General features: G+C 37.3%; 1 protein-coding gene and 1 non-coding gene across 2 annotated transcripts; one reads left to right on the forward strand and one right to left on the reverse strand.

Moving 5' to 3' along the window:
- Nucleotides 1–2,763: 2,763 nt before the first annotated feature.
- On the reverse strand, nucleotides 2,764–33,072 carry LOC141639725 (protein trichome birefringence-like 40). Its single transcript, XM_074448778.1, has 5 exons — nucleotides 32,658–33,072; nucleotides 32,330–32,501; nucleotides 31,138–31,316; nucleotides 3,754–3,912; nucleotides 2,764–3,256 (listed from the first exon to the last, which is right to left on the reverse strand). Exons 1-5 carry the CDS (start codon nucleotides 32,972–32,974, stop codon nucleotides 2,962–2,964), a joined length of 1,122 nt encoding a protein of 373 aa, XP_074304879.1. The 5' UTR covers nucleotides 32,975–33,072; the 3' UTR covers nucleotides 2,764–2,961.
- A 25,111-nt stretch (nucleotides 33,073–58,183) lies between these two features.
- Nucleotides 58,184–58,290, forward strand: LOC141639844 (small nucleolar RNA R71). The gene has a single exon (XR_012542707.1). It is a non-coding gene; the product is annotated as a small nucleolar RNA R71 (small nucleolar RNA).
- Nucleotides 58,291–72,089: the final 13,799 nt, after the last annotated feature.

Below are 72,089 nucleotides of genomic sequence, written 5' to 3' on the forward strand. Positions count from 1 at the left end.
GAGCGTCTTTGGGCAAATCCGCTCGGATTGTTGCAAGGGAATCCGAGCGTCTTTAAGGCTTGGACGCTCGGATTCTGCTTCAGAATATTCCTCTTCGTTTACTTCTCATTCTTGTAAGATTAGTCTTTAGTTCTTGCCTCCTCTTCATACTAGTCCATCTAATATCATCAATAAGCTTCCAAATATGCATGAAAGACGGGAATTTCCACCTTATTATCTCCTTTCCTACAAAACATATAAAATGCACTAGGAAAGCAAAATAGAAAGCATTTGACGGATAAAATGGCTATGGAATGTTATAATAGTATGCAAAATAGGCTCAATTAGGGGACTAAATGTGCGCAAATATGAGTCACATCACTATCCCATGCTTCATCCAAGGATTCCCCATCTTCTTGTTGGAATGTATGAATTTCATTCCGGAGCATAGGAGTCCTTGAAGAAGGATAATACTTGGCTAGGAACGCCTTGGCTAATGCATCCCAAGTTGTGAAGATATTTGGTGCATGAATGTTCAACCATCGGTCTGCTTTATCTCTTAAGGAAAATAGAAACAACATAAGCCTCAATGTGTCCTCGGAGACTCCATTTGTTTTCATCATCGCTACTTTGATCTTGAGCTTCCGAAGATGAGCATGAGTATCTTCATCAATATTGCCGCTAAAGCTATCTCTCTCTCTCTATCAACCCGAATTGGGCAGGATGAATCTCGAAGTTATTAGGAGCCAAAGTACCAAAGTTGATTGGAGAAGAAGAGTCATTTGGTATGGGTGGTTGTGATCTCTTAGAGCCGCCATTTGTGGTCGTGAAATAGGTATATTTGGAGGTGGTGTATTTGTGGGAATTTGGAGATCGTGAAATGGGTTTTCTAGTAGAGGATCAATGGTGTGCTTGGTTGTTTTTGAGTTGTGATTTCAATGAGAGGTTGGGTGGGTGACTTTGCTTTGTTCAAAGTTTCTTGAGAGGAGGTTCTAACCCTTGCAATGGTCCTATTCCATGAGGCTCTAAAAAGCCTTTCGGGGTCGTCGTCGAAGAGCAAAGCGTGATGGTCCCCCTCCTAGGCATGCAACTCAACAAACCGTAAGACTCCTAGTATTTTTTACACATTAAGGTAAGCCAAAAATCACGCACACTCTACGAGAAGCACATAAACTACGCAAATAACTAATAAAGACAAATCCTAAGACTCTTAACTAACTAAGTACAATCTAACGCCATCCCCGGCAACGACGCCATTTTTATAGCGGAGTTTTTTCGTGGAACCCGCTTCAAACAATATTTTTCTCTCAACTACTATGTAATAAGCAGTCAAGGTCGAACACGAAGATGGTGTGGACTCTGTGGAGTTGTACTTAATTTGTTTAAGTCAAAGTTTAGTCGGAAAACAACGAAGTTGGTGAATTTAACTAAACTAAAACTAGAGCAATTAAGAAACAAGTAGACTAAGATAAAGGGGTGTAAAGAATTGATAAAAGCAAAGGTCTTTGGGTTCCCCTAAGCAACTCAGGTTAGGTATGGTATTAATGTGTTCTTGGTTAATTATTGACTTAGAAGGACTAATTTCTTAGACTCTTCTAAACATGAACACAAAGCTTTTACCAAGCATGCAAACTAATCATAAACACACTATCAAGCATCTATCTAAACTTTCATTCATCAAGAGACTAAGCATAAATTGGAGAAAGGCATGAACTTTCATGCACACAATTCAACAAACACCTTATATGCATGTTTACAAAGACCAAACAATTTACCAAATTACCAACATTAACAACCCATATTCAACCCTTAATCCTCACTTAGGGTCCCCCTAAACCCTAGGAGGTCACTACTCACACATACTTAAAAGACAAATATAAACAATTGGAGAAAATCAAGCAAACATGGTGATGAACATGATATTAAATGAAACAACAACTAAATAAGAAATGGAAATGTAAACAATTGAAGATTTAAACTAAATAGAGAGAAAATTGTACCAACAAAGAGAAAGATTGAATCTTTGATTGATAAATGGAAGAAGTTCTTCAGCAATCTTCAATTACAAACCGAATACCCAAATGTAAACTATTCAAACTAACTAGATCTAGGCTAAATTGGTAAGTAATTAAGGCTTAATTATGAAAAGATTAAAACTTGGATTAAGAAAAGTTTCATAAATTTAGAGAGTTTTCAGATCTACGGTAATGTCTCCAAATGAAATTAGGGAATGGGGTATTTATAGTTAACAACAAATTTAGATCAAAAATTACAAAGAAAAGAAATATCAGTCGGGGTGTCTGAGCCGGCTGAACGATCGCCCGTGCCGCACCCGGCTGGGAGTTCCCTGTAAGTTGGGCTTCGAATTATGGTCAATAGTTGTTCCCAGCCGGTTGGCCGGCTGCCGATGGGCTGACCGGTTGGGAATCTACTACATTTCTTCTAAAAATTGAACTCATCAGGTATGTAGAGCCGGTGGGCCGGCTGCCGGTGGCCCACTCGGCTGGGAGTTCTCTGCTTCATTTCCTACATTTTCTTCCTAAACTCAAGGGGAGGGTGCCCAGCCTGTGGACCAACCACCTATCGGCCGGTTGGGAGGCTCTTCTCAGCTTCTTTCCTATGCATCTTCAAAACTTCCTAACTTGCTCCCATTTCGTCAGTTCCGTCTCAAATCCTACAACATGAAACACAAAATCATAGAACGAGAAATAGGGATACAAAATGCAAGTAATAGGCATAAAACCATCTCAAAATCAACTAAATTGCATAGAAAAAAAGGGAAAATTACTTCAAGCGTTGAATGATTGGAATAAAGTGTGATTTGTACATATTTCTGTCCCATCACTTTTAATACCTTTTAAGAAATCATATATCCTTAAACGGAATCGATTCCCTTTCTCTACAAAAATATTACGCTAATAAGAAAATTTCCAAGTGAATGTCAATGTTGTCAAACACTAAACATCTTCAAGTCCAACTGATCTACAAGAACATAGTAGTATACAAAAGTTGATTCCAGGTATCGGGAAGTCCAGCAATACACCAGTGAGTGCAATCCATTCCACCAAGACCATTATGTGTGCTGGGATGCGCATCTTTCCTCAGTTGTGACAAAGTTGTAATATCAAGTAGATAAACTGGCTTTGATTTAATTGTACTCAGCACATCTTTCACTACTTGTAATGCCGGAGGAACCACACCGAAGTATGATAATCCACTTATAGGTAGCGTCTCTCGAGAACAATCCATTACTCCAGCTTCATTCCACTCTGCTCCACTGTTAGTAAGAATGTTTATCAAATAATGCAGTCTAAATTTAGTAAGATTATTAAAATATACTACCTCTATTTCTCTATAGTAAGAATGTTCATCAAATAATGCAGTCTTAATTTAGTAAGATTATTAAAATATACTACCTCTATTTCTCTATACATATCATATCTCATATTTAAAGACACTCACTTTCTTATACAACATTTTTCAATATATAAGAATAAATATTTTGAAATGTTTACTCTTGTGAAAGCATTTTTTCATAAAAAAATTTATTCTTATTATTTTTAGATAATATTATTTTTTTAAAATTGAAACTAAATACTTCCTCCATTCTTATATGATGTACCCATTTTATTAAAATACTCCACTCATATATTCAACAAATGGGTATATCATATAAAAATGGAGGAAGTATCTACCTAATAGACAGAAAATTTCATATATTGAAAAAAAAAAATTATCATAAAAATCAGTCACATTTTATGTAAGAAAACATACTTGTAATGGGAGGGATTGATCCCTTGAAAGAAAACTTTGGTCCTCATTGGATCAATTTCATTGTCAACCCACTTAGCCCATGTCGTTAGACCTTTTCTAAATGCTATCATCCGGTCCATGTTCTTCAACATAATGCTTCCGTCTTGAACATAATCCCACCTACATCAAGTACCATCGAAGTTCACAAGTCCATATAATCAAGTCAAACCTATCTCTTTTTCTTTTCTGAATAACTAGTGTTGTTATCCAACTTCGTTCAGGCTATCACAATTTAAAATTTAAATTTAATTAATCGTCTAAGTTTATCTAATTCATGCAATTTTCTTTTGTAATATATTTGTGTAAATCATTTCTGAAATTTATGATTAAGATAAAATAAAATCTACCAACCATAATATAAAACACATTCATTACTCGCGTTTCTAGTACTTCAACTGCTCTCGCTTTAGTATCTTTGTTTCTACTACCATTACTTTCACTATCATCGTCATTACTACCATTATTTTAACCACTCCTGCATTACAGTTATTTAATTACTTATTAAAACATTTTTAAAATTATGATTAAGAAAAAAATTATCAACCAAATTATAAAATACATTCATTACTCTTACTATTACTTATACTATTCTCGTTATTATCATTGTTCAATTAATTATTCTCGTTACTACTATTATTACTTTCAGTATTTCTTTTACTACTATATTTTTCTCTCTACTCTCTTAGCTACAATTATTAAAAACTAAATAATCATATTGACATTAAAATGATATAATCAATTTTAGTCAAGGAGAGTCATGTAAATTTTTTTCCATCTTATTCTAACATTCCAATTTATATTTCACTTTTAGATTTTATTTGCTTTTTTTTTTCTATAGTATTTAATTTCCTACTACTATATAGTTTAAATTTTTATAAGTTATATGAGCTTTTATATATTTATGTCATTTATCAAAGTTTCTAATTTTCGATTTATGAATACTGTATTAAATTAGATGTGTGCCATCCATCATCAAGGACAAGAAATTGGATAATAAGTTGGATTAACCTGAATCCGCGACATATAACATTAAGCTTAAGTCACATAGTAGGGTTATCAAATTCGCTCAGGTACCTAGTGAATTCAATCTATCATATCGCTTATTATTGAGAATACTTATAACACATTATATAGGTCAGAATCGCAAATGGATAGCACATATTAAAGTATGGTTTCTTACCTAAAACTCATCCATGTTAGATATAGAGATAAATTTGGACACTAGAGTATAGATTCAAATTAAATCTTAGCTAATTGAATTTAGAGATAAATTATAAAGTACTCCTCCATTTAATTTCAACCTACTACTTTACTTTTTATACACTATTTATAAGTATATATAGAATCTTCAAAATTCTTTCTAATATATAAGAGAAAATTTAGTTAAGGTAGGATCTTGTTTAATATGTTTTTAAGAATAAATTAATAAATATCAAAATTTTATAATTTGTACAAATACATAATAAAATATATTAATATGATATAAAATATACATTGACATACATGAAAAGGTAAATTTGGAGGTTGGAGTTGAATGGAGAGAGTATAATTTATATACATATTTATCTACAAGATTTAGGTTTTCTTTCGATACCAAAATAGAGTGTAAGTGTTTGTTTAATTAGAATTTTCCTACAAGTCTTTCCTATGTTGGAAAGATTTTGATTTACCTTGGAGAAGTGAAAATTAATTTCCCCAAATCTCTCCCCTTTTATTTCCCTTCCGCCTCTTTTGTTTCCTAAACAAGCACTACGCCAAATCGGACCATCAATAAGGAGCGTATCACAACGGTTTAATGCATTTAATAACGACTCTTAGATTACCGTTTTCAAAATATTGGCGGAAACCTAGACTGCGCTAATAAGAATAATGGTTTCCGCCGAAAACCGTTCTTATTATAATGTGACAACGGTTGTTTAACAAACCGTTATAAAAAACGTTTAACAGTTTCCATAAACTCGTTATATAATCACCCTTATCAACGGTTGTTAGACAACCGTTACCAGTTTAAGAAAACGGCGTTTCGAAAACCGTTACTAAATTAACACTAGCACGCAACGGTTTTTGGTACCCGTTGTTATGTTATAGCTACGGGTTTCTTGTAACCGTTATCATTTGCTATTATGATATAACGGTTCCTCTGTACCCGTTGTCATTTATCATTTACGGGTGAAAAATAACCGTTATATACATTTTTCAATGTAAAATATTCAACCGATGTATGTATGATAAATAATGAACCGTTGCATGCATTGTTTTGTTTGACCATTATTTACTATCCGTCCATTATTATATCCACACATGCATACATATTTTCCTATAAATATCACTTATAATGTGATCAATTAACCATACTCACCAATTCAAAGTTCAATTAATCATAGCCTATAATTTAATTAAAAATATTACACTTCGATCACCATGTCGTCGTCGTCTTCTACACTCGCCGAATCACAATCAAATACGCGCTATGTCCATCCTATTACGTGTTTTATACACAACCTTCCAATCAAATATGATGACAATGGTAAGGCTTTTTCGAGAAGTTTTACTTGGAGGAGAGATATGCTTCGTTAAGGTGGTTATACGAACATTAAAAAGGTCCACAGCTTGGACTAAAGTTCATGGTTTTCTTGGTTACGCAATGATCGAGTTTGAAGATTTTGGGAAGAAGTTGGAATCGTTTCGTCAAGCGAGAAAACTCCAGGCAAGATACGAGGATCATGATACTGGGAAGAAAAATTATTATACGGATGATGTGTTATAAGCGCAATATTTATGGATTGCAACCGATTGTGACATTAATCTATTAAGAACATATCGACACTATATTGAAACTGTGCCTCGTTCATGGGAGGCAGAACAAATGCCTCTTAATAATCCACATATTGAATTCCCAATATTTATCTCAATCGCAGAGGAATTACAAGATGATTATGTTAATTAACTATTATTAATATTATTATTATTCTAATTAATGGTTTTAAAACCGCGCGTCTTTTAATTTCTTGTTATATATGTGTTTTTCTTGAATAATATATGCGTGGTAGTGTATTTTTTTTTCTAATTATTTATTGCAAGTTACGTAGGTTTAAAATATTTGTTAATAAGTCAACTTTTACATTAAATTAATTACCAACGGTTTTGAAAAAAGTTATAAATGTGACTATAAATGTTAAAGCATCATTTACTAACATTCATTAATCAAATCACAATATTTCATCTCCATTACACAAATTTGAAACAACATGGCAATGAACCCTAGTTTTATCAAAAACGAAGAATGGCTTACACAAACGATTGAAGATGATGGGAAGGTTCTCGCCGGGCTTCCCGCCGATCAACACCCATTAATCAAAGCATCCCTTGAACATCAACGGAATTATTGGATTAAGAGGCGTGAAGCAGTCCGGCTTGTCAACAAAGGCTCATCATCATCATCATCTTCATACCCTCGTCGGCCTGTTACTCGCAACTTGGCTGCAGCCAGAGATATGTTGAGTTGTACTCTTCCAACCTTATCTCCACATGTAAGTCGTGTACTTGCATATATTCATTCTGTTATTGCAAAATATGAAGCCAATGATCTGGAAGTTAGCGGTATACCAGAGTGGCGTGATTGGTGGCAGGTTGAGAAGCGCTTTTTACGCTTAACCGGGGTTATTTCGGCTTATTATACATTTTTTTATTTCTGATAAATGCTATAATGTATTTGATTTAAAATTAAATGAAATGATCATTTTGAAAGTGTTCAGTTATGCTTGTTTGATTTGCTTCCATTTTTTGAACTTCATAGATCAGTCAGTAATAAAGATCCAGATTGATGCTACGTGATACTCATCAACAACGGTTCACCTGCAACCGTTGTCAATTGGTTTATCAACAACGGTTCACCTACAACCGTTGTAAATTGGTTCATTAACAACGGTTAACCTATAACTACAACCGTTGTAAATTTGTTCATTAACAACGGTTCACCTACAACCGTTGTCAATCGTGACGTTCTAACTTCAACGTGCACCGTTTATTAATTGTTTGGCCATACGACTCAATATATTAAAAAAAATTAATAAATTTAAGATATGACCATACGACTCATTATATTAAAAAATAATTAATTGTTTGACTATACGGTATTTTTTAAGCCGTGTGCCAGTGGCTAATATTTCTCATTATTCTTGATTTGACCAATGCACAGACGGTTCAGTTATTTTTTATTGAATCAACATTGCATTATTGGTGGGTTTGAATCAACACTGCATTATTGGTGGGTGATTTTATAAATTTAGTTTTGTTCCAAAATTATGGTTGTTAACCAAGGTACAAATATTGTGAGTTCATGGATGTAGAGGGATCGTAAGTTGTCAGAAGAAGCAGAAAATAAAAGATTAAGGGAATTGCGGCGTCAACCGAGCTATATTGAAAGCGAGAAGAAAATGGATGCGTTACGAGAAAGGTTAAGGGAACAATGTCCTTTCCATTTCATTAAGTTCCCCCCCCTAAACATATAATTCTTGAAGGTACAGATGAGAATTCATCGGCTTTCGAAGTTGGTTCTTCTGAGGATTTGATGGTGGGGTATATATTACCCAGATGCGATTGGTATGCATCTACCGTGTAACACCCGCGAATTTCCTATTTGGACATTTAAAATTTATTAAACCGTTTGATTTATTTATTTCATATTTTTGAATTACTCAATTTAATAAATTTAATGTCAAGCTTGATTTTTTATAAAAGTAATATATAAAAGCTCATTTTTATAAAAGTAAGTATTATTAAATTACATCTTGAGTCATAATTTATATAGTAATATATGTGTTCATATTTTTGGTCGGATAATAATAGCGACAGTAATAATGTTAGTTTTCGTCTCAAGTTAAAATAAACTCGAGACCTTATTCCGTCTAGCTATAGACCGTCACATTTCTAATCTGGACCAATCAAAAACCAACAACATTCACCCACCTTCAAAATATCTACTATTGTTATTATTATTATTATTATTATTATTATTATTATTATTATTATTATTATTATTATTATTATTATTATTATTATTATTATATGTTTGTGTGGTTGTGATGCCGTGTCCCCACCCTTACCATTTCCCCTTCTTCTTTTCGAAAATCCTTCAGGAACACCTAACACCTGCAAACCCAACAAACACCATAAACCTTCAAACTCCATTTTTGGTCGACCATTCAAACCCCGATTTCTCTCACATCTCTCAACCAAATTCGATAAATTTTGCACCAAACTCTTCCTCTCTCCGTCCTCATTCCTTCTATGTAAGAAAGGGGTGACTTTCTTCACATTTCAAGTCGCCGCCCTTTTTTTCATTTCGAAATCCCTCATTAATTTTATGCATTTTGTGTGTAGATCTTAACTTGGACATCTCGGAGTAGCTTTGAGTCGGAAGTGTGAAGAGTAAAGAGGTAACGGTGATAGGTTACTCGACAAATGTCGACATTTTTGTCTTTTGTGTCGTTTTTATGCTCTTGTTTGTCAAAGTTTGAACCTTTATGTTTTTCTCATTTGTATGTAAATTTTCCGTCTCAAAATGAAACTGAACTGGGGTGTTTGAGTTCTGTTCTTGACATCATTACATAGAAGTTATAGGAGTCGAATTGGACTGTCTTAAAAGAGAAATTGGGACGGTTTTGAGGTAGTTTTTGCGGGTACATGGGGTCTGTTTTGGTACCGATTATGGTGCATTTTTGTGTAGCCTTCTTGATTTGCTTTGGGATGAGAATAGGGTATGTGTAGTGTTGCACTTAGGCACAAAATTATCTTTGTTTTGGGACGGTTTTATGACGGAAATTGGGATTGTTTTGACTCACCTTCCGGGTACTTCATGGTCATTTTTTGCGTGATCAGAATGAGGGGTTGTGTGCTCTGTTTGGGCGATCGAAAATGATGGTCGTGTGAGCTGATGTTGTACGATTTTGGGTGTCTTTGTGGATGGTATTGAGTGTTGTGATGAGTGAGTAACGAATTCCGTCCCATGTATATAAGTGCGTGCTTTAACCTTGTTAAATTTCGTGTTTATGGAACAAAACGCATCTGCCTTCAAGATTTACTAAAAAGCTACACTACTCTAAGCTAAGGCAACGCACTACATAGTATTGCAGTGCATTAAGGTGTCTGAATAGACTACAGGAGCTATGATTAGCAAAGTAATTAATTAAGGTTATGCAGTAGTCTTAAGTTATTCCTATTGTTCAGAGGCCAAACCTTGTTTACTAGATATACTCCCTAACAAATACGAATATTATTGGGTGGTTGTACTTTTGTTAAGCTCGTCTTGTGAATTGATGTTGGCCTCGGCTTGAGCAGTGTGCATGGCCTAGTTGTGCCTAGGTGGGCTGTGCCATTACGGATTTTAGTGGGGTTGAGCAAGGCCGATTTGGGTGGGTAACGGAGACTGTTTGGGTAAGGGTAGGAGAGGCGATTAAGGTCTGGGCGGAGAAGAACTTGTGACTGGGCGGGACTGGTCGGGCGGAGTGTAGCTGCGGATCGACCTCGGTTGACTTGTTGTGGCCTTTGGTCACGGTGGTCATTGGGGTATCATGTAAGGGGTTGTCCAATGGCGCTTAGGGTCGTGGTTATGGTGCTTTTGACGCCAAGTTTGGTCATTTGAAATAATTAAATATCCGTCTTGTGTTTTATATAATGTAGTTCGTTAAATTCCGTTCATTATTATATGTTCCTCACATGATTTACAATTGTGGACTTCATTCTTCAATTATGTCATTTATATATTTGAAATGCCATGTTTTCATTATAATATGAGTTCAAGTTATTTATTCATGCATTTGGGTAATTTCTGAGTTTAATTCTTACTTTACTCGATATAAAGCGGCTATTTCAATTTAACTACATTTTTATTCAAGTTACAAGTATTTGAAGAAATGGGTTAATTGTTCATGTTCATAAATTTACGTTGGCATGAAATATCTTACTTGGATTATCACCGGTTCATTACATGTAGTAGTCTCTTCCAAGTTGATTCGTATCGCTTGGTTGAGTCGCATTCTTTTGATAATACCTTTAAGCTATACCTTTTTGCTTGACTTGTCTTTACGCCTCTTTCGGATTGTCCTGCCGATCGTGGGTTTAGCTCATATCTTCCGCCTCTTTCGGATCGTTTCGCCGATTGTGGGTTCTCGACTTCCGTTCGTCGATCGAGTCTTGGATGCGGACTATTCTCGCCGCATGTCGAATCGGGGACCGTTTCGCCCGAGAGTGCGCGATTTAGACTAGGACCGAGTCTTGGGAGTACCATTGTCGTCCTACCAGGGGAATTATATATTTATATATGAGTAGTAAAGGTCTTGCTTGGTTATAGATATTGGTATTTGTCGTTGTTTGTCTTGGTCCTATCGGACACTAGGGGTGAGCTATAAGCCCTCTAGTTGCGATATGATCGTCGGGATTGATGTTCCCATCCGTCCTTATGGTGAGATGCAAGCCATAAGTATGAATGTGACTTTAGTAGCCACGTCCCGTGCAATGTTTGTTAAGTGGTTTTCCAAATAATGGCTACAGTTTCTATTCTTGTAATTTGCATTGGTTGATCTCTTACTTAACTGCTTCACATGATTCGGATTTTAATCTCATATCTATAATGTATTTCTTTGAAATGCGTGCATTTGTATAAATGACCATATTCCTGTCTTTCATATTATTTAATTGTTCCACATGATCAATTGAACCTTTATTAAGCTAATGTTGGCCTATCTTGTTCCATCTCAAATATTTGCCATGTTTACATATAAACTTGATATTCTTATCTCTTGTATGTATCTTATATGACTTACCTGTTTTAGTTCCTTGTTATGTTCGTTTTGACATTTTGTGGCTGGGAGAACCTTGAGTTACTCCCCACTGACTGTGGCGTTCATGTTTACATGAATGACAGGTATTAGTGATGCTTTCATGGGGTGAAGACATGTGTGAGCTAGCGAGCACTTCGGCCTAGTAGTTAGTTTATTAGGATTGTTTAGACCTACCTTTTATTGTATTATCATTCGAGGGATATATTTTCCCTCACCTCGACTATCACGTTTGTATAATTTAAACTTTCTTTCCGCATTCTTTATTTATGTTTTGGATTTTAATGAACCCGCGCTTTAAATTTTAAAAGTTTCAAAAATTTCCTAATTTCCGCTTGAATTTATAAGTTATGTTTTCCGCTTTATCGCAGGGTGTCACAGTTGGTATCAGAGCCTATGTTGCTCCCGACGCACACACGTGTACCCCAAACTTAAATATGAACTTGACCTTAAATAATGAATGAGAGATGGGTAGACTTAAGGACCTAAGGTGGTAGTCTGTAGTGTGTTTGCTCTTTGTTAGGTTCTAACATGTTTGTTGATTGTCAACTATTTTTGTGCCCTTGGATCAATGACCGTGAGCTTACCTATATGGAGATAAGGTCTTGGTGCCTATTCCCGAGAATTGAAGATTCTTTCAACCTTTGAAGAATGCTTATACTTCCTCGGAGATATTACTCATTCTTTGTGTACCTTGCCTTATTCTTTACTTCTTGATGCTTATTTCCTCTCCTAAACTTTCTTTTCTTTTTCCTTAAGAGTTAATCTTGTACCCTTCCAACTTGTTCTTTATTCCTTGCTAATCCTCCTTTAACACCTTTTGATAGTTCTCCTTTGCGGGATGTTAACCTTGGTTGGATAATTTGGCTTTGTGGTGTTTGTTTGTGGTTGACCCATAACTCTTGGTTTTGAGAAGTTGCGATGTTGGAAGGACTTAGGTAGTGTGGTGAGACATACTTAGTGATTCTTATACCTAGTTCTTTGGTAAAGTGAGTATAATTGATCGGTGGAATTATGTGTGTTAAGTGTGAGTTGCCTATGATACTAAGACTATGGAACTTGGCCTTGTTTATACTTGGAATTTGAGGATTTGGTAACTTGAGTTTTGTTGCTTGGTTTTGACATGGCGTAGAGTTTATGATGAGAGCTTGGAAGGAAACACCTCTAGGACGTTGTTGGTCATTGGTGATGAAAGTGTTACTTGGGAGTTTGAGTTGAGCTTGAGGTTAGCATAGTCGGTGTACGTTGGTGAGTGTTGTGATGATTACATAAGAATCATGTTAGGCGAGAGTTGTTGTTGGTTTTGGAATCTCATTTGGGTATTCACTTTGCGGTAATGAGGATTAGTAGCCAGACCTCTTTGGGATGATAGATTATGCAAAAGAACTTTTGAATTGGGATTTTGATTGAGAGTTTTACCATTTTGAGAAATTCATAGTTGACACTAGTTGAATATGAGTATAGCTTTGTTAGAAGCATTGACCTTGATCTCGTGGAGGTTGTTTGTGGATGTTTGAGGATTTAGAGTGGTGAAATCACACTTATAGTGAAGTACCTTGTTCCAAAGAATAGCTTAAGATGATGTAACATAAGTGTTTTGAGGAAATCCTTAGAAATGTTGTGATTATAAGTTTTGTTGTTAAGAAGTTTTCAGAACCGCTTAGGGTGATGTTGTTGTTTGAAGTTTGAGTACTTGGCGTTTCCTTGTTGTCTAGTTCCCTTCTTCTTTGATCATAAGCGTTACTGTTCATACCTCTTTTCCTTGCTTCATTATACTCCTCCTTTAATTTTGATGTTTGTAACCTATAAAATCCTATCTTTTATATCCTTGTAAATTTGACTTCAATTCTTACCCTATGAAATTCCTCATAGCTCTTTTGTTGGTTAAGTTCGGACTCTCTTAGCGTACTTCGTATTTATGTTGTCTAAATTGCTTTTCATTTCATACAACTTCTAAACTTTCAAGCTGCCAATTTTGTTTTGTTGTTAAAAGTTTATGTTACTTTTACAAAACCTTACCTATTTTTAAAGGTTTGAAAATGAAAATTTGATTTAATTCTGTATTTGTTCCTTGAGTATAGACTTCTCTATCATGATTTTAATTGCTAAACCTGATATTTCTTTAAATTTTTACCAATTTCTGTTAACTTTGACCTATTTATGATTTCTTTGTCAAAGTATAATGTTATATTTTCAGGAATTTGATTCCCTTTTAAGTTTAAATGAAAAATCTTCATTTCTATTTTGGCGTTTACAAGAGAAAATTTGAGTGAATTGCCTCTTTCTTTTGATTTGGCGTTGATCGGATGATAGAACTCGTTATTGGAGACGTTTGATAACTTGTTCTACGCTTGTCGGCAAATGATTTTTGTTTGTAATTCGTCTTTGACTTGGAAAGTTAGCGTTCTTGTGTGCACAACAAGAACAATTTCGTTCCATGAATGAGACTTATACTGTTGAAAACTATTCATTAATGTTTTTGAAAGTATTTTGATTGTTGATTTATACCAATGATTTACCTTTCGATCGGTTACTGTCGCAAAATTTTATTTGAGACTTTTTAAAGAATTTTGATTCTTACGGTAAGTAACCTTTTAAATGTTTTGGTTACCGATTCCAAAATTCCAGTTTCATTTTTTTATATAACCTTTCATTTCTACTTTCAAGTTTCGAGGACGAAACTTTTAAAAAGGTGGGGTGATTGTAACACCCGCGAATTTCCTATTTGGACATTTAAAATTTATTAAACCGTTTGATTTATTTATTTCATATTTTTGAATTACTCAATTTAATAAATTTAATGTCAAGCTTGATTTTTTATAAAAGTAATATATAAAAGCTCATTTTTATAAAAGTAAGTATTATTAAATTACATCTTGAGTCATAATTTATATAGTAATATATGTGTTCATATTTTTGGTCGGATAATAATAGCGACAGTAATAATGTTAGTTTTCGTCTCAAGTTAAAATAAACTCGAGACCTTATTCCGTCTAGCTATAGACCGTCACATTTCTAATCTGGACCAATCAAAAACCAACAACATTCACCCACCTTCAAAATATCTACTATTGTTATTATTATTATTATTATTATTATTATTATTATTATTATTATTATTATTATTATTATTATTATTATTATTATTATTATTATATGTTTGTGTGGTTGTGATGCCGTGTCCCCACCCTTACCATTTCCCCTTCTTCTTTTCGAAAATCCTTCAGGAACACCTAACACCTGCAAACCCAACAAACACCATAAACCTTCAAACTCCATTTTTGGTCGACCATTCAAACCCCGATTTCTCTCACATCTCTCAACCAAATTCGATAAATTTTGCACCAAACTCTTCCTCTCTCCGTCCTCATTCCTTCTATGTAAGAAAGGGACTGACTTTCTTCACATTTCAAGTCTGCCGCCCTTTTTTTTCATTTCGAAATCCCTCATTAATTTTATGCATTTTGTGTGTAGATCTTAACTTGGACATCTCGGAGTAGCTTTGAGTCGGAAGTGTGAAGAGTAAAGAGGTAACGGTGATAGGTTACTCGACAAATGTCGACATTTTTGTCTTTTGTGTCGTTTTTATGCTCTTGTTTGTCAAAGTTTGAACCTTTATGTTTTTCTCATTTGTATGTAAATTTTCCGTCTCAAAATGAAACTGAACTGGGGTGTTTGAGTTCTGTTCTTGACACTGTTACATAGAAGTTATAGGAGTCGAATTGGACTGTCTTAAAGACAGAAATTGGGACGGTTTTGAGGTAGTTTTTGCAGGTACATGGGGTCTGTTTTGGTACCAGTTATGGTGCATTTTTGTGTAGCCTTCGGACTGCTTTGGGATGAGAATAGGGTATGTGTAGTGTTGCACTTAGGCACAAAATTATGCTGTTTTGGGACGGTTTTATGACGGAAATTGGTACTGTTTTGACTCAGCCTTCTGGGTACTTCATGGCTGTTTTGCGTGATCAGAATGAGGGGTTGTGTGCTCTGTTTGGGCAGTCGAAAATGATGGTCGTGTGAGCTGATGTTGTACAGTTTTGGGTGTCTTTGTGACTGGTATTGAGTGTTGTGATGAGTGAGTAACGAATTCCCGTCCCATGTATATAAGTGCGTGCTTTAACCTTGTTAAATTTCGTGTTTATGGAACAAAACGCATCTGCCTTCAAGATTTACTAAAAAGCTACACTACTCTAAGCTAAGGCAACGCACTACATAGTATTGCAGTGCATTAAGGTGTCTGAATAGACTACAGGAGCTATGATTAGCAAAGTAATTAATTAAGGTTATGCAGTAGTCTTAAGTTATTCCTATTGTTCAGAGGCCAAACCTTGTTTACTAGATATACTCCCTAACAAATACGAATATTGGCTGGGTGGTTGTACTTTTGTTAAGCTCGTCTTGTGAATTGATGTTGGCCTCGGCTTGGGCAGTGTGCATGGCCTAGTTGTGCCTAGACTGTGGCCTGTGCCAATTACGGATTTTAGTGGGGTTGAGCAAGGCTGAGCTGGGTGGGTAACGGAGACTGTTTGGGTAAGGGTAGGAGACTGATTAAGGTCTGGGCAGAGAAGAACTTGTGACCTGTCAGGGACTGACTGGGCGGAGTGTAGCCTGGCAGACTGACCTCGGTTGACTTGTTGTGGCCTTTGGTCACGGCTGGTCATTGGGGTATCATGTAAGAGGTTGTCCAATGGCTGCTTAGGGTCGTGGTTATGGTGCTTTTGACGCCAAGTTTGGTCATTTGAAATAATTAAATATCCGTCTCGTGTTTTATATAATGTAGTTCGTTAAATTCCGTTCATTATTATATGTTCCTCACATGATTTACAATTGTGGACTTCATTCTTCAATTATGTCATTTATATATTTGAAATGCCATGTTTTCATTATAATATGAGTTCAAGTTATTTATTCATGCATTTGGGTAATTTACAGTTTAATTCTTACTTTACTCGATATAAAGCGGCTATTTCAATTTAACTACATTTTTATTCAAGTTACAAGTATTTGAAGAAATGGGTTAATTGTTCATGTTCATAAATTTACGTTGGCATGAAATATCTTACTTGGATTATCACCGGTTCATTACATGTAGTAGTCTCTTCCAAGTTGATTCGTATCGCTTGGTTGAGTCGCATTCTTTTGATAATACCTTTAAGCTATACCTTTTTGCTTGACTTGTCTTTACGCCTCTTTCGGACTGTCCTGCCGATTGTGGGTTTAGCTCATATTTTCCGCCTCTTTCGGACTGTTCTGCCGATTGTGGGTTCTCGACTTCCGTTCTGTCGATCGAGTCTTGGATGCGGACTGTTCTGCCGCATGTCGAATCGGGGACCGTTCTGCCCCGAGAGTCTGGCCAGATTTAGACTAGGACTGAGTCTTGGGAGTACCATTGTCGTCCTACCAGGGGAATTATATATTTATATATGAGTAGTAAAGGTCTTGCTTGGTTATAGATATTGGTATTTGTCTGTTGTTTGTCTTGGTCCTATCGGACACTAGGGGTGAGCTATAAGCCCTCTAGTTGCGATATGATCGTCGGGATTGATGTTCCCATCCGTCCTTATGGTGAGATGCAAGCCATAAGTATGAATGTGACTTTAGTAGCCACGTCCCGTGCAATGTTTGTTAAGTGGTTTTCCAAATAATGGCTACAGTTTCTATTCTTGTAATTTGCATTGGTTGATCTCTTACTTAACTGCTTCACATGATTCGGATTTTAATCTCATATCTATAATGTATTTCTTTGAAATGCGTGCATTTGTATAAATGACCATATTCCTGTCTTTCATATTATTTAATTGTTTCACATGATCAATTGAACCTTTATTAAGCTAATGTTGGCCTATCTTGTTCCATCTCAAATATTTGCCATGTTTACATATAAACTTGATATTCTTATCTCTTGTATGTATCTTATATGACTTACCTGTTTTAGTTCCTTGTTATGTTCGTTTTGACATTTTGTGGCTGGGAGAACCTTGAGTTACTCCCCACTGACTGTGGCGTTCATGTTTACATGAATGACAGGTATTAGTGATGCATTCATGGGGTGAAGACATGTGTGAGCTAGCGAGCACTTCGGCCTAGTAGTTAGTTTATTAGGATTGTTTAGACCTACCTTTTATTGTATTGTCATTCGAGGGATATATTTTCCCTCACCTCGACTATCACGTTTGTATAATTTAAACTTTCTTTCCGCATTCTTTATTTATGTTTTGGATTTTAATGAACCCGCGCTTTAAATTTTAAAAGTTTCAAAAATTTCCTAATTTCCGCTTGAATTTATAAGTTATGTTTTCCGCTTTATCGCGGGGTGTCACATACCGTGAGTGAAGCAACAAAAGCTTGGCGTCAATGGTGGTTTAGGTCATCGAAAATGATATCGGATTTGGAGGAAAAGACCAGAGTTGAAATAGACTCCTACACCATCATTAATAAGAAGAGATATTGTCCATGACGTAGTGTATTTTGGGTCATTTGATTAATATATGTTTATTAATTGCTCATTGGGTTGTATTTAGGAAACTAATTGAGGAAAGAAGTTACATTAGGTTGTGTATAATTTAGTCTTGAATTTCCATTTTTCCCCACTTTCTATCCCAGTTGCCTAATTGAGGAAAGAAGTTTATACTATCTTAATACGGATTACCAAATATGGAAGATGCTTTTTTTTTTTTGCGGGAAAAACTTGACACAATGAAAGATAAATGACAACGGTTAGGCACCCACCGATGTAATATAATGAAAACAATTACGGGTTTATAGTCAGCCGTGGTCATATTGTAAAATACAGAATATGGTTTCGCTTAACCTGTGTTTACTAGTTTCAATCAAATATTCAAACAACACACATCAAACCTTCTTCTCGCTCACTTAAAACCCTCGAACACTGAGTTTCCCTAGAACCACTACTATTCTCCGTCGCCGTCATCGTCGCCGTCATCGTCGCCTCTACCGTTGCCATCCCCATTGCCTCTGCCATCCCCTCCGTCATTGCCATACCGGGGTCGGCTTCTCCTCTTTGAAGAAGTAATAATAAACCTTACTCCTTCGTCTCATTAACTTAATGTCTTTATTTTCTTAGTTGTGATATTATCCCCTAATTATCTTAGGTTTATTGTGTGTTAAACAACACCTATTATTTTAAGTATATTGTGTGTTAAACAAATCTATATTTTTAGGTATATTGTGTGATCATTTATTTGAGACGGTGCTCCTGCTATGTCGACTTAATGCTTAAAGTTAGTAGTTTGTTAATTTCTAGTTTAGATATGGGTGGAAAGCGGAAAAGAAATGATGGGAAAAGGTCAAACGAAGAAGATTCAGGTGATGAGAATAATTTGGAATCGGATACTGGGCGTAGGACCCATAGGGTTTCCCTAGAAGCAATAGATAAAGGGATACCTAATGAACTTGAATGGGATCCATTAACAAGGCTGCCAGATGATACATTTGCTGCAAATTTCGCGAGTTGGATTGTTTATTGTGTAAGAGAGTATGTGCCTCTCGGTTTGCCGCGTATCAATCAGTTGAGTTAAGACCGGGAGGAAAAGCTATGGGGGAGAATAAAGGTATGTATATACAATAATAAATGCTTTAGATGAAATTATCTTAGTATTCGATGTGTGTTATTAGCCGAAACTAACCAAATATGCTCACCATATATGCAGGCAGCTTACACTGTCCCCCAAGAACATGATGGTTACCTAAAAAAAAAGATAGGGGATTCCTTCAGAGCATGGAAGTTAAAGGTTGCTCAGAACCACTTGTTCGACAAGAAGACCGAGGACATAAACAAGAAACCACCAAAGAAGAAGTATCGGTTTGTCAGCCAGCAAGATTGGTATAACTTTATTGCTTATATGCAGTCTGACAAGTTTAAGGTAATTTATCTGCGAATCATTGGGATCACTTTATTAGTAATCACTTAATAAGTAATGAAATAAGCTTACGTTACTTGATATAATTCATTTTATGAAGACTATGAGTAGGCAGAACCAAGAGAACATTTCAAAGAAAGAGAGCGTCTTTCATGGCTCCAGAGGTGGTTATAGATTAATTAAGAAGAAGCTTGGAGCTGTCAATCGTCACGACGCTTGGGTGGCCGGTCACACTCTTAAGAATGGAAAGTTAGAAACTCCATATGATAAGGCCATCAAAGAGAAAATTGTAAGTTTGAATAAATATGTCACTCCTACACTGGTGGTCGGTTATATAGTTGTGAGTTTAAATAAAATTTAGTTGCATAATGGTTTTATGTGTATGTAGAGGATCTGTGAGAAGGAGGTATAGGAAGGAAAATGGAAGTCTGAAGGACGCGATGACTTTCTTGCTAGGGCAATCGGCAAAGCAGAGCATCCAGGTCGTGTGAGAGGGGTATCGACGCATGTTGGTATCACTAAGTATTTTGCGAAAAATACTCGAAGGACAATGAGTGGTGATGATAGGGTATATAAATACTGTATTTTATTCAACATAATTTATATATATATATACACATATATATATATATATACATATATACATATATATATATATACATATATACATATATATATATATATACATATATATATATAGTCAAGTTCTTATAAGTCCACCTAAATATTTGAGTTCCTAAGTCCTCACTACATCCTTTAGATCTTCCACTATGGATGGTTAAGATTGAAAGCAAGAAAACACACTTAACACTAATTAGTTTCCTATACACTAATTAATCCACTTTCTCTCTCTAGCTTTAATTATATATTCACTAATTAATTATTATACACAATTAACACTATCTTTTGTCTTCTTATGCTTTTAAGTTCATACAATTTTTTTTTTTAGAGAAAGTTTATACAAATTTTATGACACTTTTACTGTTTAAAAGTGTAATTTTAATTAAAAAAAAGTGTAATTTTAACAAAATAAAGCGGTTTTGATGGATATTATTTTAAAATTTGAAATTTTGAAGCAAGTTTATGACAAATTTTGCGTTTTACGAGAATAACTTTTGTTTTTACGACAAATATTATTTTGAATTTTTCAAATTTTAACATAACTCATTATAAATTGAGTGAGTTATAAGTGTAACTTTAGTCTTTTAGAAGTGTAACTTTAGTCCACTAAAGTGTAATTTTAGTCCATTAAATTATAATTTTAGTCCATTGAGAGTGTATCTTTAGTCCATATTAAAAGTGTAACTTTAGTCCATTGAGAGTGTAACTTTAGTCATTTGAGAGTGTAATTTTAGTCCATTGAGAGTGTAACTTTAGTCCATTGAGAGTATAACTTTAGCATTGAGAGGGTAACCTTAATAGAGATAAGTGTAACTTTAATGGAGATCAGTGTAATTTTAATTGATAAAAGTGTAATTTTAATAAAAAAAAGTGTAATTTTAATAATAAGAACTGTAAGTTTAATAGAGAAAAGTGTAACTTTAACATAGAAAACTGTAATTTGATAAGTGTAACTTTAATAGAGAAAAATGTGACTTTAATAGAGAAAACTGTAATTTTGATAACTGTAACTTTTATCGAGAAAAGTGTAACTTTAATAGAGAAAAATGTAACTTTAATAGAGAAAACTGTAATTTTAATAAGTGTAACTTTAATAGAAAAAAGTGTAACTTTAATATAGAAAAATGTAACTTTAATAGAGAAAACTGTAATTTTAACAAGTGTAACTTTAATAGAGAAAAGTGTAGCTTTAATAGAGAAAAATGTAACTTTAATACGAGAAACTCTAATAGAGATAAGTTTTTTCAAAACCTTAATCTAAAATTTTTAAAATATATCTAACACGATTATGTCAAAAATCTACTTCAGATTAATAGATCTAAGATTAAAATAAAAAAATCTACTTCATATTAATAACACCAAATCTATTTGATAGATCTAACATTTAAATCAAAGGTCTAAAAAAAGTTGAAAAATTGGATTTGAATAAAAAAATCTGTGACAAAAAAAAGGTTAAAAAACAAAAAAAACAAAATAAAGACACAGACACGCAACAAAAACAAAAAAATAGGTGAAGACCAAAATAAAAAACGAAAACAAAACAAAACAAACAAAGACACTTATAAACACAAAAAAAGAGACAAAACCAAAAAAAAAAAAAAAAAAAAAAAAAAAAAAAAAACTTGCAGATCTGAAAAAATAGGTGAAGGAGACGGAAGTGGTGTTAGGATGTCGGACGTGCGTATGGTAATGGGTGGTGTGGCATCGGATGGTGGTGATGCTGTCGGGGTGGTGGCGGGCGCGCCTGGGAATCTCGTATGGTGTTGGGTGGTGGTGATGTTGTTGTCGGGTGGTGGGAGTGCGACAATGGAGGTGGTTGTAGTGTCGTGCAGGTGGTGGTTGTGGTATCAGGTGGTGGATGGTGAGGGAAATGATGGTGATTGTCGGGTGGGAGAGTGGATGGCTAGTGGTGGTGTCGGATGGTGTCGAGAGGTGGTGGTGTCGGGTGAGGGGGTGGGTTGGTGAGGAAAAGAGGGGGACTTTTTTTTTTGAATTTTTAGGTTTTGAATTTATTGGGTTTTTGATTTTATTGGGTTTTTGATAGAGAAGGTGAATGACTTGTGTGAGATGAGAGATAAATGAGTGTGACGATAAATTATATATAGTGGAATTAGTGATAATTAGGGTGGATTAGTTAAGGTAGTGAAAGAGAGTGTTTATTTAGGTAAATAATCACCTTTTTGTGCTTTGATATCTACCACTCATCTTCCTCATCCAATGGCTTGGATGAGAACTTATGGACTCACACTTAATGGGTGGACTTACTTTGTATTAACTATATATATATATATATATATATATATATATATATATATATATATATATATATATATATATATATATATATATTTGGGATCTGGTGAGAACCACCAACAGAATGAGAACCATGAGAACTCCACCTTATGGACCTTTTAAAAAAAAAATTAATGACATATTTGGATTCGGCATAGAATGTTATGACTAGAAAACATATTTCTTGGTCTAGAAAATATATACTTGTGATGGAAATCGAGGCGAGATACATTTTATTGATTTTCATGCACCTACTACTGACTTTTATGTATCTAACATTTTTGATGCACCTAGAACTCGTTTTCGTGCACCTAGAGCATATTGTTTCATGCACCTAGTAATCATTTTCATGCATATAACAATTTTCAGGCACGTAGTAGTCGTTTTCGTGCATCTATGACCGTTTTAGTATACCTAGTTGTCTTTTTGAACATTAAGTTTATATTTTGTTAATAAAATCAATAAATTTTGTTTAGTAATACTAAAAAATGTGTTTGAATAAACTAAACTAATGATAAATGATCCATCAAAACTTTCGGAATAAGATTTAGTGGAGATTTAGTGAGGGTTCTCACGCTTCTCATTATATGGGTGGTTCTCACCGGATCTCAACCCTATATATATATATATATATATATATATATATATATATATATATATATATATATATTCGCTGAAATTATATTAATTTTAATCATATTCATTTTTACTACATAGCTACAAACAATGACCAGGTTGATACTTAGAATGGCGGAAACGGGAAACGGGGGATAAGCCATCTGAAGAAGAGTTGGTTATGGTTCGGCAAGTCATAAAGGAAGCAAGGGAGAAGAAGAAAAAAGCGGGCATGTGAAGTGAGAAAGACATGGAAAAGGATCAAGATGGGGTAGATGAAGAGGAAGCCATGAAGGCAGAGGAGAAGGAGGTGGAGGTGGGAGCCGAAGACACGTTCTTATCATCTCCAATTCCGGCTTTTGATGAGGTATTAACTACTACGACTAGTTTATAATTGTTATATATATACTAATTAATTAAATTTATTATTTAAAGTAATGCATGTATATATACTAATTAATTAAAAATGTGAAGGTCGTTTGCAAGAAGCCTTATGTTCTTTACTACGAAACCTCTACAGTGGCATCGTTGTTTCTAGGGGAGTTGAGGTTGAAGGCAATCAAGGCACTGCCCTCCGTGAGGGATGGAGGGAAGTGGAAGTGACCGAGTTATATCTGGAGAAGTATGGTACTCTAATAGTACCATTTATTGAAAATTGGCTTTTGCAAGATGTCATGGGTTTTATTGTGCAATGGCCTGAAGAATTCATTAATGTTGACATCTCCGGGGTAGTTATGCTAAAGCGAACGCATTTTATATAATGAACGCCTTTAAATTTATTAGGGTAACCTTATCTAACATCTAGTAAGTATTTGAATTTTTACATTTTCAGGAGTTACACGAAGCCATTATGGCTGAAATTAGGACTACTACGTCAACACGCAAAGTCACTGATTCGACTGCCTCTCCACCCAAAATTCAAGAGGTAGTAATAATTTGAAAAATAGATTGTGAGTTTTTCCTTTTTTTTTGGTTATTTAAATTATATATGACGTCTCGTGTAATGTATATATTTTTTTTTCTAAATTGTAGACCGGGGTTAAATCTACTCTTGCTGCACACAACGTTGGTGTTCCTCTTAAATCTAGATATCAGACCGATGTTTATAAGCAAAAATTGAATACTCCAACGTTCGTAGCTTTGCACCAGCTGGCTGAAAGGAAGCTAGCTGTCGGGGAAGTACTCATGATTGACATCGGAGATGATGTTATGGGTTTCGGTACAACTATTTTTATGGATGGGGAATCACTGTGTCAGTTTCTCGACCTTGGCGAGTTAGATGCTATGCACATTGTAATTTGGATGAAGTAAGTTTTTTTAATTAAAACTTGGCATTTGGTTATAAAAATAGTGATGTTTATTTAAAGGGATATTCTACATGATACCCCTCAACTTTTCGACTTTCTACGTGGTACCCCTACACTTTCTAAAACATACATGGTACTCCTAATTGTTGTCATTATCACTAAGTGTACCCCTAAACTTTATTTTCCATCAATTAAACTCCGTTTTAGGCGTTAAGTGATTACTTGGACGCGCAACCAAGCTTGTCATTTATCATCCCATGACATAAGGACTCTATTAGGCTCAATATCCATCTTTGGACGTGATAATTTGGCATGGGATCAATAAATTTTCCGTTAAAAATTTTTTAGCCCATATATATCAATAATTATTAGGATCGAGATGGATATTGAGCCTAATAGAGTCCATATGTCATGGGATAATAAATGACAAGTTTGGTTACGCGCCCAAGTCATCACTTAACACCTAAAACTGAGTTTAATTGACGGAAAATAAAGTTTAGGGGTGCACTTAGTGATAATGACAACAATTAAGGGTACCATGTATGTTTTAAAAAGTGTAGGGGTACCACGTAGAAAGTCGAAAAGTTGAGGGGTACCATGTAGAATATTCCTTATTTAAATCATCAATGAAAATAACATTCTTCGTTCCATTTGACGTAATAGGTACCTGTGTACACACATGGCTGAGGGGAACTATGTTTCTCATGACTACGAATTCGTGTCACCTGAATTGTTCTCTCATAAGTCCTTTGGATACACATACACAGAGTACATCGATAGAATTGCTGAACGGTTGATGACGTCCAAAACCCTATGGTTTGCCCCATACAATGAGAATCGGTATGTATAGTAGTTTATTATAATGAATCATGATTCTATTCATTCATTAACACGCTTACATGCATGTATATGAACTAACAGTTCAATTTTCAATATTTCATAGCAAGCATTGGCTGCTAACGGCAATCAGTGTGAAAAAAGGCATAGTGTACTGGATTGACTCTTGCGGACATCCTTCCACTGAGAAATTTGTAAAGATGATGACTGAGTAAGTTTACAACCTTACATTATAATGTCAATTGTTATTGTATGACCTTTGAAGACTAGGCTGCTTTTAATGTCCCATCAGTATTACTGAGCTGAATGCTATAATTTCCTATATATATTTATGAATTAGTGTGTGTAACATTCCGTTTGATGTTTATGGGTGTCTTGGTTTTGGATTTGCTGGTGGATAATATGTTAGTGAAACGGAGCTAGCAGCGTTTGTGGATGGTAGTTGCTAGTAGTGTATGGAGTTAGTGTCGAGAGAGGCTATAATGTAGTGGATACGATATCGCGAGTCATGTTGTGGAGGTAGACGTAGTTGGTGGAGTTGGTGTTGAGAGTTCATGTTTTATAGGTTGGGTTTTCGTTTGAGTTCTTAGCTATGTTGTTGGGCCTTGGTCGAGTTTGTGTGTTTGTTTTGAGTATGGGTTGAACTTCGGGGACAAAGTTCTTTTTAAGGAGGGAAGACTGTAATACTACGGTTTTATGAGTCTCTGAGTACTCTATCGAGTGGGGCTTACTCTGTCGAGTAAGCATGTTTTGATTTACGAAACAAGTGTTACTTTTGTAGGGTACTCGATCGAGTAGCATTGGTACTCGATCGAGTAAGTGGCACTCGATCGAGTATGCTAGTTACTCGATCGAGTAAGTCGATTAACGGGTTATATCTCGACGGGTTTTGTTAATAATGCGGATTAGTATTTATATTACGCCGTCATCTTTCATAAACACTTTTTATAAACCTAATACACTCAAAAGAGATTGCAAACTACGTTGTTCTTCCTATTCGCATTATTGGCAAATCCCGGAACTAGAGAGGTCGGATTTCATCGTTCTTTGTATCATTGTGATCCTTGCGTCAAGGGTAAGTCCTACGTACCATTTTTATAGCATTTAATGAACTTTGATTAAACCCTAATTTTGGGGATTGGGGGTTTTCTATGTTTATGTTGATGTGGTAGTGATTGTATGATTATGTGTCTATGAGGAGGGTTCGTAGAGGAAAGGTTTTGAGACAGGTGCTAGATCGTCTGCTGTTTGTGTTGCATTCCAGGTAGGGTTTCTCTACTCAGTATTAGTTACATGATTGTGTGGTGATTGTTATTGTTATTGAGAAATTATCGTACTGGAATTGGTTGTTGGTAATTGTTGGTGTTGTGACGGTTCTTGTTTATTGTCGTTGACTGTTGTTGTTGTATCTGTTTGTGTTCTTCGGGGTGCGTCCTTGGCTGAGTGGAGTCACTTACGGGAGTGGCTTCACGCCCTTGATTCACCTCATGTGGAACCCGCCACAGGAGGGATGTGCACATTAATGAACATGGGTTTATCGCTCGATGGAGATGAGCGGGGCTTAGGTGGGAACGGCTGCGGTCCCCCCACTGGCGGCGAGGAGTATTTGTTGGGATGGGTACTCTGGCAGGGCTACACACTTTAGTGTGTAGTCAGTTATGAGGTGATTGGAGATGGAGACTGGGATTGTGTGTGAGTTGTTTGTATGATTTTTTCAGTGTGACTTTGATTGTGTAATTAGTGCTGACCCCGTTTAATGTTTTAAAACATGTGGTGATCCATTCGGGGGTGGTGAGCAGTTATTGAGCAGGTATGATATGACGCGTATAGGATAGCTGGGATGAGTCATCACGTGGTAGTTAGAAGTCTTCATTTGTGTCGACGATGTTTCTGATTTTGTGATTTTATCGATGAGACGTCCGAAAACCTTGTATTTCAGTTTAACAGTTTTGGTTTTGATCATGTAATCACTTTAAACTTTATTACTATTTAAATTATGTTTTGTTATTGTCTTTTGATTATCATTGTCTCGGGAAACCGAGATGGTGACGTCCCTATACCTGAGTGGTCCTGGTAAGGCACTTGGAGTATGTGGGTGTCACAGTGTGTTTCAAACAATTGGAGCATCAAGTCCAACTTTTGTCACAATAAAAGTAAGTGTATTCTTAATAATTACTCCTATCATTTAATTTATGTTTATGCAAGAGGTTAATCTAATTTAGCTTATTTGTATGTAATTTATATAATAGTCTCCTCTACAACACCAAGCAGCAACGAATGCGCCTTTTTCTGTTGTCGGTCCATGTGGGAGATTATCACCCGAAAGTATATCAACATAGAGTCACCGGTTAGTGTGTTTTAATAACTATTTCAAATGTAACTTGAGTTTAATTATGTGTAATATTTCACTTATTCTGTCTATTTTGATTAAGTATATTTTGACTTGTAGTTCCCACCTTCAATCAACAACAAAGACCATACCTATTCGAAGGAAGACATCGCCGACATGAGAAATAAGTGGGCCACTTATTTTCTTTCATTAGCGGATGGTCAATAGTCTACTCACTATGTATGTGTGTATATAGAGCCATGTGTAATTAGTTTTGGTTACCTTGTTTATAATATTTTGATGCTGGGTTGAATAGATCAATCTGTGTAATATTACGATATGCGCAGATTGAAATTTTGCAATCTTGTAATTTCTTTGAAATGCTATTTTGCAAGTAGCATTTCAAAGCGGAACCCGCTTTGCAAAAATTAGCATTTCAAAGAAATTCTTTGGAACTGCTACAACAATTTTTTTAAAAAAATATTTATAAATTAGATCACGGTTAAAAATAAAACCGTGGTCAATAAATCTATTGAAAACGGTCGCATTTAAATAGAAACTCGTTGACATATTCATCCATAATATAACGGTTTAATAATCACAAACCGTTGTCGAATTCATGACATTTAGAACGGTTTAATAAGCATAAACCGTTGTCATATTTACTATTTTACAACGGTTGTGTTTCAGTAAAACCGTTGTCATAGGTTTCCGCAGAGCATTCAGACTAATACTACCACGGTTTCAATATTATAGACAACGATTTTTGAGCCGTTCTTAATATTGTATTACGGTTATTTGAACCCGTTATTTATATTTCATAACGGTTCCGCCTTTTTAACAACCGTGGTCACGAAATAACAACGGTCGATGTAATAACGGTTTAGTCTTTTGTATCAACAGTATATCACGTTATCTAACCGTTGTTGCACTGATTATTTGGCATAGTGAAGGGATGATGTATCCCTCCATTTACCTTCATCCCCTCCCTTTCCCTCTAAATTCCCCCATAAGAAAAAGTTAAAACAAACACCAATTCCATGTTTGAATAGTAAAAGTGGAGGGGAATTAAATGGGATGAGAAAGAGATGGAGGGAGAGAAGAAACAAAGTGTCTTGCTTGTGACGGGCTAATCCCGTCACAAGCTGAAGAGCTCTCACAAAAAAGGAGAGGGGATAAGGTGGGGCATCCCATATGTGCTTCCCACTCAACTCTCAATGGGTATTTTGTGAAGGGCTCATTGATGCGATTCACGCGGTGATGGCTAGGTTCTGGTGGGGTTCAACGGAGAGCCAACGCAAAATTCATTGGATGAGATGGGAGCGATTATGTGAGCCCAAGACGAAGGGAATGATGGGATTTAGAGACCTACGTGTTTTCAACCAAGCTTTACTAGCCAAACAGGTGTGGAGACTCTTGACGGTCCCTGACTCGTTGGTGGGGCGTGTTCTTAAGGCGAGGTATTTTAAAAATGGCTCTATCCTAGATGCTAGAAGAGGCTATGACCCGAGTTTTTCCTGGAGAAGTTTATGGGGCTCGAAGGCGCTGTTGTTGGAAAGACTTAAATGGAGAGTGGGGAACGGCTAGAGTATTGGGGTTTGGGATGATGCTTGGTTACCGGGGACTAGTGTTGGGAGGGTTCCTACTCCGAACCTTGAGGCTAGTCCGAGTATGCGAGTGGCGGAGTTTATTGATGTAGAGCAAAAATGTTGGAATGTCGAGAGGATGAGGGAAGTAATGGTGGAGGAAGATGTACTACTTGCACTCCAATTACCGATGAGTAGAAGGTTGCCTCCTGACGAGCTGTTTTGGAACCCAACGAAGGATGGTAAGTACACTGTACGATCGGGCTACTGGTTAGGGAGGAGCAGCAGCAGTAAGGTGAGTTCTGGGGGGAGAGGCATCATCCTGGTGGCGTATTATTTGGAAACAGAATGTCCCGCCTAAGCTCCTCCATTTTGCCTGGCGTCTTTGTGCGAATATTCTGGCGGTAAGGAAAAGCTTGTTTTGCAAACACTGCTGTGACAATCCGCGATGCAGTTTCTGTGACGAGGAGGAATGTTGTGACCATGCACTCTTTCGCTGTGCATGGGCTAAACAGCACTGGGAGAGTAGTGGATTCTGGGCGATGATTGAGGAGGCCCCGAATACTACCTATTGTGGAGAACGGGTTTGGTGGATATTACAGCGTTTAAGGGAGGAGGAACGAGGACGATTTTTGGCGATTGCATGGGCTATATGGACGATCCGTAACCAACGTCTATTTGAAAAAGCCCATCTTCCACCTGATATAGTGTTCTCGAGCTTCACTGCCTTGGTAGCTGATTATCGATGTTATGCGGAGAGGGTCATTAATATGCCGCATTTTTTGTCGAAGGTGGGGAGTTGTGTGTGGGAGCCGCCACCACCTGGTATATTCAAAATTAATTCTGATGCCTATATGGCAAGTGATGGCAGTGTAGGGTTGGGGGCGGTTGCGCGGGATGCTGAGGGTCGAATTGCTTGGGTGGGTAGCAGGCGGGTAAAAGCTGATTGAGGGGTGAAAGTAGCGGAGGCACAAGCAGATCTCTTTGGACTGGAGGTGGCGCGCGAGAAGGACCAGACAAACATCGTTCTGGAATGTGATGCGTTGAACTTAGTGAAAGCAGTGAAAGGCAGGGACTTTGCTAGAACCCCGTTCGGTCTTTGTGTGGCTGACGTTTGTAATCTTCTTAATTCGTTTCCGGTTGGTGCTATTTCTCATGTGAAGCGTGGGGGGAATACCGTGGCACATTGCTTAGCTAGAATGTGTGAGTCGGTTGGTGATGAAACTATTCTTGTAACGAATTACCCGCAGGCAGTTTCGACTCTTGCGGAGATTGATTTAATATAAAACCCCATGATTTCCCTTCAAAAAAAAAAATGGGATGAGAAAGAGATGGAGGGAGAGAAGAAACAAAGGGTCTTGCTTGTGACAGGCTAATCCCGTCACAAGCTGAAGACTTCTCACAAAAAGGGAGAGGGGATAAGGTGGGGCATCCTCCATGTGCTTCCCACTCGCCTCTCAATGGGTATTTTGTGAGAGAAAACGGTATCCATCACAAGCTTGTGACGGATATCGCCGTCTTCAATGAGATTTTGTGGAGAAATAAAGGGAGGGAAGTGGGATGAGAGTGGAGGATGAATGTTTAAAAACAATTTTCCTCCAAATCTTTTCTATGTTAGAAAATGGATCCCTTCAACTCTCTTTTACCCTTTTGTTATCCAAGTAAGAGCTTGTGTATCCCTCCCTTCATCTCTCATCCCTTTCCTTCCAAATTCTCCGTAAGAGCTTGTTTAGTTACCCACTTAAAATCAACTTAAATTTTAACTCGTGGGAAGTACCAATATGGAGTCCTATATGGTTAATAACAACATTAAAAGTAGAACTTTCCATGAATTCTACTTCATTCAAATGAAGTTACTTCTTGTAAAGTTCTACTTTGTACAAGCAATCAAATAATTTTTACTAATCGACATGAAATATAGGTTGACAGAAAAGATTACGTCCTAGACATTATAAATTCCTACAAAGAACGAAAGAACCCCTAAAAAATTAAATAAAGTATAAGCGATAAATTGGTAAGAGTAAGGAAGGAAATACATACGGTTGTTTGGCGCCAGAGCGGTACCACCAAAGCCAAGTATTGAACACCAAAACATCAATATCTTTCCAAATATTTCCACTTTTGAGTGAATTGAGCTTCAACACTCGTCCCATTGTCTTGTCTTGATCAATATCGACCAGGAACAAGGATGTGTGTAACATTATTGAAACATCATAATCCTACACGTTCGAAGAGAATATTACGAAAAAAAATATGTAAGTTGCAAGTATATTTAATGGAAATATATTTTTTTTTTTTGTTATTTTTTAGAAACTAATCTAAAATAACATATTATATGCATAGAGCATGTAGATAAGAAAAGTAGTAACGACCTAGATAGCACCAACATAAACTTAGACATGACACTGACACGTGATATAATATCTTATGAAATTTAGAACACGAGACAGATTATTTAAAATTTAATAAAATATATATTTTATAGTAATAAATATTGTATGATTTTATTTTTATAATGTATTTTAAATAAGTGAAAGTAAAATTTGATACTAAAAGTAATTCTCATTTCTCTTCCAAATCCATCTTTTAATAAATCTTTTTTAATATTTCATTCCTCATCTAAACTATAACATGTTTAGTTGTGTGTCCGACGAGTGTTAATACGGGACGGCTGGTTAGGAGGAGTGTCCGACCTAGGTGAGGACTTGGTCGATATAGTATTCAACAAACGAAGGCTTGACGGGTAGCTCCAACTAAGAAAGGAGAAAAATAAAAATCCATTTATTTTTCTAGTGATTAAACAAACCCACTAGCTCTCTTTTTCTACTCATTGATGACTGAAAGATGTATATACCGTTATGCATTCACAATTTCACATTACTTGCCTTCCATTCACATGCTTATGGACTCACGGTTCTTTGTTACACACATTCATTATAGCATATTATTGTTAAGGTTTATGTAACAAAATCAAACAAAGTGGAGAATGCAAAATCAAGGTGACTAGCGATTTAATAAAATTAATTAAATACCCTCTCCGTTCCGGTAATTTATTTATCTTTGATTTTGGTATAATTGAAATGGAATACGTAAACAAATGACCAATCAGAGAGAATAATTACTATGCAAAATGGAATAGTTAAACAACTCACCGGTCAAAGAAAGTAATTATTGTACAAATTTCAAAAAAAAAAAAAAAAACGTGAGTAATAATACTGGGTATGAAATATACCTGAAAAGTCCAAGAATTGATGGATTGAGAGGTGTGTTGTGTGATGTTGGAATTAGGAAGAGCAGCATGGAGCAGGCATACCATTGATTGCCAAATATTTAAGCTAAGTGAATCTCCAACGTACATGATCTTCTTCCCCTTCATCCTCCTCAAGAATTCTCGTCCATCGAACCTACATAACGCTATTAACTTCATTAACAATGAGTTTCGGATACGATCCTCAAACACCAGTCACCATAGCCTCGTAGGATCCTCAAGCACTAGGTCGATCTACATACACTATAAAATCAACTATATGCGAATGTAAAATGTTGGACTGTCACATTACCTTGGAAGATCACAGTCATTAGGCTGCCACCGGAACTTAAGGTAGGATGTATCGCGACGGCCATATTTTAGGCAGTCAAATTCCTTGCGAATTGTTGGGCAAAATGAAGAATCATATAGAGGGTATGAATCATCCCAAACCCAATTGCCTTGAAATATATTACATTGTTTTACTTGTTGTTTGCTAGTACTCGAGTCGTACTTAAACGAACCTGATTTATGGTATTTTTGTATTGCTTCAATTACGCCAAAACATGATAATAATAATGTGACTAAAGTTATGACCAAGAGCAGAGTTTTCTGTTTTGTATTGCCCATTTGTTTACTCAAGAGGGAGGAAAGGATCAATAATAAGTAGAAAGAGTGTGTGTGTGTGTTATATAGATTTTACACACTTATAAAAGTTATATGCGATCGGAAATTGGCTAGTTAGATGTTATCCTCGAACTAGGGGCTTGCCGGCCATATTTGATGCTGTGGAGACCAACTACTAATAAAATATAGAGTAAAATAACTCGCGATTGTGGACTCTGGGTTAAACTGGCGTGAAATTTTCAAGCGTTTTAAGCTTAATTCTCACAAGTAAGCTAATGGAAATAAATGAAGGTTTACTATCTTTTTAACGGTTCTGACTACTTCTGCACCCCAATCAGGTGGTTGTAAATATACTTGATAATGAAAAGATTAATAACTAAAATTAAAATATATAATATAATATTGAGTAAATTAAAAATAACTTTCTTTTAAAATCCAGGTTTTTAAAATTACTCCCTTTAATTTTTTCCTAAAATTACTCCCTTAGATTACACTTTTATCAAAAATTACTCAAATTTAGGTAACTTATTTCGTATGATTTTGAACTTATTCTCCATTGTTATATCTTTCAGATTATAAATTGACTAAGTTACACAAACCTAATAAGTTATTTTAAATTGGAATAAGTTCATAAATTGGAATTTTGAATCAATTTTCCATAAAAGTACATCCGAGAAATTTTAGAAAAAAATTATATAAAGGAGTAATTTCAAAAAACTGAATTTTAAAAGTGAGTTATTTTTAATTTACTCTATAATATTATAATAATCTTTATGTTATCAAATGGACAATAAGAAAATAGAACGGATCCTTCTGCCCTTTGCACAGCTAATAAACTGGTAGTCTAGGTAGCACCAAAACGGACACGGATACGGACACGGACACGACACGGACACGTGATACGGCATCCCATGAAATTTAGGACACGGGACACGCTATCTAAATTTAATAAAAAAACATATTTTATGGTTATAAATAACGTATGATTTTATTTTTGTAATGTATTTGATACTAAATTTAGGTAACTGAAAGTAAAATTCGACCTTAACTATAACTAATTCTAATTTCGCACCCAAACCAATCTTTTAATCAATCTCTTTTGAGAATTTATTCCTCGTGTAAAGTATAACATGATAAGCCATGCGTCCGACGAGTGTCGGGTGTCTGAGTGTCCGACACGGTATCGGATACGGGACGGCTAGTTAGGAGGAGTGTCTGTGCTACCTAGCTGGTATTCCCAAAATTTATGTGGAAATTTTATCAGTGACGAAAATATGAGCAAAGGTAGACAAGTTATAGATCCACAACACTGTACAACATGTGACATCCCACCCATGATTAACAGCTACGAATTGTTTAGCAGCTGAAATAAGGTTTGTCATTTACTTGTGACTCAATACTATTAACTACTTTAAAATTGGAATTAAGAAATCGAGCATCACCTAATGGTGACATTGGTTATTGTCATAATCATATTATTTTCGAATAATTTATTGGATGAAACAGAGCAGATCGATCATTGTTATTTGTGATTAGTTATTAAGGGCTTGATTTGATCAAAGATAACTTTGTATTATATGTATGTTTAATTATCTATAATTAATATATTCTAATCTCATAATGAACATTTATAAACTGAATGTGGAAGTGACAAAAAGATCGATTACTTACCTACAGCCATTGCTTGAAATAATTGATCCGTCTTAATGAATAACGCAATTTCTTATGCCCCAAATCTGACTTGGCTTCAGGCTTGGTGAACCTTAATCAGAATAAATATGTTCCCCTTATAAACTCTTGCCATCAAAGAGTAACAAAATTGTTTCCTAAATTATGGGTGGTAAGTTATGGGAACTCTTGCCATCAACGAGTAACTGAACTGTTTCCTAAATTATAAGTGGTAAGTTATGGGAGATAATAGTGGGAACATAATCCTAGGTTAATTCCACCCCACAATGGACTAACTTAATTTTCATAAAATAACTTAATTAAATATTAATGTAATACGTATTTATTTCATGGAATATCTTACATTCTCCCACTTGGTCCATTTAACAAGAGACAAAACATCTGAATCATGGCGATGAATTCTCTTAGAGCGAGAATTAGTCTTCCATGTATCACAATATATCAAGTCACTCACAGCACACACATTTAACTTAATTAGTAAACCCCATATTTACTCGAGATTCAAACTGTGACACCCCGCGATAAGGCGAAATAAATAAGTAATAAATTAAAGCGGAAATTTATGAGATTTTATAAACTTTTTACTACCAGTTAAAGATTAACACGCGAGTGCCAAAAATGAAAGGAAACAAATACAATAATAGACAAACTTAGGTTATTACAACCCAAGTCTAGAAAGCGGGGAAAAGATATCCCACGAATGAACAGATAAGAGGTTTCTAAACAAGCAAACTAAGGTCCAAGGGTTTAGTTCTCGCTAGCCCACACGTCTTCCCCACGTAAGCATCTTCACCACCTGTCATTCATGTAAACATGAACGCCACAGTCAGTGGGGAGTAACTCAAGGTTCTCCCAGCCACAAAATGTCGAAACGAACATAACAGAAAACTAAAACAGGTAAGTCATGCAGAATACTTACAAAAGATATGAATATCAAGTTTATATATAAACATGGCAGTTAAATGAGATGGAACAAGACAGATCAACATTAGCATAATAAAGATTTAACTAATCATGTGAGACAATTAAATAATATAAAAGACAAGAATATGGTCATTTATACAAAAGCACGCATTTCCAGGAAATACGACATAGATAGGAAATTAGAATCCAAAACATGTGAAGCAGTTAAGTAAGGGGTCAATCAATGCAAATTACAGGAATAGAAACCGTAACCATTACTTGAAAAACTATTTAGCAAACATTGCACGAGACGTGGCTACTAATGTCGCATTCATACTTATGGCTTGCATCTCACCATAAGAACGGATGAAAACATCAATCCCGACGATCATATCGCAATTAGAGGGCTTATAGCTCACCCCTAGTATCCGATAGGACCAAGACAAACAACACAAGGCATAACTCTTGTCTTGAAAGACAAATACCAATATCTATAACCAAACAAGACCTTTACTACTCATATATAAATATATAATTCCCCTGGTAGGACGACAATGGTACTCCCAAGACTCACTTTGATCTAAATCGCCGAGACTCTCGGGCGTAACGGTCCCCGATTCGACATGCGGCGAGCAGTCCGCATCGAAGACTCGATCGACATAACGGAAGTCGAGAACCCACAATCGCGAAACAGTCCGAAAGAGGCGGAAAATATGAGCTAAACCAGAATCGGCAGAACAGTCCGAAAGAGGCGTAAAGACAAGTCAAGCAAAATGTATAGCATAAAGGCATTGTCACCAGAATACGATATGAGGTAACCCGCAATCGGCAGAACAGTCCGAAAGAGGCGGGAAAAACATAAATCAACCAACTCCCGACAGAACGGCACGAGAGCGGCGTAAACCAATACTTGGCAGAACGGCACAAGTAAGGCGCAAAGATATATCAAGCGTGTAAGATAGCATTATGACATTTTCACAAGAATACGACTCAACCAAATAAATATTTATAATAAATCTTTCATACTTGTATTAAATTAATAAATATCTCATACTTGTCATATTACCAAATGTTCCACTTTACAATTTAACATGCCGGTTAAATAAAATATAATAAGCGATAATGAATAACTTACGTTATAAAATGTGACCAAATCAAGTGACTCGTTTATGAGCCCGGCAAATAAGCTATAAGAAGCCCAATAAATTAGTCCATTTTGATCCAACATGTAAAACACAATTAGTCCATCATACAAAGCATATTAAACCCAACAAATAGAACATAACAAGCCCATAATTGAATTATAAGGAATCCAACAAAAGAATATGTGAAGGAGCAATATTAAAGATTTACGTTATACGAAATACGAGACCGATATATATTTAATTATATTTTAAATAAACCGAGTTAGCGCCTAAACGATTTATAAACACGACTAGCCCCGATTACCAAACATAGCTAGCCCTACTAAAGTCAAATGAGCCCAACAAACTAAATCGAATAAGCCCAATAAATAAATAATGTCAAGCCTAACAAATATAATATGTCAAGCCTAACAATGAATTATGTCAAGTCCAATTAAATTAACATGTCCAAGAACGATATTTAACGAGTCACGTAATATAAAACACGAGTCGGAAATTTGAATGATTGAAACAAACACATGTGAAGCCAAACAAACTACCAGACACGACTCGAGAGTGGACTTTGGGCAGCCATTCCCACGTCCCTACCAACCACGTGACCAAGCTAGGCTGCTGGCCAGGCGGGGCAGGTCACTGCTCAGGCTAGCCGTGATGAAACAAGCCACACGACCCCTGTTCAGTCCTCACACAACCACCCTTTTGCTCCCAACATCAGCCAAGAACAGCCACAGACACCCGCCAAAGCCCACTCGTACACACCCGTCCTAAAATAGTCTCACGAACTCCCCCCTGTCACGGTTTCAATATGAAGTCGACAACCCATACCAGCTCAGTTTTCAGACGGAATGCAAAGTAGGATTGAGACGGAAGTAAAGCGCAGCTAAACAAGAATAACACTCACCAACCTTAACTTAACCCAGCTCGAAATTCATGTAAAACAGTCCGATTCAATGGGTATTTTAAGACGGAACCTCGACACAATATCTTCATGAACTCAACCAGAGAACCCGAGCATAAAGACAGAAGTGGCGAGACTGAAAATGAGCATACAAAGAACGGAAACTTATCAAACAAAGACACATAACACGACACTTAAGACGGAATTTCGACATTTTCGTCGAGTAACCTATCACCGTTACCTGTCTTTGATCTCATAAACGTCCAAGGAACCGCCCAAGGGTGATTTTAAACCCAAAATGGAAGAGATTAGTTCAGAAACCGCATCTTTTGAAAGACGACCGAAATGGGACAGGTGAAAGCTTGGCTCTTTTTTATATAGAAAGAAGGAGAATGAAGAGGGGAAGCTAATTGTACAAAAATAATGGAATTTGGTTGAGAAAAGGAGATGAAATCTGGGTTTGAAGGTCCAAAATGGTGTTTGTACGGTTCTATTGTTTGATGTTGTTGTTGCAGGTGAAGTTGTTGTTGTTTGCTGGTAAACCGCAAAAGAAAGGAAAAGGAAGAAAGGGAATGAAGGGGAGGTGGGGACGGGAGGTGTGTGAGTGAGGGAGTATAATAATAATAATAATAATAATAATAATAATAATAATAATAATAATAATAATAATAATAATAATAATAATAATAATAATAATAATAATTATAATAATAATAATAATAATAATAATAATAATAATAATAATAATAATAATAATAATAATAATATATAATAGAGATATTTTAAAAGTAGAGTGTAGGATGTTAGGTGGGTGTGATGTGTTGTCATTATAGGATAGGTCGAGAAAGGTTAGTCTCACAAGTGAAAATGTGACGGTCTATGGCTAGACGGAATTTAAGACTCGAATTATTATTATTACAGTCACTATTATTATCCGACCAAAAATATGTATACATTTATTATTATATAAACCATGCCTTAAAGATATAATTTAATCGTACGTATTTTTATATAAACGAGCTTTTATATAATACGTCTATAAAAATCGTGTTTGACATAAAATTAATTAAATCGAATAATTCAAAAATATGAAATAAAGTAATCGAACATTTTAATAAATTTAAAATGTCAAAATGGAAAATTCGCGGGTGTTACAATCACCCTACCTTTTAAAAAATTTCGTCCTCGAAACTTGAAAATAGAAATGAAAGGTTATTTAAAATAAAACTGAAACTGGAATCGGTAACCAAAACATTTAAAACGTTACTTATCGTAAGAATTAAAATTCTTTCAAAAGTTTCAACTAGAATTTTCCGACAGAACCAAGTCGAAAGGCAAATCATTTGTATAAATAAAATCAACACTTTCAAAAACATTAACGGAGAGTTTTCAAAAGTATGAGTCTCATTCATGGAACGAAATTGCTCTTGTCGTGCACACAAGAACGCTAACTTTCCAAGTCAAAGACAAATTTAAACAAAATCAATTCGCCGACAAGCTTAGAACAAGTTATCAAACGTCTCCAATAATGAGTTCTAACATCCGGTCAATGTCAAAATCAAAAGAAAAAGGTAATTTACCCAAGTTTTCTTTTGCAAAAGTCAAAATAGAAATGAAGATTTCACCTTTAAACTCAAAAGGGAGGCAAGTTTGTGAAAAGGTAACATCAAACTTTGACAAAGAAACCATAAACAGATCAAGGTTAACAGAAATTGGATGAAACTTAAGGAAACCTCGGGTTTAGCAATTAAAATCATGATAAAGAAGTCTATACTCAAGGAACAAATATGGAGTTAAATCAAATTTTCATTTTCAAATCCTTAAAATAGGTAAGGTTTTTTTTTTTTTTTTTTTCAAAAGTAACATCAACTTTTAACAACGTATCAAAACTGGTAGCTTGAAATATTTAGGGATTGTATGGAATGAAAAGCAATTTAGACAACATAAATACCAGGTACGCTAAGAGAGTCCAAACTTAACCAACAAAAAGAGCTATGATGAACTTCATAGGGTAAGAATTGAAGTCAAAACAATAAGAATGTCAAGGGTAGAGTCTTTAAAGGTCACTAGCATCCAACTTAAGGAAGGAGCACGATGAAGCGAGGAAGAGAGGTATGAACGATAACGCTTATGGCCAAAGAAGAAGGGGAATTCGACAACAAGGAAACGCCAGGTACTCAAACCTCAAACAACAACATCATCCTAAACGGTCCCGAAAACTTTCTAACAACAAAACTCATAACCACAACACTCCCAAGGATTTCCTCAAATCACTTATGTTACTTCACCCTAAGCAATTCCATGAAACAAGGCACTCCACTATAAGTGTAATCTCATCACTCCAAATCCTCAAACATCCACAAACAATTTCTATAAGATCAAGGTCAAGGTTTCCAACAAAGCTATACTCATATCCAACTAGTGTCAACCATGAGTTTCTCAAAATGGTAAAACCCTCAATCAAAAATCCCAATACTAAGCTCTAAATTCCAGAAAAGGGTTCCTCAAATATTCCACAAGGTTCTCATTTCAAAACAAGGTAGTAACAAGTCAATCCAAAGTTTTCTTTCATGAAAGTCCACTCAACTACCCTCATTTACAACATCATCCCATCATCTCAAGTACTCAATACAACCCCTCAAGTTTATAAAACCATAGGACAAATACTTCTCAATATCAAGTATCTCTCGACTCAAGAACTCTCATGAGTCAACTAATATCAAATCACATCACCGATACATTATGGTCATCGATATCCCAAGGTATATCCATTCAAATACGATATCCTAGAACTTACTTACCATCGAGTTCCCAAGAGACAAGGTCTTAGTTGTAACAACGCTTTACCATCTTAAACTTCCTAAAACCATAAATTGAAACTATGTTTTTTAACCTAACAATTGGTGTCAACCATACCATTATCCTTTCTAGTTACTAAAACAAGCGCTAAGACTTTCCAACATTGTATCTTACTCCCACTCTCATACCATACCTCAAGTAGTAATCAATATCACTCACTTAGACTAACTAATAATCCCACCATTAGCTTTTCTCATATGGTTACACACATTTTCAATCTCTCATGTCCAAAGTGATTATGGAAGCCAGTCAAAAACTCGACTTACTTAGTCAATCCTATATCCTCAAATCCACCATTCAATTTCATCCACCTTAGGTCAAGTACTAAGCACTAGTATCCCAAACATAAAAAACAAAGCCAGGTTCTATAACCTTAGTAACCAAGGAAACTCACACTTGACACACAAAATCCACCAATCAAATATACTCAATTTATCAAGGATCTAGGTATAAGAACCATCAAGTATGTCTCATCACACTACCTAGTCTTTCCAACATCAAATCCTCTCAAAACTAGGGTTATGGGTTAACCACAAACAAACTCCTCAAAAGTCAAATTTTCCAACCAAGGTCAACATTCCTCAACAAAAAGAGTACCATCAAAAAGCGTTAAGGAAGGATAAGTAAAGAACAAAGCACAAGTTAGGGTACAAGAGCAGTTTTCAAAGTAAAATAGAAGAGAGTTTAGAATAAGGATAAGCACAAGAGATAAGGAATAAGACAAAGTACACAAAGAATGAGAAACATCTTCGAGGACGTAGAAGCATTCTTCAAAGGTTGAACAAATCTTCAATCCCCGGCAATAGGCCCCAAGTCTTGATCGTAATGCGGGTAAGCTCATGGTATGTCGATCCAAGAGCACAACAATAATTGACAATCAACAAACATGTTAGAACCTAAGAAAGAGCAAACACAATACAGACTACCACCTTAGGTCCTTAAGTCTACCCATCTCTCCTTTATTATTTAAGGTCAAGTTCAATTTAAATTTGGGGTACACATGTGTGCGTCGGGAGCAACATAGGCTCTGATACCAACTGTGACACCCCGCGATAACGCGAAATAAATAAGTAATAAATTAAAGCGGAAATTTATGAGATTTTAAAATTTTTTTACTACTAGTTAAAGATTAACACGCGGGTGCCAAAAATAAAAGGAAACAAATATAATAATAGACAAACTTAGGTTATTACAACCCAAGTCTAGAAAGCGGACAAAAGATATCCCACGAATGAACAGATAAGGGGTTTCTAAACAAGCAAACTAAGGTCCAAGGGTTTAGTTCTCGCTAGCCCACACGTCTTCCCCACGTAAGCATCTTCACCACATGTCATTCATGTAAACATGAACGCCACAATCAGTGGGGAGTAACTCAAGGTTCTCCCAGCCATAAAATGTCGAAACGAACATAACAGAAAACTAAAACAGGTAAGTCATGCAAAATACTTACAAAAGATATGAATATCAAGTTTATATATAAACATGACAGTTAAATGAGATGGAACAAGACAGATCAACATTAGCATAATAAAGATTTAACTAATCATGTGAGACAATTAAATAAGATGAAAGACAAGAATAAGGTCATTTATACAAAGGCACACATTTCCAGGAAATACGACATAGATATGAAATTAGAATCCAAAACATGTGAAGCAGTTAAGTAAGAGGTCAATCAATGCAAATTACAGGAATAGAAACCGTAGCCATTACTTGAAAAACTATTTAGCAAACATTGCACGGGACGTGGCTACTAATGTCGCATTCATACTTATGGCTTGCATCTCACCATAAAAATGGATGGGAACATCAATCCCGACGATCATATCGCAATTATGTAGATACCTCTTTCTGCACCTCTCGCCAACCACCCGGTGATGATTGGGCCGCATGTTTGGTACGCGGAATGATTTGTGACAGTTCGTAAGTTTATCATCAAGTGATTGCTCAAACACTAATGTCTACCTCTTAGTTGTCATCTACGCGCCGATACGGTCGTTTTGACAGTAATTAGAGTACATTTGGAGTCCGGGCCTAAAACCGTCTTCATTTTTTGACAACCGTTAAATCCCGAGTCAGAATGTTCTGGAATGTTCCGGATATTTCTATTCCATATTTTATAAATATTTCACAATCTTTAATCTTTCGTAAACAATTTCCCGTAATATTCATACAAAATATTAAGGAAAACCAAATTATTCCGTCATTCCATAACTTAAACACGGAAATCTTTCTTCCGCAAGAGGAAACCATTTGGGAACAGATGCAGCAGGTGCTGCGCCTCTTCCAAGAGACGCAGTTACTGCTGCGCCTCTTCCAAGAGACGCAGTTACTGCTGCGCCTCTTCCCAGGTCCTTTTCTGCGTATTTCTTGTATCTTTTTCATATCTTTCCGAGATTCACTTCCAAAGTCTTTCCGAAAACCCTATTCCTTCACGTGATTAGCATAAATAGGAGCCTTCGCTCCTCATATTTCTCATGCGAGTGTCCGCCCTTCTCTTCTCCCTTTGCATTCTAGACCTTTGTTCTTACTTTTTGGCGTCTACGTGCTTGAACATTAGACCACGTAAGCTCGGATCGTTATGAGTACCAGCCTCGTTTGCATGACCGACCAATTTGACCAACTCCACAACTAATAAACTTAATTAATCTAATCGTTTTCCTCTTACGAGGGCACTTTCGTCTACATTCGAGTCGAGCATCACTAATCGATAACTTAGTTCATCTCGTTTCGTCAAACATGTAAGTCTGAGGGTGTAAATCTCTCTTTTATTTATTGTTCTTTACTTTTTATCATCATTAATGTAAGGTTTATGTCGAAAACACCTTGTTAAAACCGATTTCTAAAACCGTGCTTCAAAACCCTTTTTACGGATTTCCAGAAGACAGATCGTCGAGAAAGGACGCAGCAAGAATCGCTGCGCCTCTTGAAGGAGCGATTCTCGCCGCTGCGCCTCTTCGTGAGGCTACCGCAGTTCCTGCTTCCTTTCTTCTTCCTTCGTCCTCTGTAATTCGTTCTTTGTTTGTTTTCGTTTGTTTTCTTTAATTCTTTGATATGATAGCATAATAATTTCATCTGTATAATATTGTTCATCATTAACACGTCTAATCCATCATTTAAATTCGACTTAAATCCCTTATAATCTCATATTTGCGGGTTTTCGTCATTAAACTCAATCCGGGTTGTAGGAATTCGATTTGTTCATATCGGGTTTCTGGAATTCGATCTTTGATATATTTTCATCTGTCTTTTGTCGTTTTCGTCATTAATTTGTCGTTAATTTGTCATATTTAACCTATTTAGTTCACCCATGTCACTAATCAATCTTTCATTCATGTAAATAATCCGTCTTTAATCCGTCTCATCCTTGTTTTATTGCTTTTATGACCCTCATTCACATGTAAATAACGTGTTAATCACTTTCATCCGAGTAAGTATATTAATTAACCATTAAAATCATCAATTTACATTAACGATTTGCAGTTCCGGCTTCACACCCAGAACTCACCCTTGGAACAGACGCAGCAACTGCTGCGCCTCTTCCAAAGGGCGCAGTCCTGCTGCGCCTATTCAAGGTTGATTTCTGCCTCTGAAGTCCGTTGTTGCTAGACCTAGTTTAATTAGTTTACGTATAATTAACTATTAACCGTATTATCACCCACTGATCTATTCGTTAATTCTTCCTTTTATTCTTTTTCTCAATTCATCCGTTTTAAAGGTATTTTCGACATAAATCCATGAACCCAATGTAATTATTGTAATTTTTCATTGTTGTAATTTTATTTATTATATTTTTTGTATCATTTGTATGCCTTCACATGTAATTGAACTTAAATCCTACTTCGACATTAATTGTATGTTAAATTACGTGTTTACCGACTTAGTCTATTCTTCACATGCTAGGACTAATACGTACCCTCACCCCTTACTCCAGATCTCTGTGAACATCCGTGTTCATTGGCATCCACGAGAGTCATTCTAGACATAGAATGCTAAGGGTAACGATTGCTTGGTGTTCATGTCTCTACTTTGTGTCTTGACATGGCACGAGGTATTCGAACGGTTCCAAATTCCCATAAAAATTGGTGGCGACTCCACAAAAATGCAAACGCTTGTTCTCTCTCCCAAGCGCCCCCGTGGGCCCATTGTCCACAGTTTGGCGACTCCGCTGGGGATAATACACTTACGTGTACCCAAGGGTGAAACTTGAACAAGGTTAGGGAATAGTTTGTACAAGACAATTGTCGATTTTCATAACTCGGTCTTCCTAGATCGTTTCATTCGGCCTTCCTAGGCCTAACCCAACCCATTCGACCAATCATCCCGTCTAAACGGTCCTAATTCTTATTTGGGCCTAAGGATGGATAGCGATTGACGTCACCCATACCATGATGCTTACTCTTGTTTGTATCAAGGACTTTCACTACTTGAGGAAATGGACTAGGAATCGGCCTTACTCTTGTTCGGTACGAGCCTCTCCACAGACTTCAGGTTTGATCGTTCGGTATGGCAACCCACCCTTTGAACCAAATCCCTTTTAAATGCACTCAGCATCCCGTTACAATGCTTGTATAAATGTTTGTACCTTATGTGATCACCATTTCTAAACGAAACCATGACGATTTTTGTAAAAATCAAAACCTATTTTTAAATGAAAATTTCGAAAAGGGCCATTAATTAGCGCAAAACCCAGTCAAAACTCTGTCCGTTTGTCGAGTCAAAATTTCGGGCCCCAAGCCCATTTCAAAACCTCACTTCGAGTCCACTCCTATAACTACACTATAGTTGACTAGGATACACATTTTCAAAACCTTGTCTTTTCTTCCAAGCTCACTCAACACAAGTGGCACACACCCACTTCACGAGTCAACTCATTTCTTCTCTTAGCAAGTGTGTTAGAATGGTCGATCGTGTTTTCATTCGTCGTCGATCTCTTATCCAGTTTTCAAGATGCCTGAAATAAGTGACGCGAACTTCAATCAACTTCAAGATGGTAATGATCGAATCCTAGCCGCACTAGCTCAAATCCAAGTTACCCAAGATCAAGTGTATGATCGCCTCGACACCATCGAAGGCCGGATCTACGCCGTAGAAACGAGGATCCCTCCTCGATAAAGTGAAATCGTTGATGACTTCGTGAATGACTTTAGGGACGACAGCCCTCCCATGGGTGTGACTGCAGCTGAGAAAAGACTCCAATACTTAGAGGAGCAATTGATGTATCTTAAAGGGGATGATATTTATAGGGAGAATAATCGCAAGTATGAGGCCGTCAATTCCAAATTGCCAACCAACTTCAATATGACGGATATCCCTAAATTCAAGGGGCACGAAAACCCTTTGAACCACATCCGTGCCTTCAAGGATTACATGTCTATCAAAGGCATCAAACCCGAGATGTTCTTAAGGATCTTTCCTTCGTCTCTTGACACCATCCCAAACAATGGTTCTACTCTTTAGAACACAAGAAGATCGCCACTTGGGAAGATGCCGCAATCGAGTTTTCTAAGCAATATGCGGATAATGCCGAGATCCAAGTTAACATGCGCACCTTAGAGGTTCTTACCCAAAATGACAAAGAAGGATTCACCGACTTCCTAAGTAGGTGGAGGAAGACTAGTACCCAACTAGTTGAACGCCCGGATGAGGCTACCCTTGTGGAGAAGTTCGTGGACAATCTCAAACCCATCTATGCCAATCATTTGAGGTTCCAAAACATCAAAACTTTCAAGGACTTAACCGTACTAGGAACAAGGATCGAAGATGACATCCGTAAAGGGCTCTTGTCCAAAACAATAGGTCGAGGATATCAGGGCTCAACTAGTCGTTCTTATGGCTCCACTAGCAAGACTGATGAGGTTAACCTTCTCGAGCCATCCAAGAAGAGTACCCCACCAAGGAAATTCACAAATCTTGGGGACACTTACTCAAACGCTCTAAAGAGGTTAATGAAGCAAGGCAAACTCTAGCCCATAAGACCTACTCCCGAACCCGAAAATAAATCCAAATTCTGGGATGAGAACTCGTACTGTGAATACCATAGGGGCAAGGGGCATGACACAGAAAAATGCTACAAATTGAAAAATGTGCTTCAAGACATGATTGAAGATGGCCGACTACCAATACCGCCGGGAGGTAAACCCAACAACACTCAGAACCCTCTTGGGATTCTAGTGATCACAAGTGAAGAATCTACCTTAGATTGTTCACACCTCATTTCTCCAATTGAAGATGAGATCCATGCGATTGAGAATGAAGGGTTCTACTCTACCATCTCCCCAACCATTTCCGACTTCATCACATGGGCAAGGAGTGTGGATAGGAAAGTTTGGGAATTAGAAAATGTGGTGACAACTTTACATGACCCCAACGTGACACCTAAAGAGCATGTGCCACTAATCTTCTCTCAAAATGCTACTATACAAGAAATAGTCGCCGTGGTTGATAAACTAGTCGACCAAATCACACGACTTGAAGACAAAATCATGAGAATGAGGGAACTAGCTACAATCAATGGAGTTTGGGCTGATGATGATGAAGATGAGTATGTCATTGAAAACTCCCTAGTCAAAGAAATAGTCCAAAATGGTGAAGACCAAGATGTGGACCACCTAACTCGTTCGGGCCATCCATGTCAAAATACTACTCAAAATGGTCCAACCAACGTTGTCACACCAAATGATAACGAAGATGACTCCACTGATCATTTGCTCAAGGAATTACAGAAGACAAAGGCTGATCTTTCAGTCTGGCAACTAGTAGCAAGCTCTTTCCCACATCGCCAAGCTTTACTGCAAGCTTTGGCCAAGCTAAGTGTAGCACATAACTCCACACCCGAAGATGTAGTCAACTTGGTCTTCCAAGAATCACCGAAGCTAAGTAATCCTATTACTTTCTCAGACGAAGATTTGCCACCCTTTGGCGCCAGTCACAACTTGGCTCTTTACATCACCGTCATTTGTCTAAACAAGAATGTGCCAATGACCTTGGTAGATGATGGCTGCGTGGTCAACGTCATACCCCTCAAAACGGCATACAAATTAGGCATGAAAGAGTCGGATTGGACCCCTACCAATCAAGGTGTTCGCGCATATTATGGTACACGACGAAAGGTAGTAGGACTCGTTAACCTAACCATAGCCACATGGCCAATTGAGCGAAAGGTTAACTTCCAAATAGTGGACATTGAAGCTTCCTTCAACATACTTCTAGGAAGGCCTTGGATTCACGCTTCCAAAGCGGTGACATCCACCCTGCATCAAAAGATCAAGATACCACTAAATGGCAAAGTGGTGACGATCACTTCGTCACCCATCAAGGCAATAATCGAAAAGAAGTCAAACAATCAAGTCCTTGTGGATCCAGTATATGAGCTTGGGGGCTTCCAAAGCATAAGCGTCATAGAAAGTGAATTAGCACCCTTATACTACGATCCCTACTCCAACTTGGTGGTCAATCACAGACTCAAATCCCAGGGATACTTCCCTGGAATGCCTTTGAACCCTATCCGAAGAAATACCTTCGCACCCTACAAGGAAGGCAACTCAAAAAGGGTACCACTTGGACTAGGGTACAAACCCACCAAAGAGGAAGTTCTCGAGATGCTTGCTCAAGTTCAAAACCGTAAGTACGTAGGAGTCCAAATGCGACCCTATCTCCCTACCCTAAACGGATACTTCGTTAAGGAAGGAAGTCTAGAACTCTTTCACGGATTTCCCGAGCCTTGGCACTATCTCGAAAGGAAGCTAGCCGGAATCGAGATCTTTCATGATTGCTACTTCATTCCTCCGGAAACGGTTCTCAAAGCTCGTCAAGCACCTTGCTTAGACGAACAAGCTGTTAGTCTATTGTTTGGAGAAGATCGATTTGTTAGAGCCGCGCAGGATGAGATCATTACCATGATACTTCAAGACGATCACTTCAACCCTACCGTGTTAATCACAGAAACAAACGCGAATCAGCAGAAAGGATGGAGAAAATCAATCCAGTGGACCAACAATCAAGGAAGACTCTTCAAGCTCACCACTGGAGAAGGAGAGATGTTCAAAGGAGAACCAGAAGATGATGAATTCGAGTCAGAGTCGGAGTAGGAGTCTAGAGAAGTCACTAAGGAGTCTCCTCTTGTCGTCATCCCCATTCCCTTTGTTTCTCCTAGCTTAGGCTCAAGTAGTAACAGTAGTTCGGGAAATGTCCCAACCACTGTCCCTTTACCGCCACTGACCACAGATCAGATGGCTTCTTTGTTTCAACTTTTCTCAAACTTTAATATGAATAAATCGAGTTCTCGCTTACTCTTTGTGTTATCTTGAGTGCGATTCTTTTACGATGATACCGAGGATGACCAAGACCCGGACTCAATCGAAATACCTCCCTACGTAGCCAAGGAAATACTACAGGAAGGGGAAGGGGGACCAGTAATAGAGAATACCGAACCCATCAATGTAGGAACCGAACTAGAACCCCAAGAACTTAGGATAGGGACTACCTTGAGCTCTACCGAAAGGGCCGACTTCATAGACCTCCTACACGAGTTCAAAGACGTTTTCGCGTGGTCTTACAAAGACATGCCAGGGATCGACAGGGATATCGCCGAACATAGAATTCTGATTAAGCCAGGTTTCAAGCATGTAAAACAGAAGCTTCGTCGAATGAGAACAGAATGGGCTCTCAAAATTAAGGAAGAAGTCGATAAGCAATTCAAAGCCGGGTTCATCAAAGTTTCCGAGTATTCTGACTGGGTAGCCAACATGGTACCTGTACCCAAAAAGGATGGGAGAATCCGTGTTTGTGTTGATTTTAGAGACTTAAACAAAGCAAGTCCTAAGGATGACTTCCCTCTAATACCACATATTGACATATTGGTGGACAATACTGCAGACCACGCATTACTATCCTTCATGGATGGGTATTAGGGTTATAACCAAATCAAGATGGCCATAGAAGACATGCATAAGACCGCATTTGTCACTCAATGGGGAACCTATTGCTATACGGTAATGTCGTTTGGGTTAATCAACGCCGGAGCTACATATCAACGCACCGCAACTACACTCTTACATGACATGATGCACAAAGAAGTTGAGGTATACGAAGACGACATGATTGTCAAGTCCAAGGATAGAGAGGGGCATATTGCGAATCTTCGCAAATTTTTCGCAAGGCAACGAAAGTACAACATGAGGCCAATCCTCAGAAGCGCGCATTCAGAGTAACATCTGGCAAACTCCCGGGATATGTGATCGAGGCCATTTCGTGTTCACAATTAAGCATATGTGGTCGTTGGTCAATGGTCGATACAAAACACAATTTATACTTCACAAACAACTCTACAATTAGTAAAGAGGCAAGTAAAGGTCGGATCCCAAGGGACGGGTATTGAAATGAGAATTCTATTGTAACTAGTAGTGTCTAGGGGTGTCACAAATTGAGTTGGTGTAGAAGGTCACTAAACTAAAAATAGCAATGAAAATAAACTAGCAAGATGAATAAAATAAGGGGTGTAAACAATTGATTAAAAGCACTAGGGTGTCATGGGTTCATAGGGGATTCATGGGATATGATCATACAAACATGTTCTCAAATTATAAGCAAGCAATTATTGTTGTGATGGATTGAGTTGGGTTATATCTTACCATCCTAGGAAAGTTTGGGTCCCGGGGCCGAATCGATTAGATTGTACAACACCTACAAGTCGACTTAATCTTTCCTACTCAACACATGCATGGTCTAACAAGACTCGAGTTGGGTTATGTCTTACAAGTCAAGTTGAAAGGATAGAAGATGATAGTAAATGCAAGGATTCATAGGCTTAGCATTTCATCAAATATAACATGTGCATGTATTAAGATCAAAACAAGCAAGCAAATAAGATATGAAAGCATATTGATTTAAGCATGAATCATTCCCCATGTTGGTTTCCCTAATCACCCATTAAACCCTAGCTAAGAGACTACTCACTCATTATCATATTGATCATGCTAGAAAGGTTGTCAATCATACTAACATAATGAAACATGATGAATAAATGAAAGTAATTAACAATAATTAAAAAGGGATTAAGAGATTATACCTACTAATGATTCCAATAATAAAGCAAGAATAATAGAAGTACTTGAATCCTAGATTGAGAGGTTGTCAATCTCCCAATAATAACCCAAATAATCTTCAATTGCCCAAAATAAAGGAAGAACAAGAGAGAGATTAAGGAACTAAAACTTGGATTAAAACTTGATTAATACTTGATTACAATATTGAAGAGAGATTTGATTGATATTAACTACACTAATTATTGATAAGAAGAACATGCTCCTCTAATTAGACTAATGGGGTATTTATAGTGAAAATTAGGGAGGATGCATTAGGGTTAACTAAGGGCTAAACTAGTAATTACACTTTTTAAGTTGAGCAAGGAGAATCCGGTATTTTTCCGAGAGAAGGGCTTCTCTTTTCGTAGCTTGAAGAATGAAAATCGTCTTTGTCATTGAAATCCGTGCGGATCGTAGTCGGGACGGCCGGATTTGGGCTGGGCAATCCGAGCGGATTCAGGAGAGGGACGCTCGGATTGTTGAGGGGGAATCCGAGCGGATTCCAAGGTGGGACGCTCGGATTGGGCTGGACGGACGGGCGGATTTGGTACAATCCGTTCGGATTGTAGTTCAGCGTCAATTCTTCTTCTTTTCTTCCCTTTTCTTCATAAATTCCTTGGGGATTTCCTCGGGGACTCAAGGATCCTTTCCTCAACATTGTTCTTCTACTATGATATGTACAAAGGCCTTCTAGTCTTGTCTCTTCTTGATGCTTGGTCATTGAATACAATCAATTTAGCCTCGTTTTGCCATGAAAATGCAAGATTCCTACTCCTTTCCTACCAAGGGATCAAAATCTCAAAGAATATGCAAAACAAAGAACTAAAGATAAGAAATGACCCAAATAGGTACTAAAAAGCATGGAAACAATGGTAATTCGGGGGCTAAATATGCGCCAATTATGGTCACATCAAATATCCCCAAACCGAACCTTTGCTCGTCCCGAGTAAAGAGGTGACAAAGACTAGGACCAATACTAACCTAACCTAATAATAATAGCCGATATGAGACAATTAGCGGGTCTCACTCCGCCCCTTCAACTCACAACAAGACAACCATGAGGTAGGATGCCTTCTTGCAAGGCAAGGTGGGTCTTGCCAAAATGGCGACACATCCAAACATTAAAGCACACAAAACAAGTAATGGATGCATCTACAAAAAGAATAGCCACTTTCCTCATCTAAGTGGCGGAAATTATCTACAAGGGAAGCAATTCAAGGGTACACAATCCTTCATAGATGCAATTTGTTCAAACTACTAGGCCTAGAAGGATACCAATAAATCACCTCCAAAAGGTGTCAAGCTAGGGTACCTTTGTCCTCAATCGTTAAATGCTTTTGTCAAGAGTAGACTCCCTATGGCGTTAGAAACACTGGAGGATCATGGAATTCCCCCTCTTGCCTAGACAAGAAGAAGGGTCGTCCCCTCTCTACCATGCACAAAAATGGATACGATGGATAAAGGGATCAATAGATATTTGAGTTTCACTTTGGGAGTTTGCTTTTGTTTTTGTTTTCCCCCCCAATTTCATGTGGCATTTGACAATTGAGAACACTTTCTTGCCATTTCTTTTTGATTTTTGGCATTTCAACACTTGACAATTTTTCAACTTTTTGCATTTCTTTTTGAACATTTTCAAAGTCACCCCAATTAGTAACGAGGGTGCCTTGTATTTGAAGCTTAGGAGTTCTATTTTTGCTCCTCTTTTCATTTGATGCATTTTTGCAAACTTTCTTTCACTTTTCATTTCTTTGAACTCAAATTGATTTCTTTTTGTGCCCATTCCCTTTGATGACAAAAGTGTGGTAGAACATGGATGAATGATGGAAGTATGCATGGTTTCAAGGGTCACCTTGGAATAAACGGTAGCCAAGGAGTTATCACACCACAAGGTACTCTTGACTAGGCCTTAAACCATGGGTCAAAGGATACTAGCATGACACATCCTAGGGTGTTTTACAAGCATTCTAACAAGTAAAGTCTTAAGAATAAAAAGCATCTACTAGGGCCTATATACACTTGTCAAGCTTCCCAAATAGACGGTTTCGCAAAATTTTTCTAATCATGCAAACTACATGCCATGATGCAACTAGCATATACACATCCTAATGCATATGATTCTACCAACTAATATGACATATAAACTAAATGCAAGTCCTAAGTTCACATTGTTTTACCGCATCAATCAAAATAAAGCCACATAGTCATTAACATAAAGAGGAAAAAGGAGATTGGAAAGATCATACCATGCGGTCTTCAATATCCTCATGTCTCGGATGTGGCGTAGTCAATCAAAGTGAACAAGGATAAAACAAACACAATATATACAAGACAATATATACAAAGGAAATGAACTTGTTTTTGGTTTTTCAATTTTTTCAATTTTTTTGATTTTTGAAATTTTTCAATTTTTATGGTTTTTGAATAAATGTTAAGTGTTAGAATTCCCATCCCCACACTAATATGGGCATTGTCCTCAATGGCCAAAATGATGGAAATTATGCAAAAATGATGCATGATTTCTATACTAAATGCAATTCTACACTAAGCTATACTACATGATGCATGGTTTTTGTTATGACGGAGAGGATAATTTAGATTACCTCCCGTTGTGTATGCATCAACTTCCCCAAACCAAATGAGACACTATTGCTAATGTCAAAGCATTGGGGTAGTTCATGCACACACTATGCTATGCATGAGACTAGATTGTCATTTTGGATTTTCAAAAATGGGAACAAAAAGTAAGAACACCTCAATGGAACCGAGGTGTGAGTCCTTTGATGTTGCTAGGACTAAACCAACAATGATCAAAATGAAATAAAATACAAAGATATATAGACAAACCATGGGAGTGTAGGAGTCTCCAAGGCTAGTCTTCCATCATGCTATCATCATCATCACTTCCCTCATGAGAAGTGGTCACATTGCCACTTTCCTTGGCACTTTCTTCATCACTTTCTTCATTATCTTGCTCATTATCTTCACCATCTCTTTCTCTATCTCCACTTGCTTCTTCCTCAATATTATCATCAATTTCTTCACCATTTCCAACAACCTCATTGTCTTCCACCACGTCCCTAGATGCACCCGGAAATAAGGCTTCTTTATCCGCCCAACTAGGCAAAGGACAAGATGGATCAAGGAGTCCTTGCCTAGCTAGATGTAGGAGGGGAGGATATTGAGCCAAATATGCATTCTTCCGATCTTCATAAGCTTGCTTGTGCATTGCTTGCATAAGAAGAGTGACATAGTCTTTCCCAATTTCAACTCCTTGCGGTTTGAACTCTTCATACACAAAGGGGTAAGGCGGTATAACAATGGAAGAGGAGGGGGTTTCATGATCACCCTTTTGTTGTTGAATGATGTACTCGGCTTCTTCGGATAGGGGAAGTAAATAGTTGGTCCGGTGGACACTTAGACGACAAATCTTTGTGGGTAAAGTGAATGATCGAGCCTCACTAGTAAGCCACCCATACTTGGTGTCAAGGGGATTGTGAGCAACCCACTTGAACTTGTTAATCATGATAGACATATCAATAAGATGGCCACCTTCCTTAGCCTTGTACTTGCTATCCTTATTGAAATTAGGATCAAAGTGCTTGGCTAGGACCGTGACTAGGCCGCCATTAACAATAACGGTTGTACCCTTCTTCCCACTATCTACATGGAGCCATCTATCAACCAATAGCCTCAAAGAATTGTAAGGCTTGGTATGAATTCTTCCAATATTCAAAGCCGATTCAAGGAGAATAAAATCAAGTCTTGTGAAATGATTGGTGTCTTTCCTAGCAATTATGGTATTTCCCACAACTTTGTGCCATACTCTTATGCCCGGATGATGGACCAAAAGAGCACGACAAGCATGAAAATCATCAAATTTCTTCCCGGAGATTGCCTCCCAAAGAGGCTCGGGGTCATACTTCCCATATTGCTTATGATATCTCGATTCATCGCTAAGACCCAAAATTTCACCCAATTCCTTAAAGGTAATGCGTCTACTAGTGTTAGCTAGACGAAACTCAAGATTTTCCCTATTTTCAACTTTTGTCACTTTTAAAGAACTTAAGAATTCCAAGACAAGGGAGGGGTATGTTACTTCCTTTGTTTCAAACAATTTCTTCAAACCCATGGCATTGAAAAAGGCTTTTGTTTGTTCAAGAACACCCAATTTCTCCAAAGCATCTTTACATATGAATTTGGTGGATTGAATTGATTTCATAGCAAACTTGGCAAATGTCTTTCTATGGGTATCGTAAATAAAAGTTACCTCCGAATAATGCAAGAGTTGATCGATTACCGGAGTAGAAGGTGATGCTCCCATAGAAGTTTGTTGTTGTTGTTGCACTTCCAAGTTTGGTGTTGCTACCACCATTGCCAAAGCTTTCTTTGTTTGGAGAGCTTTTTGCCTTTGAGAGAGAGCCATTGCTTTTGGTGCCGTTGTTGCCTTTGTTGCACCCTTTTTCCTTGCCATTTGATGAACTAACCAAGAAAAGAATCAAAAATCTTCAATTTGTAGAATGCCCAAATCGATTTGAAGGTGAAAGGCTTTGCCTTTATGAAATCAAAAATCGACTCAAAGGTTGAAGATTTTGTTCTTGGTTTTGATTGTTATTGAAGATGGAGTGATTGATTTGTTGTTTGAAGGATGGTTTGATTTGATTTTGAGTGGATTTTGTTGAGGGTTTTTGTTTTTGTGATGGAGAGGATGAGGGTTTTGATGTTGTGGGTAGTGTTTGTGAATGAATGAATGAATAAATGAAGGTAGGGTGGGTTATAAAGAAGTCGACAATTTCAAAACGCAGGGACAATCCGTGCGGATTGGGCGCAATCCGTGCGGATTCTGCAGCTTCAAAATTTTCAAAATCCCGCCTAGAGACGGGCGGATTCTGGGGAATCCGCTCGGATTCTTTTTGAGGGACGGGCGGATTTTGTGCGCAGACGGACGGATTTCAGTCCGAGAAATTTCTTTGTTTTCTTGACTTTCAAGACGGGCGTCTTGTATAAAAGACGGACGGATTCGTGAGACGGGCGTCTTTCCGAAATACGCTCGGATTCTTCAACGATCAAGAAATTTTCAATTTCAGCTCAGCCCAGACGGGCGTCTTCTCGCAGGACGCTCGGATTTTTGCGAGACGGGCGGATTATCGTGAATCCGCTCGGATTCTTCTCTGTTGTACACGTGTTCAGGTCCACCCGTGCACAAACGCAATCCCTTATCATTCTTTCTTTCTTTCTTTCAAATCTTGTGTTCTTCATTGTGGGGGCACTACTAAGGCATGAATAGCCTAGGCAATTGCCATCCCCACACTAAGGTAAAGCACTACACATCAACTAAAATTGTTAGTCCCTCCCTCACTTCTCTCTTACATGACAATTATTTTGATCAAAGTAAATAGAAATCCAAAAATGACAAAAATGCAATACAAGAATTGAAATGTAAGTTAGGGAGTTAGAAATATTTACAAGTGGTGGTTTAGGGAGGACTCCACCAAACTCTCATTCTTGATGAGATGTCAAGGGGGCATGTTCAAGGTGTTGTTGATGTTGCTCAACACCTTGAAGAAGTAATCAAAAGCTTGTTCATTGTTATGGTAGAGGTCCTCAATAGACCGTGCCCCTTGTTGTTGATCATGATCGATGGCATGCCCAATATAGGGATTAAAGATCCCTTCAAATTCGTCGTCCCAAAGACCACAAACTTCATTGAGTTGATCATTGAAAATCTCTTGCTTAGATGGAGACAACTCTCCCAATTTCTTCTCTTGGCCAATGAGGCCATCCTCTTCTTCCTTGGTTGATTTTGATGAGCTTTGCAAGCTCTCCTTGTCACAATTCACTTGCTCTTTGAATGGAGCATCTTCAATTTTCTTCCTCCATTGGAGTTCCGATTTCTTCCTTTCATCTTTTCGGCTATAATGATCAATCATGAAACATGGCTCATGCAAACGAGGAGCTCTCATGGTCTTGTCAAGATTAAAAGTTATGCTTTCATCTCCACTTCTAGAGTGAGCTCTCCATGTTTCACATCAATCACCGCACCCGCGGTGTGTAGGAAAGGTCTTCCTAAGATGATTGGAATGTTGGAATCTTCCTCCATATCAACAATGACAAAGTCCACGGGATGAAAAACTTCCCAATTCGCACGGGGACATCTTCCCATATCCCTAATGGTGTCTTCGTCGATCTATCGGCCATTTGAAGAGTGATATTGGTGCATTTAAGCTCTCCCATTCCCAACCTTTTACTTACCGAGTATGGCATGACACTCACACTAGCCCCTAGATCACATAAGGCTTTGTTGATCGTTGTGTCGCCAATGGTACACGGTATTGAGAAGCTTCCCGGATCCTTTAACTTTGGAGGTGAACTCCCTTGAAGTATTGCACTACTCACCTTAGTGAAGGCGATAGTCTCAAGTTTCCGGATCGACTTCTTCTTTGTGAGGATATCTCTCATGTACTTTGCATAGGCCGGTACGTGATTGATTAATTCCGTGAAAGGAATTGAGACTTCTAAGTTCTTCACAATTTCCATGAACTTTCCAAGTTGATCATCAAATTTGGGCTTGGCTTGACGACTTGGAAAAGGAAGTCTAATCACAATGGGCTCCTTTTCTTTGGCCTTGTCTTCATTTTTCTTTGAACTTTCTTCTTTTGATGATTCCCCTTCTTTGGGACTTTGCACAACAACTTCATTCTCACTAGCTTTCACAACTTCATCCTCAACTTGCTTCTTCGGTGCCTCATATCTTGTACCACTTCTCAAGTGAATGGCACTAACCGTTTCATGTCTAGGGGGATTACTTTGAGGTGGTAATTGCCCCTTTTGTCTTTGTGAGCTTGAAGATGCTAGTTGAGTCAATTGTGTTTCCAACATCTTGGTGTGAGCTAGAATGTTGTTGATGGTGGTATCCTTTGCTTGGCTATATTTTTGCATTTGAGTGAAAAATTCTTGTTGATTCTTTTGCATTTGGAGGACCGCTTTTTGGACATCAAAACCTTGGTCATTTTGGTGATTGTATGGATTTTGATTTTGGTAACCTTGGTTTTGATTGTAAAAGGGTCTTTGATTTTGATTTCTCATGGGTGGTGGAGTGTATGTTGTTTGAGGATTTTGAACATTTTGGCTTTTGTATGAGAGATTTGGATGGAACTTGGTGTTTTCATTGTAAAAATTTGAATAAGGGGTACCACTTTTGTAAGCTTGGAAAGCATTAACTTGTTCGGTTGTTCCCCTACACTCACTTGGGTCATGACCCAAAGTTCCACAATTCTCACATATCCCACTTGGGATTGATGAGGATGCCGTCATGGCATTGACATGATGCTTTGATGATTTTGAGTTTTCCTCAAGTCTAGCCATAGCTTGTTCAAACTTCAAGTTGATTGTGTCAATGTGAGCACTAAGTTGAGCACCCAATTGAGTAACGGAGTCCACTTCATGCTTTCCTCCTCTAGTAGCCTTGCGAGGCCTACTATATTGTGAATTATGGACCGCCATTTCCTCAATCTTGTTCCATGTTTGATTGTCATCAACTTCGGTGAACATTCCATTTGATCCCATATTGAGAATGTTCCTAGAATCTTCATATAAACCATTCCAAAATTGTTGCACTAAAAACCATTCGCTAAGTCCATGGTGAGGACATGAGCGACAAATACCTTTGAACCGCTCCCAAGCTTCATACAAAGATTCTTCATCCCTTTGCTTAAAACCCGTAATTTGAGCTCTTAGCATGTTAGTCTTTTCCGGTGGGTAGAATTATTTGTAGAAAGCTAGAGCTAACTTCTTCCAAGAATCTATTCCAAGGGTGGCCTTATCAAGGCCCTTCAACCATTGCTTTGCGGTGCCGATTAACGAAAAAGGAAATAAGACCCATCTTATTTGGTCTTGAGTCACGCCCGTTTGAGAGATAGCATCACAATAATCGCAAAAGGTTTCCATATGAGAATGAGGGTCCTCACTAGGCATTCCCCCGAATTGGCTCCTCTCAACTAGTTGGATGAAGGCGGACTTGGCAATAAAATTACCGGTGAGATGTTGCGGGGTAGGAGTACCATTTGGTAGATTCTCCTCGGTGGGTATAGAGTGTGACGAGAATTTAGGCATTGTAGGTGGATTTTGTGTGGTATTGTGTAATGGGTTCTCTTCTTCTTCTATTGCGAAAGGATTGACAAACTCACTAGTGGGTTGAACAACTTCACCAACACCTCCCAAATTCCTCCTAACAAGTCTCATATTATTCGTCAAGGTTCTTTCGATTTCACGGTCAAAAGGTAACAAATCTCTTTGTAACCTTCTAGACATGCAAAATATCAAACAACTCGAAAACAATTAGAACAAACCTTGAGGAGTTTTTACTTCCCCAAGGTGAAAAAGACACAACTAATAACAATAAAAGAAATCTTAAATCAATTAAACACCGTCCCCGGCAACGACGCCATTTTTGATCGAGGCCATTTCGTGTTCACAATTAAGCATATGTGGTCGTTGGTCAATGGTCGATACAAAACACAATTTATACTTCACAAACAACTCTACAATTAGTAAAGAGGCAAGTAAAGGTCGGATCCCAAGGGACGGGTATTGAAATGAGAATTCTATAGTAACTAGTAGTGTCTAGGGGTGTCACAAATTGAGTTGGTGTAGAAGGTCACTAAACTAAAAATAGCAATGAAAATAAACTAGCAAGATGAATAAAATAAGGGGTGTAAACAATTGATTAAAAGCACTAGGGTGTCATGGGTTCATAGGGGATTCATGGGATATGATCATACAAACATGTTCTCAAATTATAAGCAAGCAATTATTGTTGTGATGGATTGAGTTGGGTTATATCTTACAATCCTAGGAAAGTTTGGGTCCCGGAGCCGAATCGATTAGATTGTATAACACCTACAAGTCGACTTAATCTTTCCTACTCAACACATGCATGGTCTAACAAGACTCGAGTTGGGTTATGTCTTACAAGTCAAGTTGAAAGGATAGAAGATGATAGTAAATGCAAGGATTCATAGGCTTAGCATTTCATCAAATATAACATGTGCATGTATTAAGATCAAAACAAGCAAGCAAATAAGATATGAAAGCATATTGATTTAAGCATGAATCATTCCCCATGTTGGTTTCCCCTAATCACCCATTAAACCCTAGCTAAGAGACTACTCACTCATTATCATATTGATCATGCTAGAAAGGTTGTCAATCATACTAACATAATGAAACATGATGAATAAATGAAAGTAATTAACAATAATTAAAAAGGGATTAAGAGATTATACCTACTAATGATTCCAATAATAAAGCAAGAATAATAGAAGTACTTGAATCCTAGATTGAGAGGTTGTCAATCTCCCAATAATAACCCAAATAATCTTCAATTGCCCAAAATAAAGGAAGAACAAGAGAGAGATTAAGGAACTAAAACTTGGATTAAAACTTGATTAATACTTGATTACAATATTGAAGAGAGATTTGATTGATATTAACTACACTAATTATTGATAAGAAGAACATGCTCCTCTAATTAGACTAATGGGGTATTTATAGTGAAAATTAGGGAGGATGCATTAGGGTTAACTAAGGGCTAAACTAGTAATTACACTTTTAAGTTGAGCAAGGAGACTCCGGTATTTCTCGAGAGAAGGGCTTCTCTTTTCATAGCTTGAAGAATGAAAATCGTCTTGCATCTTGAAATCCGTGCGGATCGAGTCGGGACGGCCGGATTTTAAATTTGGGCAATCCGAGCGGATTCAGGAGAGGGACGCTCGGATTGTTGAGGGGGAATCCGAGCGGATTCCAAGGTGGGACGCTCGGATTGGGCTGGACGGACGGGCGGATTTGGTACAATCCGTTCGGATTGTAGTTCAGCGTCAATTCTTCTTCTTTTCTTCCCTTTTCTTCATAAATTCCTTGGGGATTTCCTCGGGGACTCAAGGATCCTTTCCTCAACATTGTTTTTCTACTATGATATGTACAAAGGCCTTCTAGTCTTGTCTCTTCTTAATGCTTGGTCATTGAATACAATCAATTTAGCCTCGTTTTGCCATGAAAATGCAAGATTCCTACTCCTTTCCTACCAAGGGATCAAAATCTCAAAGAATATGCAAAACAAAGAACTAAAGATAAGAAATGACCCAAATAGGTACTAAAAAGCATGGAAACAATGGTAATTCGGGGGCTAAATATGCGCCAATTATGGTCACATCAATACGTCGTTAGCCAACGAGATATAGAAATAGACCCTTCCAAAATCAAGGCTCTGATCGAAATGCCACAACCTCAAACAGAAAAAGAAGTCAGAGGATTCCTGGGAAAAGTGCAATATATAAGTCGATTCATATCGAAACTCACCATGATTTGTGAGCCTATCTTCAAGAAGCTCAAGAAAATAGAACACACCGTGTGGGATGATGATTGTCAAAAGGCATTTGATCGAATCAAGGAGATATTGGCTAAAACACCAGTGCTCATGCCACCTCAACGAGATCAACCTCTTGGTCTGTATCTCCCAGTGACTGAAATAGCCATGGGCGCCATGCTAGCTCAAACCGTAGGGAAAGAGGAAAGGGCTATCTACTACCTTAGTAAGAAGTTCTTGGAGTACGAGTGGAAATACTCACAACTCGAAAAGACATGCCTCGCTCTTGTGTGGGCAACGAAGAAGCTACGCCATTACATGCTTAGCTACTCCGTCAAAATATACTCCAAAATGGATCCAGTCAAATACCTCTTCGAGAAACCCGTCCTCAACGGACGCCTAGCAAGATGGACTTTGATGCTCTCCGAGTTCGATCTCAAGTATGTGCCCCTGAAAGTTATAAAAGGGCGCACCGTTGCCGAATTCTTTGCAGAGAATCACATCAATGATGCACAAACAATAGACACTTGGTCATTTCCAGACGAGGATATACTCCAAACCGATGTAGACTCGTGGGATCTCTACTTTGATGGAGCATCAAACTTAAGAGGATTTGGAATAGGAGTGTTGCTCATTTCTCCTGAAGGCGAGCATACACCAATCTCTGTCAAACTCGACTTCGAGGTGACAAATAACACTGCAGAATACGAAGCTTGTCTCATTGGACTACAAGCGGCAGTGAGCTTAGGCATTAAAAACCTCCGAGTACATGGGGATTCATCCCTGATCATCAATCAAGTTGCGGGATCTTGGAAAATCTGAAGCGAAAGCCTAGCGCCTTATCAAGCCAGAATAGACCAAGTTCCCCAATTCTTTGATCACGTGACATATCTACACCTACCTCGGGAAGAAAATCAATTTGCAGATGCTCTTGCAAAACTTGCATCTTTGATTGATATGCCAGATGACATGGCGGAAATGCCTTTATGTATCGAACGACGGTCAGAGCCGGCTTATGTCCATCAAATCACCGACGAAGAGGAAATCGCACAGGAACCCTGGTTCCAAGCAATCCTAAATTTCAAGCTCAACGACACCTATCCACCGGATATGGACAAGAGGGGACAACGTGCTATACGCCTGCTAGCTTCCCAATACGTTCTCATTCAAGGAGAGTTGTACAAAAGAACACCTCTTGGTGTAATCCTACGTTGCCTTGATCATTCACAGGCGCGGAAAGTGATTGAAGAAGTCCACGATGGAGAATGCGGTCCTCACATGAGTGGGTCCATGATGGCAAAGAAGATCACACGTTTGGGGTATTATTGGACCACAATGGAATCCGATTGCATCAAATCACTACTACAGATACAGCCTATAACAACGGGTAAAAACCGTTGTAAAATAAAAAAGCGGACGTTGTTAAAGCGGCCGTTGTAGAAGGTATTTACAACGGTTTGCTTATTTAGTGAAACCGTTGTCTAAAGTATTCACCACGGTTAAAAGCCGTTGTTGTTGGGTGTTCTCCGTTGTGGAAAGTGTTTCAAAATTTTGGAGGGAATAATATAACAACGGTTGTCGTATGTATAACCGTTGTTGTAACTTTCCCTCCAAAATTATGAAGTCTTTTGACAACGGGTTTATGTTACATACCCGTTGTTGAAATTGTTAGTAACAACGGTTCTTTGTTTAATACCCGTTGTTGTAATTTTACCTCCAAAATTGTGAATACTTTTAACAACGGTTCTTTGATTAAAACCTGTTGTTGAATATTATGCGCGGGTATTTGTAAATGTCATTCACAACGGTGTTAGTTTTATTAACCGTTGTGAAAGGTATTCACAACGGTTTTTTTTAGTAACCGTTTTTATTACGTACACCTAATGTTCTGAAAAATTAAATTTGTTTCATGCCATTCAAAAACCGCATATATCAAAGAAAGACCATATACCAAAGACCAAAGATAAATCATATTTGGGTTCATCGAACTCAATAGATTCAATTCAACCACATACAAATAAAGAAATGACATCATATATATATATATATATATATAATTACAAGGAGTTGAATTTACATGAACTAATTAATCATTCCCTAACTTCAACAAAAAAATTTCTATCTATATATATTCTAAGACGTAGTTGCCCCACATGTCTCTTACCTCGTCTATATCTATACTTGAGTATTGCTCAATCTGTTGTGACTGGTTGATTACATCTGCGGAAAAAACAAAGAGAATACATTATGGTATATATAGCGGCAAGCAAGACAACATTAGCAACATCATGGTATATATAGCAGCAATTGCAAGACAACATTAGCTCTAATTTTAAAAAAAGTAATAAACACATGTTTAAATTATTACTAACCCTTTCTGGAATAACGAGATATCTTCGCCTAATAATCTCCAACATGAACCGACAAGCGTAGTATCCACATTGTATGCTATCCGGCTGGCGAGGGACCTATTATTACATAAAAAAACAGACGAGAGAAGGCTCACATCAGAATCTTGAACTTTAGGTATTGTATTAGTATTAAACACAGATTTTGCACTTAATGTTATTGTATTTGAGCACGTACCCCTGTTATCGTAAAAAAATCGGGGCCAACATCGAATCGTTCGTGGGTTGATCCTCCTCGTTTGCTCTTTTCTTCTTAAAGGCCCTTTTTTTAAAAAATAAAAAAGGAGGCAGAAACTAATTTTTTAGGGGCAAAAATATGAACGATCTTTTTTCTATAAATAAAAATTGAAAATGTTATTATAAATAAATCAGTATTATAAACTTACATTTTAATCAAGTGCTTAAAAGTCTCGCTTGGTTGATGATGTAAAGAGTCCAACCGAAAACTTTTTCTTTGTCGGCATGATGGCTGCTAGCACCCAATGAGTCCTACATCAAGAGACATCATCATTATTAACAAGTACATATATTAGTTATGAAAATGCAATTGTAGGGGGAAACGTAATATTAATTTGTTTATTACCCTTTTTCATTATAAACGCCAAAAATCAGCTTCTTGGTTGTCGCCAATTCTTTGAGCAATATAATCTACCCGTTGTTCGAACGAGAAATCCGCAATAAATAAAGATAAAACATAGGGGCACATGAATCCGTATTGATCAGATGGAATATTCTTCTCGGGGATCACTCTGGTTTGCAATATCCTACATTATTACGGTATTAATTCCGGTATTTAAAACACTATCTACCTAGTAGTCAGAATATTAGACTATGAAATTATTTATTAAGAAACTTACTTCATCCTAACAAATATGTGTGCTATATCAATCTGGTCTAGTCCAGCCCATACGGCTAGCAGATCCCATGATATGCATGCTTGGCGCTCAGCCCCTAGAATATCCTCCTCGAGCGGAATAATTATCAGTTGCTCGGAGGCTATGCGATGGCCAGCCTCCTCATACAGTCTCATCATCGTCCCCGTTCTTACTTTTTGCATGTAATCCTTCCCTTTATATTTTGTGGAGTTTATACTCCTAACTTTCACACTAGGGAAAGAATGAGTCTTTGATGTGGTGCTACTACCACCAGCCTACACATGTAGTATAGATAATTAAAATAATAAAAAATCCAAAGGTAACATATCCTAGTTGGAGTAATAAAAATAAAAGCGTACTTAATTAAATACCTCGTCAACCTGCTCTTTCAATGATGAGGTAGTAGTAGCAGGTAAGACTGGGGACTTAGGCTTATCAGTCTTTTTTGTCCCCTACACAAAATTACCATGCTTTTTATAAATACAGACAAAATATAAATAAAGGGGCGAGGTTAATTTTTAAAAAAATGGAGAAGTTAATTAAATACATACCTCATCAAGTTGTTGTGAAGTCGAGGTTGTTGGCATGTCTGTGGACTTAGGCTTATCCGCCAAAGCCGCCTTTTTTGTTCCCTACAAAAAAAAAATAACATATAAATTTAACATATAAAAACATTCAACAATTAAAAATGTAACACATATATATATATAAAGGTATTTCTTCTAACCCCAATCGCTTTCCATTGCTCGGGCGGAGGCGGCGAGACATCTTCGCCAAGTAGATGTGAGTATTAGGCCATTGGATGAAACTTCCAAGCGCATCTCCTTAATGGTAATGTCGTCACGAATCGGGACAGCGGTGGAAAGTTTTCATGGCCTGGAAAGACTGTAGTTATCTCTACTATTGTATGATTCGGCAAAAGTTTTTCGCCATGAATAACTACGATTTTCGCTTTGCAGATTTGTTTTCTACGAGACCCGGCCAACACGCACATGTGGCTTTTCGATTCTATTAGGGTCAGCAAGAATAACTGGCCTATTGTTTACGGCTTTGAAGAATATACACATACATATACATTATTATATATATCTTTGCAAAAACGCTTCAAAGATTCAAAAGATTTTGCAAAAACGCTTTCATCTCGGGCCGATTTTTGCACAAACTTCAAAGCATTCATATAAATTTAACTAATTAAACACTTCATGCATACCTTTCGAAAAAAAGGGAACCGACTTGAAGGGGATGTATCTTTGTTTTCCATCAGCCGTCTTCTCATCAAGTTGCATCTCCTTTTCAGACCCATTATTTACCTAATAAAATTAACAAATTCAATGGCACCATGTCGAAGTTGGCGGTGAACACACCCCCCGATCTTACCCAAAAAAAAAAACAAAAGAAAAATAAGGAAGTATATTAGGTACCTGATCGGCTTTAGTTGTTACAACCCGGAAGCATTATTAGGTACCGATCTTTCTGAATCTCGTTGACCGATACTTCCTTCTCATGTATTGCCAAGGTAGTAGCGGCCTCTTCACCAATTTGTTGTACCTTATTATTACCCCCTTTAGAAATGACATCCTCCATCATCTTCACTTCTTCTTCGGAAAGCTTACCTCCAAAGATTCAGCTTTAGTAGTACGGATGCCATTAATCAAGTCGCTTGCCAAGAATGTAATGTGTCAGCAATTTTTATCCCAACAATAACATGTGAATTGAACTTAAATGAAAATAATAGAATAAATGTTACCATGTCAGCGTTCTCAGACTTAGTCTTCCTTTTCTTCTTTATCTGGGCAGTTTTCCCATAATATTTCGTTACTCCAACCTGTAACGGACGCCCCTCAAACGACCTGGATGTTCGGGTCGGCCGATCGCTCTAGCAAGAACGTCATTACGACCATTGGGAGTGAATTTCCCTTCTTCTACCTCTTTCAATACGTTATCCTATAATATATTAAATAAACTTCAAATTATATTTGTGACTAAAATAATAAAGTTAGTAATGAACTCGTCTTAATAAAATAATGCTTACTATGTTGGCCAAAACTTCCACATCGTATTTGTCATGCGACGACGATAGGGATCCTTTAGGCGTGTGCCCATGTTTATAAGTTACATGCCGATCCACCTCTTTCACTCCCTTTGCCACCTACACATTAACATGGTAACATTTATACACGTAAATGTGTATCAATGCAAGTCCAAGTGTGATTAAAAAATAAAGTCTCACAGGGCAATAATGCATGCTACTTACGAGGTCCTCTTCTATCTTTCAGTAACCGCCTCGAGAACCATAGAATTTCCCCTTCTTGCATGAAATGTTAGCACGATTTCTTTTGCTAACGGCCTTCAAATAATTATATAAAAGCGCAAGTAGATGAGATAATAAAAAGATTATATAAAGGACTCATTAATTAAAAAAATGATAGGTAAATCGTTAAAAGGCGAGGATATTTAACCTGAAACTTCTCGTAGTTCTCATCTTTTTGAAAAGATCCCATTCTTCCCGCTTGATGGTGGGACACTTGTTTTCCGGTGGGCTCTTACGCATCTCCCCGTTGCCTTGTCCACATACAACCAATCCCTAGCAACGCCACACTTCCACCGCTCTGTGGACATCACCGCCTTATGCATTAAATACTCATCATGACTTTCATCGGGTATAATAAAGCCTTCCTTTATACGAGCCAAGTATAACTCCGCCAATTTTGGATTCAAACTTTTAACATCCTCTAAATGGATAGGCACAAACTGTCTTGTGCAAGCACCAATCCAATTGGAGAAAAGACCCGCATTTGGACCAAAGAGGGAAACCCTTCTCACTCCATGTTATTTCGAACGGTGTTTAGCGGCTATAGCGCAAGGACTTTCTTGCACTTCGTAGCACCCCTCTCACCAGGCTTATTATCACCAGGCTCATTATTCTTTTGACTTCTTTTACGTTTTTCACCCATGATAATCCTAAAAACCAAATATGAATGATATAGCTGGATATGAACAACTTAACAACGTACATGCAGAGTATTATCTAAAACCCTAAACCCTAATAGGAATGAAAACTTAAAACAACAGATTGAGCTTCTAAAATCCTAAACCCCGATAAGAGGAGTAAAGTAGATGATGCGGGATGATAAAGATAACAAAGAAGACGAAAAACAAACAAATGCATGAAAAAAGAAACAAGATGATCGTCTTAAAACCCTAATGACGAAACACAAAATTAAAGTGAACATACTTGTTGATGATGATGATAAAGAGAACGAGCAGGATGATAAGGGAAGGCAACGGAATCGGGTTTGAAAGCGGGACGACGAGAATGTAAAAAGCGAGGAAGAGAGAAGGATTAACACAGGATACCAACGGTTGGAGTAATAATGTTGTGTGTGTTAGTTTGTGTATGGCATGCTGGATGGGTTTCTATATTAGTTTTTTATTAAGACAAACTATTAACAACGGGTGCTCAAAGAAGAACCGTTGTTATATGTTAATAACAACGGGTCAATAAAAGTCAACCGTTGTCAAAAGTTTATTACAACGGGTAACATATACCCGTTGTAATATATTTTCACCAAATTTGCGCCAAAATGAAATACGTCAAAAAAATAATTGACAACGGGTAGAGGTACTACACCCGTTGTTGAAAGTATTAACAACGGGTAATTTAAATATAACCGTTGTTATTGTTGAACCTCTTTTTTTAAAAAATTATCAGTAATTCCATTACGGTCCAAACTGTAACAATACATTATTCAAAGAATTTCAACACCAAGCATCCACATCTAATAATAAGATCAAGAAAATAAGACAACTTACACCAAAGATGCATGCATATATCGTATGTGTCCCGATGAACTATCTCGGGATCGGGGACGTTTCTTGGATGTCATAGTTTCTTCGTTAACCCAAATACCTTCACCATGGTCATCACGCATATAGATGCTTTCAGTGTCCTCATGATCAGTGTCAACATCGTCGAAATAAGATACAGTGGTAGACTGATCCATTCCTTCAAAAACGACATCCTGATCATCATCATCATTATCGGATGGACTACTCCTTCTTTTCCTTATAGACAGTACAACAGACCACTTCTTATCCATAGGATCGGTGACATAGAACACTTGTTTAGCTTGGGATGCCATTATGAAAGGATCATCCTTATTATTGCCAACCTTACCAGATTGACCAACGTAAATCCCATCTTATCCTTTCGGACACAATGGATGTTGTTATCAACCCGGTTACATCGAAACAAAGGCAGTGTGAAATCAATGTAATCTAGTACCAATATTTCTTGAATAACACCATAATAAAGGCATTTTCCCAAATAGGCTTTTTATCTTTTGAAGTAGCAAAGTGCATTGCCTCAAATTCAGAACTCACACCACTATTTTGCATTGTGCTCACCTCATCTTGCTCGCGGGTGTAAAAAGTATATCCATTAATGGCAAAACTGTTGTAAAAGGTGACCCTGGCATTTGGACCTAAACCAAGACGTAGTAACCTAGGAGAGATGTCATCACCAGTTTGATCAGTACAATGTAAGACAATATTCCTAAACCACTCTGGAAACGTCTTCGTATGCTCGTTCGCAATCCACTTCTCGGTCTTGTTTTGGTGATCGTATTTGAGCTCATCTTTGTGTTGTTGAATATAAGGTTGCACCTCATCTTCGTTGTTTAGCACATACATGTGTGCTAAATGCAACATTTCACGTGTCACAATTTTTTCAACCCGGCCCTTAATACCTTTTCCGGTCATCCAGTCACTATGACGATTCTTAGAAACGCCAATCAACTCCTCAGGGAGAGATGAGCGTAACAATATGAAAGAGCTTCGTCTAAAATAGCGCGTTCAGCAATACAACCTTCCGGACGATACCGATTAGATGTATAGTCCTTGTAGACTTTCATCAATCTTTCGAAAGGATACTGGTATCTCAAGTACACGGGCCCAAGGTACAAAATCTCCCTAACCAAGTGAATGGTCAGATGAATCATGATAGTGAAGAAAGAGGGTGGAAAATACATTTCCAACTGACAAAGAGAGGTTACAACGAGGTCCTGCAATGAATCCGCGTCATCGGGATCGATGACTTTCTCGCATATGGACTGGAAGAAGAGACAGAATCTAGTTATAGCATATCTTACCTTTTCAGGTAAAATGGAACGAATAGCCACAGGTAGTAATTGTTGCATCAAAGTGTGACAATCATGTGACTTTAACCCGGTGAGTTTTAGGTCTTGCATCGACACTAGGCTTTTGATGTTCGACGAATAACCATGTGGCACTTTAATTCCATTCAAGCATGCACAGAACTCTTTTCTCTCATTCCGTGAAAGGGTAAAAAGCTTTGGCGGTAAAAATGTACGATTACCTCTCTTCGTGGTGCCAACTCTAGCCTAATACCCATCATTTTCATATCTTCCCTAGCTGCGGCGTTATCCTTTGTTTTACCAGGAACATTCGGAAGGGTATTGATAATATTATCACAGACATTTTTCTCAATGTGCATGAAATCGAGGCAATGCTCGACCTCCAGTCGGCCAATATGGAAGTTTATCAAAAAATATGGATCTTTTCTTATACCCACGAGTAGACAATTTAGAGCCGCTCTTCTTCCCATAATCTATCTCAATATGCTTTACTTTCGATAAACTTCATGCCTACTCAAAATTCTAGGAGGTTGACGAAGATCTTGTCTTCCATTGAATGCTTTCTGCATCTTGCGATAACAATGGTCATGAGACAAGAACCTCCTATTTCCCATATACACATACTTACGAGAAGACTTCAAGTATTCAGACTCGATATCCTCCCCACACAATGGACAAGCCTCTTTCCCATGAACTGTGTGCCCAGAAAGGTCGCCATAAGCCGGATAGTCAGATATTGTACACAATAACATCGCTCTCAAATTGAAAGTTTCGTTCTTATATGCATCAAATACTTCTATCCCACTATCCCACAACAATCGCAAATCATCTAGAAGAGGTTCCAAATATACATCTATATCATTTCCAGGTTGTTTAGGGTCGGAAATTAACAACGAAAACATCAAATACTTTCTTTTCATGCACACATATGGAGGTAAGTTATAAATAGCCAACACTACTGGCCAAGTACTATGTTGGCTACTCATGTTTCCGTGTGGGTTCATTCCATCAGTGGACAGCGCTAGACGTAAGTTTCTAGGTTCATTGCCGAACTCGGGATACTTAGCGTCGAACGATTTCCATTGCTTACCATCTGCCGGGTGTCTTAGCTTTCCATCATTTATTCTTCCTGTTTCATGCCAAGTTAACATTTTTGCATCATCGGGATTCGCATAAATCCTTATGACTCTTGGTATCAATGGAAAATACCACAACACCTTAGCCGGGATCCCTTCCTTATCCTTATAACGCCACTCCAAACATTTAGGGCAATTGGTTAAGTTTTGATATAATTTCCGATACAATATGCAATCATTTGGACATGCATGTATTTTCTCATATTTCATACCCACTCCTCTTATTAGTTTTTTCGCCTCATATGTCTTAACGGGTAGAACATTACCATCAGAAAGCAACTCCTTTATTAAGGCTAAAAAACTAGTGAAACACGTGTCACTCACCCCATTTGCCCCCTTGATATTATACAACTTCACCACACCCGACATTTTTGTGAACTTACAACCAGGATAAAGAGGTGCTTGGACTCACACAACTTCTCATACATGTTGTTAAGGTCATCCCAATTACTAGTGTCATCACCTACATCTTCAAAAGCAATGGACTCATCATCATTCTCTTCATTATCTATAGACCCAACATTCAACTTCTCTACTTCCAACTCTTCTAACTCAAAAAACTCGGCAAACTCAGGATCATCAGTTAGCCTTTCGTGTACATCAACATCATCTTCTTCAGAGTTATTCTCTTCCTCTAATGATTCCCCATGAAAAATCCAAAGTGTATAGGATCGACTAAATCTCCACTTTTCTAGGTGTATTTTAACGTCCGGAAAAGCCATATAGCTAATATTACCACATCTTTCACAAGGACATGCAATACTAGAAGAACCATTCAAATTGTTCGAAACGAATTCATAAAATTCAGCTAAACCATCCTTGTAGGTGCGGTCACTCATATTTGCATCAATCATCCAAGTTCGAGTCATTATTCTACATTCGTAATAATAGGCAACTAATTCAGAAAATACAATAATAGGCAAACAAATAAACGAAATTCGGAAAGCAATTAAGCTAAATTATCAACAAATTAGATAATAACCCAAAAAATCCTATATCTAGTTATAATAAGCGTTGCTAAGAAACATATATATACCTGATTGATAAACACGCGCGATGAGGGAGAGAAGACGTGACAACAGTGACGGAGATGAAGACAGAGAGACGATCAGGGAGGAATGGAGGATGATATAGTAGCAGTATTAGCTTGTGTTTGTGTTTGTAGCGTATAGCAGAATAAAGCAATATGTTGTTCTTAAGATTTTCATAATATTAATAACAACGGTTATTGAGATTACAACCGTTGTTAAAAAGTATTAAAAACGGGTTCTAATATAACCGTTGTGATTACTTTTCACTAATTTGGCGCCAAACCATTAACAACGGTTAAAATTTAACCGTTGTTATTAGTTTTTTCATTAACAACGGTTGTTTAAGTATGACCCGTTGTTAAAACAAATAACAACGGCTAACAACACATAACCGTTGTAAATAAGTTTGGTAAAATTCGCGGAATAAATTCTACAACGTGTTTTGATGATTTTCGTGAATAAGCGTTGTTAAAGGGCCGTTGTGGTTGCCTGTATTTGTAGTAGTGAATATGTAAGACATTGCCACAATTGCCAAATCTTCGGGAATGTATAACATGTCCCTCCTTCATT

The sequence above is a fragment of the Silene latifolia genome, unplaced genomic scaffold (assembly GCF_048544455.1).
Source record: "Silene latifolia isolate original U9 population unplaced genomic scaffold, ASM4854445v1 scaffold_57, whole genome shotgun sequence".
NCBI lineage: Eukaryota > Viridiplantae > Streptophyta > Magnoliopsida > Caryophyllales > Caryophyllaceae > Silene > Silene latifolia.

Bases quoted from the DNA above. Each gene is read 5' to 3' on its own strand.
- LOC141639725 (XM_074448778.1), bottom strand. From the start codon at position 32,974: ATGGGCAATACAAAACAGAAAACTCTGCTCTTGGTCATAACTTTAGTC. The intron at 3,913-31,137 runs GTATGTATTTCC...TACTTGATGTAG, and splicing joins CGCTCTGGCGCCAAACAACC to GTGGGATTATGTTCAAGACG. The intron at 3,257-3,753 runs GTATGTTTTCTT...TCTTACTAACAG, and splicing joins ATCAATCCCTCCCATTACAA to TGGAGCAGAGTGGAATGAAG.